Source organism: Salvia miltiorrhiza, chromosome 1, assembly GCF_028751815.1.
Source record: "Salvia miltiorrhiza cultivar Shanhuang (shh) chromosome 1, IMPLAD_Smil_shh, whole genome shotgun sequence".
Classification (NCBI taxonomy): domain Eukaryota; kingdom Viridiplantae; phylum Streptophyta; class Magnoliopsida; order Lamiales; family Lamiaceae; genus Salvia; species Salvia miltiorrhiza.
Genome location: NC_080387.1, coordinates 35,170,357 through 35,242,445, shown reverse-complemented (window position 1 = coordinate 35,242,445; position 72,089 = coordinate 35,170,357). Strand labels below are relative to the sequence as shown.

Below are 72,089 nucleotides of genomic sequence, written 5' to 3'. Positions count from 1 at the left end.
AAAACGACGTCGTTTTGAGCCAAAACCTCTCTCTCTCGGTTGGAGGTCGAACTCGCCGCCGTGGCTGGTGGCGGTGGATCTGCGAGCATGCCAGGAGAGGCGGCGAAGCTACGGGGGTGGTTGGTGGCGGCAGATCTGCGAGCCCAACCATACCAGGGCTAGAGGCGGTGAATTTGCGAGTCCAACCATGCCAGGGGAGGCGGCGGAGCTACGGGGGTGTTGGTGACGGCGAATCTGGTGATGTTGGTGGTGGAGGGGCGATGGAGAGAGAGGGAGCGGTGGCGAGAGAGGGGGAGGTGTCGTGAGTCGAGATGAATGGGAAGATAAGGTTTGATTGCGTCTGCTGAAATTGGGAAGATAGCGGCGGTGGAGGCACAGTGGAGCAGGTACGCGGCGGAGGAGGTAGGGTTTTGGCCGCATTTGCTGAAATTAGGGCCAGCGAGTCTTCGCGTCCCCTTCTCTCACGGCGGGTCTTCGTAATGATGATGGTGGAGGGCGGTGGAGAGAGAGAGGGCGGTAGAGGGGGTTCAATGCGGCGGAATCGCTGATTTGAAGAGGGTGGCGGTGCAGGTTTGGGGAGGAGGATTTTGGGGATTTCTTGTGGATGATCGGAAAACGAAGACGGCATAGCTCTTCGGAGGCGGCGCGAGCACAGCAGCGGCGCGAGGTCTGGAACAGCATAGCTCTTCGTGTCTGAATCGAGCGAGGTGACCGTCGCGAAGGAAGAAGGCAAAGGTGGGTGGTCGTCGGCGCTGCTTCGCCGGAGGAAGGCAAGCGGTCCACCGGCCGACCTGAGGAAGGGGGAGGAAAAATAATCGATTTTCTATTTTTTTGTTTATTTTTTTTCCAAGTAGGGAGGCCACGTCAACTCAGTATTACCACGTAGGCGTCATGTCAGCTCGGTATTGCCACGTAGGCGCCAACTAAGACCGGACCTTCACCGGAGGTAAAAACCGTGGAAAAATTGTTCAGGCGTTTAAATTCATGGAAAATTTGCTAAAAAATAGTTCATGTAAAGTTTGGAAATCGCACCAAAGTTCATGGTTTTTCACGGTATTAACTCAATAACAATACACACTCCCACATTTTAATAGTATTATTCATTTCTATATCATTTTAGTTTCCTTGCAGATTTTTAAATATAAATTAACTGATTAATTTAGGTTGGATTATAGAATGGGGCAATTTTATTCATGGCCACCATTTTACTTATTATAACCTTTTATTTGATAAAATAAATAAAAATATTAACGAATTACTTTCTTACCCCTACAGTTTCCAATTAAAGTTCCTAGTAAAAGAATAATTCTTCAAACAAAAAAATTTACAAACTTAGCAAAGTCATTCTTACCATAACCCCTTCCCTCAAATCTCTCCATCAATTCTTCAACACAAGAAAAAGAATAATTTCAGTGAACAGTATAAAACATGAAAACTACCATTACAAGCCAAAAACCCAACCCTATTTCTCTTCTTCCCTCATTTCACTCAGCCGTTCCATCACTCTCTCTCTCCCTCGCAGAAATCCGCCTAACTTCCCTCATTTCACTCAGCCGCTCCATCACTCTCTCTCTCTCCCTCACATAAATCCACCCTCCTGAAATTCGCCTAAACTTTTCCTCTCTTTCTCTCGGCTAGACAGTCAACGGCGAAGGACTGCCGCCGCCGCCGCGGTAACCATAGTAGCATCGCTGCTTTCCTGCCTCTCCTGGCCAACGTCCAGCAGAACTCGCCGTCACTCTGCCATCTATTCTCTCTCTCTCTCTCGTCAGATTTAGTGAGGAAGAAGAGAGGGAGGAAGAGATTCTGTGGAGAGTGACTGAGATCGAGAGTGAGAATCCCGATTCGCGAATCCGATTTGAGAATCCAATTTTTTTTGGGGGGGGGGGAATTCGCCAGGTGGGCGAATCCCGTGCGAATCCCAGGCGAATCGCGGGCCGCCCCCGCCCCCCGCACGTATCGAATACTGCACTGTGTTGTTTTTGCGTGAATCCGTGCATCATAGATTACAAGTTACAACCTCCAAATCTGCTTCTGGATACATTAAAGAAGAATCACAAATGAAATGCGAAAGGGATTAAAATTTAAATAAGCTTTATATTATCTGCACTTGAGCGCAATGATTTCCAACACAGCCAATTCTCTTCCTCATTATCATTTCTATTTTCATTTCCTTTTTCCTCCACTCAGGGGTGGAGCCAGACTTTCAGTTCAGTGGGCCCAATTTTTTTAAAATATAAATTAATAAATAAAATTAAAAATAAAAATAAATCACGAATTATTTCGAATTAATAATTTTAACGTGACTTTTAAAATGTGGCGAATTAAAATTGTCATCTTTTCAATTTCGTCCCCCCCCAATTTTTTTTAATGATCGGATTGTTGATTTGGAGTTTATTAATAATCATGTTACGACGTAGTTTGCATAAAATTATTAAATATTGAAAATTATGGTGCAAATACAGAGTACAATCCCTTTCTAATTTAGAGAAATTTTTAATTGAAATTGTAAGAAAACGACGCCGTCTTTGCTAATCCACGTAAACTTCAATTCAACACTTGGCGATCGAAAAACAATTGGGGGATGGAATTGTAAAAATTGAAAAAATAGTGATTTAATTCGACACACTCAAAAGTCACATTAAAATTGTAAATTCGAAATAGTTCGTAAAATCTCATAAAACTAACTTTCAATATCAAAATCAAAAAATAAATCTCTAGAATCCAATCCAAACATAATATGCATAAATTAATTATGCGTTCACTTATTCAAAACGTCTTAACTCTAAAGCTTACATATCAATTACAGTATAAAATAGCTAAACGCTAAAATGATGAGATAAAATTATACTCCCTCCATCCCAGCTTTCAGTATCCATTTAAAAGTGTCACGAGGTTTAATAAAATAGTTGAGTGTGTTGTGAGTGAAGTAAATGTCTCATTTTTGTGTGAGTGTTAAAATAATTTAAGTTGAGCAAGAGTCCCATTTACTTTTACTAAAAATAGAAATGGATACTAAAATATGGGACAGCTAAAAAAGAAAAGATAAATACTAAAAAGTTGGGGACGAAGGAAATATTTTTTGTATTTTCAATATAAAATTAAGAAAATACCCTACTATAAAATACCCTACTATGTTTGAAAATTCCCGGGGGGGGGGGGGGGGGGGGGGGGGGGGCGAAGGGGGTGGGGGTGTGGTGGGGCTAGTAGTGTCTTCAGTATTGTTGTTTTCATGAACGATGTCGTCTTTCAGCAGATGAAGACCACATCAGGATTATTATCTGTTGATTTCTATTTGGATGTAATCATGGTAAATTATTTTAAAAAACTTTGTGTAGACACAAGCTATGAATCATTTTTTGTCGAAAACAATTAATCTTAGATACAAAATTCCATCCAATTGGAGCTTCAATCAATCAATGGAGGGGAGGTTTCGACACCGTCTACAAAGGAATCAAAGGATACTGGCGGATCAACGCCACCGACTGAAGGAGGAAGATGCGAATCGTCGAGCTAGGCTTTCCCGTCAACAGCGATAATTGGAAGAGCAAAATAAAACTACCGTAAAACTTTCGCTGCTTGAACTCACCATGGTTTTTTAGTAGGCTGTAGAATAACGATGAAATTGTTTTTTTTGTTTTTTTAATTTTAATTTGGGACTATACAAGAACAATATAGTATTTTTGTTAATATTATTAATATTTTTTAGAATAGAAGACTATATTGAATAAAATGATGGGTATATATAAAATTACCCTATAGAATGTGGTTATGTCTCCAATCCCAAGCCCATTCAATAGTTCAGTGGCCGAGCACTACCATGCCCAATCAACTTATTTCTCAAACCTATCTTATCCCTTTTAACTAAAAATCCAAGGCCTATAAATATATTGCACGATTTCAGTTCGAACAACACGGTTATGATTTCCAGCCGTGAATTGGGCAGTTCTAGATTTTGAACCATTAGAACACAATTACGATTTTTTATTACTGTAAAATCGTTTGACATCTTATTCAAATTGACGGTTCCGATTTTTTTTGGCCACCCTCTACGATTAGTATTGCAGAACCATTGACCTCTGATCCAGTTAGACTGTTCCGATATTTTTAGTGTTATTTTTGACCCAACAGTAATTGAACTGCTCGGTACTAAGTAAAGCCAGCGTTCTTTCTTTCTCTAGAGTATTCGTAATAAAGTAAATTAATAAAATAAATTAATTCCATGCTTAACATGTATTTTTCTAACTTCTCCTCGATCTCTTTGATTTACCCTTAGCTGCTATACTTGAAAATATAGTTCAAAGTGTAGCATAAAACCATTTCCTTATCCCATAATTGTTTCATTCATCCTCCAATATTATTTGATAAGTTCAAAAAATAATTTCAATAATAAAAAATAGATAAAAACAGAAAACGACACCAAAATATACGTGGGTTCGATCGTAAAGGATCTACATCCACGGAGGTTGTTCGAGTTTTCACTATATCCCGTGTAGAGAGTACATTTACATGCTGAGAGTGAAAGAGAATCCCCCTAGTCTAATAATGAAGGCCTATTTATAAGCTTTAAAGTAAACCTAGCCCTTTGAGCCTATTTAGCTCCTAAAGCCCATTAACCCAAGCAATCAAGCCCTAGCCCCGTTATACTGATCTGCATCCTGGAATCGGGTATCAGAGGTGGGCACGTGACATAGCTGGAATGCGGAGCCGAGCTTTGCCAAGCCGAGACCCAAGTCAGCACTGTCAAGGCAGCGTTGCACCATATATAAAAAATAACCATAATAGTAATAATAATAAGAAGAATAAATAGAAATATTCCAGCCTCGTTGTGCACAGCGCTGATGCATATTTTACTCCTCATCAGCTACTCCCCCCCAGTCTGATTAAGTACCTCCCTGCTGGTGCTTAATCACATAACTGTTTCTTCCTCGGGTTCAACCAATGAAGTGTTGTTAAAGCCAGCGCTGTGCTGTTCTCCCAAATCGACTAACATACACAATTTCCTGCAACTAATCTAAGATGAGAGGTTTTTACTCTATATACTTGCAGCCGTGTAACTCGTCAGAGACAAAAAATGTCAGTTTTGCAAAACAATAAAGACAAAATATTATGGTTGTGTAATTAAGTTCTCTGCAACACATCTTCTTCTTCTAGTTATCCAATACATTTGGGGGTCTTTATATATATATATATATATATATATATATATATATATATATATATTGTTTTATAACACTTCGGTTGATTTGCTTTGAGGTATAAGGAAATGATAAGCTCCATTTACCATCTTATACTCGTTTATTTTTATGCAATAAAAAATTTGGGTAGATTTTAAAATTATGAATACCTTTTTTTTTTGAGTTGGGGGGGGAGTAGTGAGGTTTGAACCCGGGACCTCACTGTTCACACACAGAAGATCGCACCGCTTGGCGTCCCCTTGGGGACATGAATACCTTTTTATTAAGCAATGTATGATTTTATACTTAAAGAAAAATGTTATAATTTATACGACTAAAGAGTGAGATGAATAAAGTGATTATAAATTGTGTTAAGCTTGCTTGTTCGATGTATAGTTACTTAATCCTATTTTTTTAGAGAAAAATGAAAACTTATATTAAATCACAATGAACAATATCTGTTAGTCACGCCGGAAAGCCTGACTTCCATTACACCATCATACATAGTGGCTAAATTCGCCAACCAATGAGTAGCACGATTGGCCTCCCTACGAACATGAAACAATCAAGAAAGATATGCTTCTTAGCATAAGCAAAGACCTCAAACAACTCATCACAAATGGAGTCCATATCCTTGTACTTCTCGTGGGCCACGTGCACAGCAAGAAGGGAATCCGTAAACACACAATTGGACCCAGATTGTTTTGCAAACAATAACCAATACCGAGCAATATTGCATGAAGCTCGCCCATCAGAATGGTCTCAGTTCTACCAACCACCGATGTGCAGCTGCAACAATGATAGTCCCCACATGATCGCGAACCAAAAAATCGACACCAGTAGCACCCCTATCAACATCGATAGAAACATCAATGTCTAGTCTCAACACATCGGGTTGCAGAGGAATCCATCTTTTTTTCTCCTTCTTTAGGTACAACTGCGATTGAGCATGAACTCTAAACTTGCATCTTGAAAAGTACTAAAAAAAGCTTCACAACCATTCATCTAACTCGAGCTCTTCATGGAAACTCGTCTCATGTTTAACTTTGTATTAACACAACACACACACATATATATAGGGGCGCGGTCCAGTGACACCCCCTATTTTTCGTGTAATATGAGGACAGTGAATAAGACATATAATACTTGTAATACCCCGTTTTCCTCGAGCTAAGTTTAGAATAATTTTGAACTTAGAATTAAGATGATTCACGCCGGATAAAGAAAATGAATTTATTTTAATTCCAACAAAAATGATTTACAAAAGCATTTGTAAATTTAGTTATTAAATTTATGTGCGTCGCATATCTATTTAAATTAGCATTCAAAGCATTTACACGAGCTATTTATCTAGCAAACACTGAACGATAATCACAGTATCGATTATTAAACCCTGAAGTTTTTATTTGTCGAATCAACACCATACCCTATGTTGTCCATCAGCCACCCTACTTACCTGCTGCAGGCCCCCAATTTCAACCCAAAAGTCAGCCTTGGGCCATGCTTTTGTGCAGGCAGTCCAATCTCCATCTTTCTATCATAACTAAACATACTTAGGCCATTTCTTCTTGGCAATTCCCACCATTTCAGACTCTCTCTTTGTGGCGTACAAATCCAGCGAACTGTGGTAAGAAACTCATATTATGTTGTTACCGGCTTGACCGTCCTTTCGCACAAAACAGTTCAGTTAATAATCCCTCTATTTTCAAACCTTTTTCCAACAATCAAGTAAATCAAAGCAGCCACCCATCTGTGTTTCAACAACTGGAAACTCTCAAAGGTTTCATCTTTGATCTTTGACTCCTTACTTCTCTCATTTATAGAAAGATGTATGAAGAATTTCAAACTGCCCAACAAGGAAAACACGCATACATACATTACATTTGCACTCTGTTCACATAGGTGTTTAATTTTTACATTCAAGCATGTCTGTAAAAAGAAAAGAAAGAAAAGGTAGAAATTGAAGCTTTATTTTTGTTCCCTGTCTTCGACCTTGTTGTATTGAGTCGAGAGTGGAGGGAGGCAGATGCGGTCGGCGGCGGTGGTCCTCCTGCTGCTGTCGGCCGGAGTTTTTGAGGGAGAGGCGGCGAGGCAAGGGCCTTGTTGCCGCTCTGAGCCGGGTCTGGGCTGGGTTTTGTCGAGGGCGGGACGGCGGCGGCAGTCTGCTCCATCTACTGCTGTCGGCCGGAGAAAGAGGGGGGTGGAGAGAGATGGGCGGCTGTGGGTTCAGCGGAGAGAGGCAGGGCCACGGCGGCGGTGCCGCTGCTGCCCGACCACGGCTGGAGAGAGAGAGGTGGTCTGGTCTGGGCTGAGTGTTGTCGAGGTCAGGACGGCGGCAGCTATGGGTTGCTGTCGCCGAGAAAGAGAGGCCGAGGGAGGCGGCGGCGTTCTGTCGTCGCCAAGGAGGAGAGAGAACATGGGGAAGTGACAGGGGACTCAAGGGAGAGAGATGGGAGTCGGAGTCACCGGTCGGCGGCGGCTTTTGCTGCTGTAGTCATCGGAAACGGGCAGTTGAGAGAGAGAGAGAGAGAGCCGGTCAGTCGAGGATTGAGAGAAAGGGCCGAGCAGTCGAGTGTGTGTGTGAGTCGTGACTGATGTGTGTGCGTGAGTCTTGACTGATGAAAGAAGTGAGGGAAGAAGGGTTTGGGTGTGGGCTTGAGTGTTGGCCGAATCAGTTGGGGCCGAGTTCAGTTAATTCTTTTTCAGTTGGGCCCTTATTTAAATATCAATTGGGTCAGTTATTATTTTTAAACTTTGGGCTGCCTTGATTAATTAAATTAATTGGGCTGCCCTATTTTAATTAATTGAACTATTAATTAGTTTGATTAATTATTTTCAAAGACTAGTTTTCATAATAATATTAAATTATTATTATGTGCATATTTTTAAGTAATTACTTATTATATGCTAAGCATGACATGAAATTGCATTTATTTTGCAATAAGAATATTTATGATTTAATTGGTTTTATCTATAATTCCAATTATTAAGGAAAGACGAGTAAGAAATATTGTTGGTGTTCTTAACTCAAGAGAATTGTTTTCAATTATTTATTCATTAAATTTTGAAAACCCGGCTAAGTGAATCATAGAATATTAAGCACTTCACCGTGACTTGAGTTTAGATTTAAGAGACCTATTAAGAATAGATTTCTTGTAGGCTTTGAGCATCAGGAGGATTAGCACTGCTATTCCGATTCAGAGATAACGTTAAACGACAGGCATTGCCTATACAGGTGGGCTTATTTTCCAAATGTATGATTGAGCTAATGAGCTTAAATGTTTCATGAAATACAAACTGCTTATCCAATAAATATTTTTGTGCACTCTACCATGTTTAAGGCTCGCGTAGTTAATCAATTGAGGTTCTCTTATGACCTAACACGTTGTTTGAGAATTGTGGACACTTGTTAGTAACTCGGTGGGTTGATCTCCATCGGGCTCTAACCAGAGGCGTTATAAGGGTGCTCGGCTGGATGTGTTCCAGAGCATGAGAAATAAGAGGCCTGCCTGGGTAGCATCCCGAGGTCAAAGTAAACTTGGCTGGGTTACGCCCTCAGTCCAAGCCAGCGGGAGACAGAGATCCGTCGGTGGCTAAAAAGGTCCGGGATCACAGCGAGTAACAGAATAGAGTGTGACAACTGCGCGCAATCAAAGATATATATATATGAAATGTTTTAACATGCATAGAAGTTATTTCTATTTAAAACCTTCTATGTCATGTCAGTAAGATTGGATAAACTGCTCTTATAGATTGTGAAATGTTTTTAAAAGTTGCAGCCCACTAAGTACATTAGTACTTAGCCCAAAAATACTTTCAAATGTTTTCAGGTTAATGGCGGGTGATGACGGGGCGGAGCTGAGGCTAGAGTTCAACTCATTAATTTGATTTCCGCTGCAGAACTAGCCAGTATCTGTCTTTTGTTCCTTAACTTAAGACCTATTATGTTGTGACTCTAAACAATATCTTTTGTTGAGCCTAGACTATTGACTCTCAAGTATTTCGATCAGTGAATGTTGGTTATCTGAAGCATGACACTAAACTTGTGATCCTGAAGTTATTATGTTTGTTGATTGATTCGTATCACTTGAATACCTGTCTTTCTTCATCCAAATGGGCTAAGCCCGATTGTTATCCCTTTCATTTGGATTTCACAAGGATTTTCCCTTGTTCATTTAGACGATTAGTCGTACCCCAGTTATAGTTATTGTTTCAAGAATTGGGGTGTGACAGAATGGTATCAGAGCATAAGTTTTCTTTCATGTCTCTGATAACCAAAAGCTTCTAATGTTGAGTCTAGATTAGTGCCTCTAGACTTCTAAGAAAGTTGTTGAACCTCAGCTCGCCGTCACACTGCCGCAAGAAAAAGGTACGATTTAAAAGTTTCAAAGTTATTTGATATATTTTGAGAGTTTTCAAGAAGCGCGCGCTTTCAGTAAATGATGCTATGTGAATTGCTTACCGCTTTCCATATGCTACAAGTTATGAATTGCTAATCGCTTTCATATTGTTATTTTGGGTCTCCGACTCATATAACCAGCTAAGTATCGTGTTTAGGACAACCCGAGCCCTTAACGATAAGACAAGTTAGTATCGTGTTTGGGACAACCCGAGCCCTTAACGATAAGACAAGTTAGTATCGTGTTTGGGACAACCCGAGCCCTTAACGATAAGACAAGTTAGTATCGTGTTTGGGACAACCCGAGCCCTTAACAATAAGATGAGTTAAAGTCGTGTTTAGGACTATCGAGCCTTTCACGAATACCAGATGAATGGTCGAGTTAGATTCTTTGAATCTTTCCGGCAATAGAAAAGTTTCTTGTGGCATTTCATGTCCACATGTTTCAGGTTTCAAAGAGATTGAATGAATGAGAGAGTTTATGTTATCGTTTTAAAGAAATATAATTTAAAGTGAAAACCCTCTTTGGGTTTGATTGTGAGTTGCTTGTTGAAGGTTTAATGCTTTGTAGTTGTCGAATTTTAAACGATTGTGGGGTATGCTTGTCCCGTTGTACGTGTGTTTATGTTATTTTTTATGCATTCAATTTGTGGAGGTGTGGTCCTCCTAACAGTTTATTGTATGTTTTTGGTAATACTTTTGTGTGTTTTTTTTTTTTTTTTGGTTTTTGTGTAGTGTTTTTTAAACAAATTATTGTACCATGAAAGTGGAATCTTGACGTATGTGTATGTTGTTGTTGAATGTGGTCGTGTGTTTCTACATATGTGTTATATTTTTTGCAAAATATAGTGATTTATTGTAGCCTGAACTTGCCGGTCACATGTTATGAATTATATATGGTCTACTAAGATAATATTGATCTTAGCAATAGACCTAGTATGCGCGCTATGGATAATATTGTCAATGGTCGCTGGTCAGAAATGGATGATTATCCTGAGTATAGATATTGATTTGGTGTTTTTGTTAGTTTACGATCTCTTTTTGAGTTCGTGCCCTTAGTCTGCTCTTTGTGCTTTCAAGGGATGCTTTTTCTTTTTCTCTTATATTAAACTTCATTTTAATATATGGCCTACTAAGAATTGCTAGAGTTGTGTTGGTATTATAGTTTTTTTTTTCGAAGCTCGAATGAGTAATTGGATTTATTTGCAGGCAAAGGCAAAGTAGTGAGTAAAGATAAACAAGTTCAGGATCTTTCGAAAAATAGCGCTACGAACTGCTTGATTCGGTTACCTCTTCTTGGGACTCCGGTCTGACACCTTCCCTTGTATAGATAAAATATCTATACAATATTTGATCATGTTTCCCTTTTCTGGCCGTGCCCAACCGAGTTCCAAATCCTGACGCAGATCCATATCTTTTATAAAACGCATATGCATCATCTATAGACTTGAATTGTTGACCTATGTAAGGCTTATTGTTGTCTTCGCAAACGGAAGGTATGAATTGGCGTCACATTCTATTCCGCCTTCCTGCAAGCTCCGAATCTGAAGTAATAATTGATCAAATCAATATCAAAATACTATTACTGAGGTAATCTGTTGTGATACACTAATACGTAACGTAACTAATAAAATTCGTAACATAATTCTAATATACAGATGCATAACATTATTTTAAAAGTTCGTGAGATAAGAATTATACACATTTTTGGGATAAGAATTACACTTTTTTTTTTGCTATGAACAACATGAATTTTGACCTACTAAGTGTTGTGTTACGAATTCTAAATACCTAAACAACAAATGCGTAACATTATTTAAAAAATTCGTATGAAATTTATGAATTATTGATTCGTAGCAAAAATAATAACATTCAATGAGGAGATTACCGCAAACTTTCAAAATCCTATTACAATTATTAATGAACGAATAATAAATTAATTATTACAACATATTAACAAAAAAATAGAATAACCAAACCAGAAAATTGAAACAAAATCGAAACATGCTCATACTTCATACACAATATACTACAATAAACAATAATTCGTAACAAATACATAAAAATTCGTACTAAATACTACTCAACATAACCCAGAACCAATTCGTAACAAATTCTCACTACAAAAAAGCGCCGATTTACCGGCGGCAGCTTCGCCGCCGGCGATTACCGACGACTTTCCGACGGCGGAGCTGCCGACCCGTAGATTTAGAATATAAGGCGTTGATACCGGTGGCAAAATCGTCGCCAGTGATCACAGGCGGCCACGCCGCCGGTAAAGGTCAATTATTATTATTTTTTTTAATTTAGCAATAGCGACGGCAATTTACCGCCGGTGATTAGCGGCGGCAAGATTGCCACCGGTAATTGGACATGCGGGTCGGGCTTTAGCGGCGGCAATGGGCCGCCGCTAATTTTAAGCCCAAATTCGGGCTTCCAGCCCTAACTGCAACCAGAACAACCCCCCCCTCCAGCCCCCCTGCCCTGCCGCTGCCCTGCTGCTGCCTGCCGCCTGTCGCCGGTCGCCGCCGTCGCCTCCGTCAAGGTAAGCCCCTCCTTTCCTTCTCTCTCTCTCTCTCTTTCTCTATCTCTCTCTCTCTCTCACCCTCTCACCCTCTCTTCATCTTTCTCCTCCTAATTTCAGGTCAATTCTGCCGCCTCACCGCTCCTGCCACCGCACGGTTCCGCCGTCGACTCCCACGGTACACTCTCGTTTTTAATAGACTTTTATTTATTTGTTTATTTATTTATTATTTATTTGTTTGATTAAAATTAACTTAACTCTAATTAATTTATAGGATGTTTAAAGTATGATTAATTGAAATTAATTTGCTAATTAGATTAATTTTGAACTGATTTAACTATAATTACTTTATAGGATGTTTAAAGTATGATTAATTGAAATTAATTTGTTAATTAGATTAATTTTAAATTGATTTACTGTTTCGGATGAAATGATATGTTATTTAGATTAATTTTAAATTGATTTATTGTTTCGGATGAAATTTGTTAATTAGATTAATTTTAAATTGATTTACTGTTTCGGATGAAATGATATGTTATTATATATTGTGGGATATATTTAATCAATTTCTTAAGGATCTTCTCCCTTTGGGATAGAAATTGATTATTTTTTAAGGATCTTCTCCCAACAAATGATTGTGTTTGATTTTATTACCTTATTTTTTTATTATTTTATATGTTATTTTATTATTGTTTCGACATTGGGGGGCCGGGTAGACCTAGTATAGGTTTAGTAAATTAGGATCACTATGGTCACTATAGTTGCTGGTAGAGTCGAGCACTTGGTAGTTAGGATAGTGGGGTTATGCTGTCGAAATTTTCTTAGATTCAAGTAATTTATTGTATTTGATTTATTTTTATTTTCAATTAGAATTTGCAAGAATGAGTGATAATCGTACGTGGATGTACGCGAGATACAATGATCGTGCTGCATTTGAAACGGGACTTGAGAGTTTCCTCGAGTTTGCGATAAATCAAACAGCGTATACAGATGGAATTGGTAACATTAGGTGCCCGTGTAGGAAGTGTAAGAATAAAGTCTTTGCATCTGTACCTACAGTCAGAGAACATGTTACTAGGCGTGGATTTGTCCACAATTACACGAATTGGTGTTATCAAGGGGAAGCACCAGTGTATATGCCGGCAGAACATACTATAATGGATGAGGATGATGGGTCATACAGTAATTACCAAAGGATGGTGCATGATCATGCTGGACCTAGTAATTATCAAGATCCTCCAAATCTTGAGGAGCCACCTAATCCTGACGCTCAACAAATTTATGACATGTTGAACGCAGCCGATAGTCCTCTATACCCTTCCTGTGACACTTACTCACAGTTATCCTGGATGACACAATTCATGAGCATAAAGGTTGAAAATCACATGTCAGAGAGATGTTTTAATCAGATATCTGAGATGGTTCAAAAGGCTTTACCGAATGATAACAACTGCCCTGACAGCTTTTACAGTACGAAGAGAAATCTGCGCGGGTGAGGCCGAACGAGCCGCACGTGAGGCCCTTGAGCAGCGGATGAGTCAGTTCGAGGAGATACTGAGGCGGTCGGGTCAGCTACCTTGAGCATCACTTCTATGTATCTATATCATGTTGAACTATATATTTTATTTATGTTATAGTTCTGAACAAACACAATTACACTTGAACTTTGTTTAACATTTGTGTTTTGTTGAACAATTTAATTGTTTTATGTTTTCAAATGGTCCTATTTATTGTGAGTGAATTCCAGGTATGCAAATGAATTCAAAATACATTATAATTACAAAATGAAAATACTTATACTCTATAACGTAGATTGATAAAAAAATTAATAACATATTAATTAATAAATAGATATATTGTTTCGACATAAAAATAAGGACATATATGCAAATGAATTCAAAAATACATTAAAACTATCAAACTAAAATACTTATGATTAATAAACTATATTGACAAAAAAAATTAAAAAATAAATATTTATTTGCCATAAAAATAAGGGCGGCACGAGACTGGTCCGTAATTAACAACATCACTTGGATATTATCTCGTCATATTCAAATGTTATGAATATATGATATATATTGTATATTGAAATAGCCTTTAAATGATTTAATAGGTAATAGATATATCAATTATACGAGTGTTCTCTACTGGGGACAATTCAAAAGGAACTTCAAGGTTAAGCGTGCTTGACTTAGAGCACAACTAAGATGGGTGACCCACTGGGAAGTTCGCCTAAGGTTTGAAATATTGTATAAATACGAAAATATTAGTGGAGATAAATAAATAAATAAATAAGGTAAATCAAATAAATAAAATAAATAATTATATAATTAAAATAATTATTTAATTACCGGCGGCATATTGCCGCCGGTAATTAGCGGCGGCACGGGCCCGTCGGTAATCTCCCAACATCGACGACCATCGGTGTGATGGTGGTGATCACCGGCGGCAATGTGCCGCCGGTAATCAGCGGCGGCGAGAACCGCCGGTAAATATTCGGGAAACCACCTGAGTTTCCCGAGAAAATCTACCGGCGATAGGGCCGCCGCCAATCTCCGGCGGCTGAGCTTCGCCGCCGGCAACCACATCTCCGACGAGATTATTACCGGCGGCAGAGGGCCGTCGGTAATGAAATCGCCGGCGGCCGCCCCTTTTTTACCGGCGGGAATTGCCGCCGATAATGCCTTATTTTTTTGTAGTGTCTGTTTCATACACACGACATAGTCATAGAAAATTCATAACAGAATGCTAAAAAGAATAAATAACATATTTACCTGGATTATCCATGATTTACTTTGAAGAAATATAATGATGAATCCTTAATTTTTGCTTTCCGTTGATGATAAAGACTCTGTGTTTTACGTTTGAGAAAACATTAGGATTTAGGTTAGAATGATTTTAATAGATTTAGGGGGGTGTATTCGTTGTGGAGTTTAATAGATTTCTATGGATTTTAAAAGTCTGGGTGTATTCGTTCCAGACTTTTAAAAGTCTGCAGAAATCTGGGTGTATTCGTTCAAGACTTGTAAAAGTCCATATAAATTTGGGTGTATTCGTTTCAGACTTTTTAAAATCCATACAAATCTAGGTGTATTCGTTATTCCATTGACTTCAAATCCGGAATGACTTTCATGGATTTCATCCAAAAAATACACACGACGAAATCCGGCCAAGAACCACGAGAATTGAAATCCATGGAGTTTTGAGCGAGCGCTGAGTTCCAGCGGCCGCGGCCAAGAAGCCAGCGACCGCTGGAACTCAGCCACCGTTGAGAGAGTCCAGCAGATGCTGGATTTGAGCGTGCGCTGGGTTCCCAGCGGCCGCTGGGTTGCAGCGGTCGCTGGGCCCAGGCAGCCCAGCCCAGGTTGATTTTATTGAGCATGAATTATATAATTAGGGGTGTATTAGTTGGGGATTTGATGAAATCCACAGAATTGAGCATGAATTAGGGGGTATTTGTTTGGGATTTGAGTAAAATCCCCATAATTCGAGCATTCTGACTTGGGCTTCCAGCGGCCGCTGGAAGCCAGAACACGCTGGGTTCCCAGCGGTCGCTGGGTTTCCAGCGGTGCTGGGACTCAGTGTCACACCCCAATTCTTGAAGAAATAAACTATAATCGAGGTGCGACTAAAGTCATAGAAATAAACAAGGAAAGAACCTTGTGGAATTCAAATAATAGGATAAAAATCGGGTATCACCATTTGAGTGAAGAAAGACAAAAATCAGGTGATACTAATCAATCAACAACATTCTAAGTCTTAGGATCATAAGTTCAGTTTCATGCTTCCGATAACCAACGTTAAATAACATAGAACTAGAAGTTGAGAGTTTAATCTCGATAAAACATAATTCAGAATTTAACATAAAAGTCTTAAGTTGGAGAAACAAAAGACAAATAAAAGCTAGTGCAACAGCGGAAGACAAAATACGGAGTTGAACCCTAGCCTCAGCTCTGCTCCGTCAGCACCGACCAATCAACCTGAAAACATTTGAAAGTAATTTTGGGCTAAGTACTAATGTACTTAGTGGGCTAGCATTTTTATAAACATTTCATAATCATAAGAGCAGTTTATCCAATTATACTTTACATGACTTAGAAGGTTTTAAAACAAAAATAACTTCTAAGCATGTTAAAACATTTTATTATATTGCGCGCAATTGTCACACTCCCTTTCCGTTACTCGCTGTGATCCCGGACCTTTTAGCCACCGACGGATCCATTACTCCTGCTTTACTTGGACTGAGGGCGTAACCCAGCCAAGCTCCCATTTGGGACCCAATGCTCCGGAACACATCCCGTCGAGCACCCTTATAACGCCTCATACATGATTAGTGCCCGATGGAGATCAACCCACCGAGTCAGCTAATAGGTGTACACAATTCTCAAACAACGTGTTAGGTCATAAGAGAACCTCGATCGATTAACTTATGCGAGCCTTAAACAGAGCAGAGTGCACAAAAATATTTATTGGATAAACAGTTTTCATTTCATAAAATATTTAGAGCTTAATAACTCAATCATACATTTGGGAAGTAAGCCCACCTGTCTAGGCAAAGCCTGTCGTTTAACCTTATCTCTGAATCGGAATAGCAGTGCTAATCCTCCTGATGCTCAAAGCCTACAAGAAATCTATTCTCAATAGGTCTCCTTAAATTCTAATCTTAAGTCATGGTGTAATGCTTAATATTCTATGATTCACTTAGCCGGTTTTTCAAAATTTAATGAATAAATAATTGAAAACATTTCTCTTGAGTTAAGTACACCAACAATATTCTTACTCATCTTTATTTAATAATTGGAATTATAAATAAAACCAATTAAATCTTAAATACTTTTATTGCAAAAATATAATGCAAATTCATATCATGCTTGGCATATAATAAGAAATTACTTAAAATATGCACTTACTAATAAAAATAAAATATTATTATGAAAACTAGTATTTGAATTAATTAAACTAATTAATAGTTCAATTAATTAAAATAGGGCAGCTCAATTAATTTAATTAATCAAGGCAGCCCAAAGTTAAAAATAAAACTGACTCAATTGATATAAATTTAGGGCCCAAGGAATTAATAAACATTGGCCCATCTGTTAAAAAATAAAAATCGGCCCAAGTGAAAATTTAAAACAAAGGCCCCAACTCTCAATTAAAATCGGCCCAAGTCGCAAGCCCATTGAAAATTAAATCAAGAACCCAGCCCATTAAAAATCGACCCATCACTCCATCTAAGCCCTAGCCCACACTCAAGCCCACTGACTCGGCCCAAAACTAATTAAAAATCCAGCCCAACACTAATTAAACCCCGGCCCAACAGCCAAGCCCACTCCCCAACCAAGCCCAACCCTCACCCTAGCCCAACACCTCCACTCTCTCTTCTCCTTATCAGCCGCACACACACACTATCACATATCTCAATCTCTCTCTCCCAAAGTTCCGTCCCTCTCTCTCTCTCGCGGTTCACGCCACCACCCCCTTCTCCCTCATCCTCACTCATCAAACCGGCGAGGCAGCCGCTCCTCCTTCCGGCGAGGCAGCCGCTCCTCTCTCCTGGAACTCCGGCGTCCGCCTGGACTTCCCCCCTCCTTCACTCAAACTGGCTGACAACGGCAGCAGATGAGGCGGCTGCCGCCGTGCCTTGCCATCTCCCTCGAGTCTCTCTCTCTCTTGGCTTATTTCCGGCCGCCGCAGCAGCGGAAACTAACCACCGCCGCCCTTCTCACCCTCTCTCTCTCTATCCTCGGCCCGACAGCAGCGGGGAGAGCCGCCGTGCCGTAGCTCCTCCTCTCACAGACAGCGTGCCAGCAGCAGGGAAACCACCGCCGCCGACCACAGTCGTCTACAGCGGCGGCGTCGCCGCCTTCTTCTCTCCCCCCTTGCCGGACAGCCTGTGGCCGTCAAAAATCGTTGCCCCAACTGAACTCACGCTACACCAACACTCAAATCAATGGAAAGTTGGCTCTTTCATTCAAAAATATAAAATAAAGCAATTATGCAGATTGTTCTGTATATGTATATGTATCATTCTGTTTGTTTCTTCTATTTTCTTGTTTAAACGATCGGTTAATAAAAGTCTGTATAAGTCTCTGGTATGAAGGATGATTATCTGTGTATATATGTATGCCAATTTACTGTCTGTGAAATAGGTGCTTATGCTGTGTTTGATATAACCATGAAAGATTTGGGTTTACCAGTCGATGGTTGAGTAAAAGGCGATCCTTTGTTTTATGAAATTATTATGAGATTATTCTATTGTTCTGCAGAAAAGAATACAGATTATAGTTAGAAGCTTCGTCAAAGTAACGTCAAAGTAGGAATGGAGAATAAGAATGAAAGTAGGAGGAATTTCTTTACCAGCTGCTGTAGAATATGATTGAGAAGAAGCCCAAGATTGGGAAACTGAATTAAGTAGAAAGCTCAATGAGAAGAATTGATTTTGGGATGAATAGGCGTTAAAGGATGGAGGCTTTTATAGGTGAAATCAGTTTATAAGTGTGGGTGGAAGAGTGGGTCAGCTTATAAGTGTGAGTGGAAGAGTGGGTGAAATTGGTGGGGAAAAAAAAAATATATCGTGTAGTGTAGTGTAGTGTAAAGTGTGAGTGGAAAAGAAATAAATAAAATATAATGAAAACTGTAATAATCATTCAGTGTTCGCTTAAATAAATAACTCGTGTAGATGCTAAATGTTAAATTAAATAAATATGTAATGCATATAAATTTAATAACTAAATTTACAAATGTTTTTTTGTAAATCATTTTTGTTGGAATTAAAAATAAATTCATTTTCTTTTATCCGGCGTGAATCATCTTAAATCTAAGTTTAAATTAAATTCTAAACTTAATATAAATGGGTGGGGTGTTACATTCCTCCCTCCTTATAAAAATTTCGTCCTCGAAATTGCATATCTGGGTCATCTAGTTTGGATACTAGACTTTCATTCCACTCAACTCTTGTGCGGCACTAAATCATATACGTACTTAATTCCCTAACAGCGCGACATCGTTTAGCAAACTAGAAAATTTTCCTCAAACTCTGGTACGTCGTTATGTCGTGGAAACTTGTCTCGTCCTCTCCTGAAGATTGAAGAGGGATCTTTCTCTTGTTAAAAGTATCGTGGCGCTGACTTGAGTAAGTCAACCAATTCGAGGATTGCGTCAATTTCTATCATAGGAATAACATGTAAGTATGTCAAAATGTTTCGGCGCCTATATCGAGCTCTGAGTTCGCGGTGACGTCCTTAGTAACAGTCTTTCATCGTCAGTTGTACTAACTTTTATCGTTGTTACGGACGATTATAGCGTAAATTCTAATTTCTTACAAGCAACATATGAAATGGAAGAATAGGATACTCCAATATTGAATAGAGCTATAATCGACATGTCGAAAACATTAATCGTACCTGCCAGGTTTCCGTGATCTCCTGCTGCTCGGTGTTGGTTAAGGGCATAGGCCCTAGCGTATCGTGGTTGGTTCTGATTTCCTCTAGGACCTTGGTTTTGTCGTTGTTGGTTTCCAGGATTTTGTTGTTGGGGTGCTCCTCCTCCCTTCTTTGGGCATGTCGAGACATAATGCCCGGCCTCTCCGCAGTTATAGCAGACGTTCATTCCTTTCAGACATTCTCCTGGATGGAGTTTTTGACATTTTGGGCAAGGAGTTTGAACTATTGCTTGAGGTTGTGGGTTCTGATGTTGATTCTGATTTTGATTTGCCGTCCATGGTTTCTTCCCATTTCCAATGTTTCCACCAGTCCCTTCATTCCATTTTCTCTTTCCCTTACTACCATCTTGAGATGGTACAAATCCAAACTGTTCGGGGGATTTTCCTTTCTCCCTTGGCAACAATGACTCAATAGTGAGGGCTCTGCTCAATGTCTGCGCGTAGGTGAGACCGCCTTGACTTGCTAGGGAAATCGCTATCTCGTGACGCAGTCCGTTTCTGAACTTCTCTGCGCGTTTCTCATCGCTGTCCACCAACGTCGGAGCATATCTTGATAGCTGATTGAAGGCTCTATCATACTCGGTCACAGTTCCCGTTTTCTGTCTCAAATTCCAAAACTCGTTCTGTTTCTTTTGTCGGTAACATCCTGGTATATACTTCTCATACAATTCAGCCTTGAATTCTTCCCATGTGAAATTCTCCCACTGTTCGTCAGTCATAGTCCGCCTCACTGACTCCCACCAAAAGTCAGCTTCGTCCACCAACTGATAAGTTGCGCATGCCACTTTATCCTCATCGTCACAACGGATGTAGTTGAAGATCCGTTCTATTGCCCTAACCCATTTCTCGGCATCCGCAGGTTCGCCCAATCCATCAAACGTTGGGGGTTTTTCCTTGCGAAATTTTTCCTCGGCTGTGCGATTTGGTGCTACTTGTGGAATAGGCTCTTCGGGTACAAATCCCCTACCGCGCCCACGGCCACGTCCGCGCCCTCTACCACGTCCTCTTGGTGCACCTTCCATTCTGATTGACGGACGAGAATCAGCAGACAAAGAGACTCATTCGGCATACATACATACATACATACATATATAGATATACACGAGATATATTGCTTCTATAGTGTAACCATGTGAAAGACTAGTTCTACGTGGAAACTAATCTAAACTTTAAGTGGAATAACTTAAGTGAAACCTTAATCTCATGACATTTCTTCTACGTTGTAACATATCTATGTTAAACGTTGCTATCTTATCATTCCTTACTTAAATCGATCAAGCGGAGCTTTCACGACTAACATTTCTAAAGTATCCTTGGGTAGTACTCAAACGATTTGTAAGAGACTCATCATTCATATCGTACAGGCAGTGGACCTAACACGATAACATAAAACTTTTCATTCATTTAATCATTTGTTTCTTTTGAAACCTTTAAACATATGGACAATAAATGCCCCTTTCATAAAAATTTTCTTAATCCGGAAAGATTAATGAAATCTAACTCGACCATAAATTCATTGATTCGTTAAGGGCTCGGGTAGTCCCAAACACGACATACATACATACATTGGTTATATGAGTTAAAGGCTCAAAATAACAATATGAAAGCGATAAGCAATTCATATAACATCATACATTGAAAGCGCGCACTTCTTAAAAACTTTGAAAGCATTTAAAATCATTGAAATTTTTAAGTCGTACCTTTTGTTGCGGCAGTGTGACGGCGAGCTGAGGGTCAACAAATTTTCTTAGAAGTCTAGAGATACTATTCTAGACTCGACATTGAAAAGCTTATGGTTATCAGAAACATGAAAGGAAACTCATGCTCTGATACCATTCTGTCACACCCCAATTCTTGAAGAAATAAACTATAATCGAGGTGCGACTAAAGTCATAGAAATAAACAAGGAAAGAACCTTGTGGAATTCAAATAATAGGATAAAAATCGGGTATCACCATTTGAGTGAAGAAAGACAAAAATCAGGTGATACTAATCAATCAACAACATTCTAAGTCTTAGGATCATAAGTTCAGTTTCATGCTTCCGATAACCAACGTTAAATAACATAGAACTAGAAGTTGAGAGTTTAATCTCGATAAAACATAATTCAGAATTTAACATAAAAGTCTTAAGTTGGAGAAACAAAAGACAAATAAAAGCTAGTGCAACAGCGGAAGACAAAATACGGAGTTGAACCCTAGCCTCAGCTCTGCTCCGTCAGCACCGACCAATCAACCTGAAAACATTTGAAAGTAATTTTGGGCTAAGTACTAATGTACTTAGTGGGCTAGCATTTTTATAAACATTTCATAATCATAAGAGCAGTTTATCCAATTATACTTTACATGACTTAGAAGGTTTTAAAACAAAAATAACTTCTAAGCATGTTAAAACATTTTATTATATTGCGCGCAATTGTCACACTCCCTTTCCGTTACTCGCTGTGATCCCGGACCTTTTAGCCACCGACGGATCCATTACTCCTGCTTTACTTGGACTGAGGGCGTAACCCAGCCAAGCTCCCATTTGGGACCCAATGCTCCGGAACACATCCCGTCGAGCACCCTTATAACGCCTCATACATGATTAGTGCCCGATGGAGATCAACCCACCGAGTCAGCTAATAGGTGTACACAATTCTCAAACAACGTGTTAGGTCATAAGAGAACCTCGATCGATTAACTTATGCGAGCCTTAAACAGAGCAGAGTGCACAAAAATATTTATTGGATAAACAGTTTTCATTTCATAAAATATTTAGAGCTTAATAACTCAATCATACATTTGGGAAGTAAGCCCACCTGTCTAGGCAAAGCCTGTCGTTTAACCTTATCTCTGAATCGGAATAGCAGTGCTAATCCTCCTGATGCTCAAAGCCTACAAGAAATCTATTCTCAATAGGTCTCCTTAAATTCTAATCTTAAGTCATGGTGTAATGCTTAATATTCTATGATTCACTTAGCCGGTTTTTCAAAATTTAATGAATAAATAATTGAAAACATTTCTCTTGAGTTAAGTACACCAACAATATTCTTACTCATCTTTATTTAATAATTGGAATTATAAATAAAACCAATTAAATCTTAAATACTTTTATTGCAAAAATATAATGCAAATTCATATCATGCTTGGCATATAATAAGAAATTACTTAAAATATGCACTTACTAATAAAAATAAAATATTATTATGAAAACTAGTATTTGAATTAATTAAACTAATTAATAGTTCAATTAATTAAAATAGGGCAGCTCAATTAATTTAATTAATCAAGGCAGCCCAAAGTTAAAAATAAAACTGACTCAATTGATATAAATTTAGGGCCCAAGGAATTAATAAACATTGGCCCATCTGTTAAAAAATAAAAATCGGCCCAAGTGAAAATTTAAAACAAAGGCCCCAACTCTCAATTAAAATCGGCCCAAGTCGCAAGCCCATTGAAAATTAAATCAAGAACCCAGCCCATTAAAAATCGACCCATCACTCCATCTAAGCCCTAGCCCACACTCAAGCCCACTGACTCGGCCCAAAACTAATTAAAAATCCAGCCCAACACTAATTAAACCCCGGCCCAACAGCCAAGCCCACTCCCCAACCAAGCCCAACCCTCACCCTAGCCCAACACCTCCACTCTCTCTTCTCCTTATCAGCCGCACACACACACTATCACATATCTCAATCTCTCTCTCCCAAAGTTCCGTCCCTCTCTCTCTCTCGCGGTTCACGCCACCACCCCCTTCTCCCTCATCCTCACTCATCAAACCGGCGAGGCAGCCGCTCCTCCTTCCGGCGAGGCAGCCGCTCCTCTCTCCTGGAACTCCGGCGTCCGCCTGGACTTCCCCCCTCCTTCACTCAAACTGGCTGACAACGGCAGCAGATGAGGCGGCTGCCGCCGTGCCTTGCCATCTCCCTCGAGTCTCTCTCTCTCTTGGCTTATTTCCGGCCGCCGCAGCAGCGGAAACTAACCACCGCCGCCCTTCTCACCCTCTCTCTCTCTATCCTCGGCCCGACAGCAGCGGGGAGAGCCGCCGTGCCGTAGCTCCTCCTCTCACAGACAGCGTGCCAGCAGCAGGGAAACCACCGCCGCCGACCACAGTCGTCTACAGCGGCGGCGTCGCCGCCTTCTTCTCTCCCCCCTTGCCGGACAGCCTGTGGCCGTCAAAAATCGTTGCCCCAACTGAACTCACGCTACACCAACACTCAAATCAATGGAAAGTTGGCTCTTTCATTCAAAAATATAAAATAAAGCAATTATGCAGATTGTTCTGTATATGTATATGTATCATTCTGTTTGTTTCTTCTATTTTCTTGTTTAAACGATCGGTTAATAAAAGTCTGTATAAGTCTCTGGTATGAAGGATGATTATCTGTGTATATATGTATGCCAATTTACTGTCTGTGAAATAGGTGCTTATGCTGTGTTTGATATAACCATGAAAGATTTGGGTTTACCAGTCGATGGTTGAGTAAAAGGCGATCCTTTGTTTTATGAAATTATTATGAGATTATTCTATTGTTCTGCAGAAAAGAATACAGATTATAGTTAGAAGCTTCGTCAAAGTAACGTCAAAGTAGGAATGGAGAATAAGAATGAAAGTAGGAGGAATTTCTTTACCAGCTGCTGTAGAATATGATTGAGAAGAAGCCCAAGATTGGGAAACTGAATTAAGTAGAAAGCTCAATGAGAAGAATTGATTTTGGGATGAATAGGCGTTAAAGGATGGAGGCTTTTATAGGTGAAATCAGTTTATAAGTGTGGGTGGAAGAGTGGGTCAGCTTATAAGTGTGAGTGGAAGAGTGGGTGAAATTGGTGGGGAAAAAAAAAATATATCGTGTAGTGTAGTGTAGTGTAAAGTGTGAGTGGAAAAGAAATAAATAAAATATAATGAAAACTGTAATAATCATTCAGTGTTCGCTTAAATAAATAACTCGTGTAGATGCTAAATGTTAAATTAAATAAATATGTAATGCATATAAATTTAATAACTAAATTTACAAATGTTTTTTTGTAAATCATTTTTGTTGGAATTAAAAATAAATTCATTTTCTTTTATCCGGCGTGAATCATCTTAAATCTAAGTTTAAATTAAATTCTAAACTTAATATAAATGGGTGGGGTGTTACACTCAGCGGGCATTGGCATCATGGATTTCAATTCCAGAATTATCCCCTAAATTCTTCGAAAATCAGTGAAAATCGGGGTGAAATCCAACCACGAATTCTTTGAAAGTCGTCTGGAATCTATGTGAATTCCATGGAATTTAAATTCCATGGACTTTTTAAAGTCTGTGGAAATCCACAACGAATACACCCCCCTTAATACGTGTGTTAAATAAATAGTTGATATAAAGATATGATATATGGAAATAAAGATTTGATACGTGTGTCTACTAATTAGATATTAAATTGAGAATTACATAATTAACCTTTTAGTCATTAGGCATGAATATTGAGAGATTAGATTAGGCTAATTTCAAGCCATTAGATCAATCAAGATCTAATGGACAAGATTCAACCATAATTTATACTACACTTAAGAGTGTTTTTATTCTAGCCCTCCCCTATATATATATATATATATATATATATATATATATATATGATAACAGAAGAATGTGAAAATATATTAATTTTTTCAAGAAAATAAGTTCAACTAGAAGGATATAATTGAATGTTTAGCATTAAATGTATAATTGGACGTTTACAATTAAATCAAATCCATCATTGAGATCCCGATTGATGGTGGTGTCGTCCTTTTCCATCGTAATATCCTTGATCCAGAAAGTTTAAAAAAATTTGGCTTGTATTACAATAAAATTCGCCAATATTCAGGAAAAAAGGTTTTCGTTATCTATTACTATAACTAATAAGTAATACAAGATAAACAATGCAGAAACATGCATAAACATTGACGCCTTAGCTCGAGTTCAGACGGCGCCAATTGCTCTCCCCCGGAAAATCCTGATTTAACAGGAATATGACTCTTTAAACTAAATAAATATCTTAATCATGTACAATCTGAGCCGCTAAATCCTGCATAATCCGGACCACCATATTCAAGATTGTCGTCTTTATCTCTAGACAATTACAGCTGACCGTTGTCAGGCCACCAAGCCAATCAATCCCAATATTCCTCTTAGCCCAAATATTCAAGCCCATCATACACGAGCCCATTATGTTAAAACTATCCTTATAATAATAATAATAATAATAATAATACACTACTTATTAAATTTAATATTATACTCATTGAGTTGATATTATACACTTCTTTCAATAAAATAATATTCAAATTAACAAAAGACAATTTTTACTATTAATTAATCTATCTCATAAATAGTGATATTTTGATTTTTTTATATAATTAATTTAAAAATTATAAAATACTCCCTTCGTTCCATTTAATATGCCCCCTTGTCATTTTGGGTTGTCCCATTACAAATGATCATTTTCTAAAATGAAAATCTGTTTATCTCACAAAAAGTTGTGGATTCTACCACTTTCTATTACTTTTCTCTTTTAATCACTTTTCTTCTTAATAACCGTACCAAAAGTAAAGAGTCATGCTTAATGGGACAGATGAAGTATATCTTAATTCGTATATTGCACTGTTGGCATGCTAATTTTTATTTATGGATTGCAAGTTTATAGGTTGTCATGTTGAATGAAGGCCCATATGGCGATATGCCAGAAACGTGCATTAATTTGGGGCCCTACAATAATTGTGTTGTCTATTTGCACGCATATATTTTTTTAATTGGATTTTGCATATATATATATAGGAGTGCTACGATATAAACACTTCTTAACATATAAAATATGAATTGTCTAAAATGTATGAATTTTATATAAAACACATATGAATTAGCTGTGTAAATGTATGAATTGCGAAAAATAAATTTTTTATTATTTATGAGATTCGAACTCAAGACCATGAATTCATCTAATAAAGTGATGAATCAATCGTAGATCTTGATGATCTAATAACTAGAAATAATTCCTATTTTAGAAAAAGGAAAACGAGTGTTTATCCTTTTGTTTCATTATAGACATTATATTTTCTTCAACTGTATCTTCTAGTTTTGGCTTTATATAAACCGAAATTTTCTTAATGTGTGCATGTACTTGAAAATTATAAAATTATAGAGGAAGACAACAAACCTTATCTCTAAAAAAAGTGGTCCAAAATAAAATTCCCATTTATGACAGAAGCAACACAAGTTACACGACAATTAATCTGCTCTTTTTTTTCTTTTTTTTCTAAAAATAGTACTAGCATATAATCAGTTAAAATTGGACGAAAAATTATTTTACATTGTAATTATTATTGTATATTATTTATAGTCATAGTATATATATAAAATAATCTTTATATAAATTATTTTTTAATTAATTTTATTTGATCTCAAAATTATATTAGTGGTACAATTTAAACTATAATAAGATCTCAACAATTTTTTGACAGCTATATATTACTCTTTTATTGAGGAGAGCTAGAATAAATCGCATTTTTATATAAGTTTTAATTTGATGAAATTTCATAAAAAGTTGGTGTGGGGTTGGACATTTTAGAAAAATAACTTCATATCCATTTTGGGACATTACCCAACCACTAATAATACTTTATTTATTCTTACTTTTCAACATTTCATTATTCCCAATACTAATTATAACAATTTTTCATCACTTTCAATACTAATTATAACACTTTTTCTCCACTATCAATACACTAAACAATTTTTTCTTACATCTCATGATGTCCATTACTAGGAAGTTATTTTTTTTTTTGAGGGGAAACGAGAAGAGATATTTATTGATCGCACGAACATGGTAAATGAAAATGACCCACCACAAACATAGGAAGTTAATTGGGGGACGTAGAAAGTATGTAAATTCAACATAGGATATAATGGAGGATTGATATATCGTATGTCAAAAAGATTTACTAATTTTATAGCATTATAATTTTTTTAAATTGATAGGTAAAATTTAAGACCACATTTTATATGTGAAAATCATCTCATCTGAACCTAACAAGACTTTTGAGTATCATCTTGTCTGTAGCTCAAAATATTTAAATTTGACTTTTGTACGTCGAACTCTAATCATCATCTTGTTTGAAGCTTGAAATATTACATTTGACTTATGAGTATCACCATCTAGAGCTTGAAAGAATACAACTAACTTTTGAGCATCATCTCATCTCCAGCTTGAAAGATAGGAACCAACTTGTGAGCAACGTCTCATTTGGTGCTCGTAAGACCATAACTGACTTGTGAGCATCATTTCGTGTGGAGCTTAAAAGACCATAATTGAGACTTGTGAAAATCATCTCGTCCATAGTTGATAGACTGAAGCTGAGTTCCAAGCATCATTCGTTTGGGGCTTTTAAGTTCTTTTAAGTTTTATCATTTAAAATGTTATATGTTGTTAAACATAGTTCTTTTAAGTTTTATCATTTAAAATGAAATCATATAACAAATCAATGTGAGATTCCAATTGATGATTAAGTCTCATGAAAAAATTACTATGGGATTCAAATTTTATTTTAAAAAAATTGAAGTCAATATATGAATTTAAAGAAACTAATGAAATATGAGTCTTACACATTTAAAGAAGCTAATGAAATACGAGTCTTACACAGGTGTTAGTATTTACTAATTCTTAAAATTCATATAATAAAATTTATGTGCATAAACATCATCTATATACTGAATTGATATTTTGTTGATTAATTGAGAGATGAAAATGAGCCTCAATGAATCCGAAAAATAAATAAATTATTAATTCATTGTTCTAACATATGGATTTCTGTTATTTGACAAACATAATTATTTTATGTTTAATTATAAAATGAATAAACTAAAAAAAATAAGAAAAAATAAATTTATTAATTTGTTCTAATATATGGACTTCTATTATTTGACAAATTTAGTTATTAGCTAAATTATAATTAGTCAAATTAAATAAAAATTTTGATAGACTTCACAAATTAATTAAAAAATATAAATAAAATGATACAGTTTGAGTCTCACATCAATTTTTGTCATTCTATTAAGATTGACATATTATATTAGTTTACTTAAAGCAAATCATTTTTTTTGTAAACAAATTCTATCAATGATAAGCGTATTAAAATTTAAAATAAACATAAGAAAGAATTAAATTTATTAATTCATTGTTCTAATATGTGGCTATAATTTGACAAACTTAGTTATTGGCTAAATTATTATTAGTCAAATTAAATTAAAATTTTGATAGAAAAAATTAACTATTAATTTGGCCAATTAATTAATTAATTAATTAATTAATTAATTAGTCAAATTAAATTCAAGGTGCAAACATATATAGGACAGAATGACTACACATAACTATTTATATAGGCTTTATTCAAGGTAGAGTATACTAAGGGCCGAGTCTCATTAAAATCTCACTAAAGAAAATTCGATGGGAAAATCCTTAGTGAGAAAAAAGAGTATTCGTCTAGTGAAAAGAAAGTACAAGGAACAAACGGCGACGAGATGGTGAGCTCCGGCTTGACCATCGCCCAGCCCTTATTATCGTAACAAATGAACCGAAGCACCAAAAAACGGGATTAGGCTTGAAACTCCAGACTAATTATCGCCCCAAGCTAACCCACATGTTTCTGGCACCAAAACCGCAAAAGAGACCAAGCAATGTGCGATAGGAGTTGTTAGCAAATAATTAAGAATTTAGGAGAATTGAGAAAAATATAAATAAAGAAATATTTTATTTCATTTTTATATTTATTTTTATTTTTATTTTTATTTTCATTTTCATTTTTTCACTTTTTTTTTGTCTTTTCATAATATCAATTTTTATTATTGTGAATTTATTTTTTTAATGATCAGTTCAAATATATTTGTAATACCCCGCCCATTTCTATTAAGTTTAAAATTTATTTTAAGCTTAGATTAAGATGATTCACGCCGGATAAAAAAATGATTTATTTTAATTCCAACAAAATTATTTTCAAAAGCTTTTTATTAAAAAAAATCTAGTCTTTTGAATTTGAGGGAAGTGCTCAATGCATATGATATGAGCCCAATATATATATTTTAAGGATTTCACACAAATGTGTTGCATAGAATGTTGTTCCTGATTTTGAGTATATTTATATGAGTAACATTGATCCTTGTTTGTCATCGAATTCTTGAGTTTTCAAGTTGGACACTATCATTTTTAGTGATCAAGGATTTTCGTTATTAAAGAATTTTATTTAATTAGAATTCATGAATTTTATTTTATTAATTTCACCCACTTGCCTTATTCTATTATTTAACCTCAAATATCTTATTATTCTTATCCACACATTTTAGCTTCTTCATTAAGTCAAATATATTCCCCTTTATCTTACTGATTAAGCCAAAATTTATCCACTTGCCTTTAGCTTTCTTATTAAGCTAATTTCCACTCTCTCTCCTTAACACCACCTTCCTAATCTCCTCACCCCATTCACGGTTGTCTCAAAGAAAAAAAAAAAAGGGAATTCCAAGATCAACAATTCAGTCCAAGTTTCCAAATCCAGAATAAGGTGATTAATGATTTAAAACCTTCATTAATTCTTCCAGTTTCTTTTATATTTTTCAGATCCAAAACTTTCATTCTTAAATTTTGATAATGAATTCGCTGATCCAACTTTTGTAAGTTCAGAGACAAGATTTCCTCATTTCCTACTCATATCAAGGTTACCTCCATTTCCACTCTACCTATATTTGTTAACCTTTGAATCAAGAACAAAGAACCATAGCAATTATACACACACACACTTACTATATGTTCTAATCTATTACATGTACAATCAGTTTTTTTAGAGTAATGAACGGAAAGAACAGTTTTTAAAGAGAAAAAACCTAATCTATGCTATTGTGAATCTTGAACTGAATTTGGGGGTTGTTTCTCTGTCTTGTGTGTGTGCTGACTGAATTTGGGAGAGGGGTGAGGAGCAGTCGGCGGCTGCTCAGCGCCGAAAACGGCGGCGGCGAGATGGCAGGGCCGTCTTTCTTCATTTTCTGCCAAAATCGAGAGAGAACAGAGCAGAGAGTGAGAGAGCAGAGCAGAGAGAGAAGAGAGCGAGGGAGCAGAGAGAGAGAGAAGAGAGCGAGGGAGCAGAGCAGAGAGAGAAGAGAGCGAGAGAACAGAGCAGAGAGAGCAGAGCAGAGAGCGAGAGAGCTAGAGAGCATAGAGAGCAGAGCGCGAGAGAGCAGAGAAGAGCAGAGAGCGAGAGAGAGCCGGGAGAGAGAGAGAGAGATAGAGAGAGGGTTTGTGGTGTGTGCGTGTGTTTGTGCGTTTTCATGTGTTTTAAATGAAGAAGAAGGATTTTGGGCCTTGCCCTAATTAATTTGGGCCAAAGAAGGGCTGCCATTTTTTTTAAAAAAAGAAAGTGGGTTGATTTTAATCATGTTTTGGGCCTTTGTTCTAAGTTAAAGAAATGGACTGCTATTTATTTATTCGTTAAATTTTGAAAAACCCGGCTAAGTGAATTATAGGATGTTAAGCACTTTACCATGGCTTAAGATTAGATTTAGGAGACCTATTAAGATTATAGACTTCTTGTAGGCTTTTTGGATCGTGAGGACTAGGACGGCTATTTCGGTTCAAAGATAAGATAAACGACAGGCTTTGCCTAATCAGGTGGGCTTATTTTTCAAATGTATGCTTGAGTTATTAAGCTCTAAATGTTTCATGAATTGAAAACTGTTTATCCAATAAATATTTTGTGCGCTCTGTTATGTTTAAGGCTCGCAATTCATGGATCGATCGAGGTTCTCTTATGAGCTAACACGTTGTTTGAGAATTGTGTACACCAGGCACTAATTCATGTCAGAGGCGTTATAAGGGTGCTTGACTGGATGTGTTCCGGAGCATGTATCATGTAAGGCCTGTCTGGGTAGCGTCCCGAGGTCAATTCAACTTGTCTGAGTTACGTCCTCAGGGCAAGTGTTATGGGAGAAAGCAATACGTCGGTGGCTAAAAGGTCCTGTATCACAGCGAGTAACTAAACAGAGTGTGACAATGGCGCGCTAATAAAATGAAATGTTTTAACATGCTTAGAAGTTCTTTTACTTTAAAACCTTCTAAGTTATGTCATGAATGATTTGATAAACTGCTCTTACGAATTGTGAAATGTTTTAAAAGTTGCAGCCCACTAAGTACATTAGTACTTAGCCCAAATATTTTCAAATGTTTTTCGGTTGGATGGCTGGTGTTGACGTGGAGAGCTGAGGCTAGGGTTCAACTCCGTGTTTTGACTTCCGTTGTAGTATTAACCTTTAATTGTCTTTCGTTTCATTGACTTAAGACCTTTATGTTATGACTCTATTCCATGTCTTTTGTTGAGCCTAGACTTTTGACTCTCAAGTATTTTGATTAATGAATGTTGATTATCTGAAGCATGAAACTAAACTTGTGATCCTGAAGTTGTTGTGTTTGTTGATTGATTTGTATCAATTGGATATTTATCTTTCTTCATCCAAAGGGGCGATGCCCGATTGTTATCCCTTTTATTCGGATTTCGAAAGGTTTTTCCCTTGTTCAATTTAATGATGAGTCGTACCCTAGTTATAGTTATTGTTTCAAGAATTGGGGTGTGACAATATTCCATTAAAATAGTAAAAATTCCACATAGGATTATTGATAATGGTTGCACCCATTTACAACTTATATGTGTATCCATCCAAAACTCAGTTTAAAGATTATTTCATTACTTGTGACTGTTCTAAACATATATAGCTAATATCACAAATTATCTGAACCCGTTCAAATTTATTAATATAAATTACTATAATAATTAGTAATTGGTCTTAATAATGATCCAAATTTATTTAAATTATTGTTGTCATTGTTTATAAATAAAAGAAAATAGAAACGTATTAATAGAATTCTAGACACCAAAATAGCAACGTATTAATACAAACGTATTTAAACTATACATACAAATTATAGAATCAAAACTTATATGCATTTTCATAATTTAATTTTATAGAATAATCATCATCTTAATTGATTTGATTTTATGTAAATTAATATACTATATAGTATACTATGTTATATCATTGACAGAATGCGCTCATAAAAATTTATTTGCATTACGTACGTAAATTAATATACTATGTTATATTATTATTTTTAGACTTGTAGTATTTCAATTAAATAGTTTAGTTGATAAATAATTGACAAATCTAGCTTGGGTACCACTCCACATGTTCAATAGTATATCTTTTTATTTGTTTAATCATATCTATAAATCGGAGGTACCACCGGTCCAGAACAATGGTCCCATTGGTCCATATTGTACGTAGAAAAATGAGGCGTACAATAATTGCATGCATCCTCTATCTTGCACGTAGAAATTAGAAAAAGAAAATAGTTTTTTTTTTTTTTTTTTTTGAAAATATTTTTGTGTTTAATTAGTTTATGATGATCTATAAACAGAGGTGCAGAGAACACGAGTACGTGTAACACCATCTGCTTAAGAAGAAAACAACAGCAGCAATGGCAGCGGAGCTTCCAAATTTCATCGTGCTCACGGCAACCGCACATAAGCAATATCAATCATAGTATTAATAAAATAAACACACGAGATCATGTCTCAAGATCTCATTAAAAATAAGGGGTCTCATTAGAGCGTTCCCTTAGATAAAGAATAAAGACTAAATCAATATCATTCATCTCATTCAATGGAGACCACTCCCTTAGATAAAGAATAAAGACCAAATTAAGGCCATTCATCTCACTCCAATCAACAGTTCATATAATTTCCTGATTTGATTTTACATGTAATTAAATATTGGTTAATTACATTTATTTAATCCAAAAAGGGCAAATAAGTTCACTCAAATCTACTGAAATATGGGATCCCGTTGAACAAATCCCGGAAATTCCTCTTTTCCCATTCTGGGACCTGATCCGTTAATGAACATAATAGATGAACATTAGTATGATCATTGTTTTCCTACGAACATTTCAACGAACATCAGTATGTTCATTGGTTTTTCTACGAACATATCGACGAATATCAGTATGTTCATTGGTTTTTCTACGAACATATCGACGAACATCAGTATGTTCATTGGTTTTCTACGAACATATTAACGAACATCAGTATGTTCATTGATATTTTCTACGAACACTCCATTGACGATATGCAGATTTGCAAATCCGGCGCGGCGCGGCGGTCGCCACCACGAGCGTTCTACCATCGTCATCTTCATCGACTTCACCTTGACGACGCCGGGGCAGCACAGCCTCGAGAATCCCTTCGCCTGCGACGCCGGCGGAGCAGCAGGAGGAGGAAGAGGAGATGGAGACGATAGGGGAAGGAGGCGGTGGAAGGGAGAATGGAGGGGATGGCGGCGGAGCAGAAGCGGCGACGGCGATGTCAGATCTAGAAAAGGGAGGCGGCGGCTGTGTGGGAGAGAAAGAGAGCGTAAGTTTGGGAAAGAGAGAGAGAGAGAGAGCGTGAGTAATGGGAAAGAGAGAGATATACCGTGAGTTGGAAGAGAGAGAGAAAGGAAATACAAATGACAAACCTAACCTTTATTATATAAAATAAATGAAATAAAATCATAATTAAGGGTTAAATTATCACCCTTAGATTAAGCAAGATCAACGCACAAGATTTGGTCATTATTCTTTATCTAAGGGAGTGGTCTCCATTGAACTCTCCCCTATATATATATATATATATATATATATATATATATATATATATATATATATATATATACGGTCAGCTTCAATGGAGACCACTATATATATAGAGAATAGAGACCAAATCAGAGCCATTGATCTCACAAAAATCAATGAATCAGATTAATCTGAATTCTTCAAGTTTAGGAAATCCCGTAAATTCCTCATTTTCCAATTCTGGGAACCAACGAACATTATTATGAACTTATGAACATACTAATGTTCGTCGATGTGTTTGTATAAAAAACAAATGAACATACTAATGTTCGTCGATATGTTCGTATAAAAACAAATGAACATACAAATAAACATATTTATGTTCGTAAGTTCATAATAATGTTCGTTGGTTCCCAGAATTGGAAAATGAGGAATTTACGAGATTTCCTAAACTTGAAGAATTCAGATGAATCTGATTCATTAATTTTGGTGAGATCAATGGCTCTGATTTGATCTTCATTCTCTATATAGGGGAGTGGTCTCCATTGAACTCTTCCCTATATATATATATATATATATATATATATATATATATATATATATATATATATATATATCTGCTGAAATAGAAATTTTATTGAAAAAGAAAAGTTCAAATCCCTTGAAAGCACAAGCGCAGACTAAGGGCCGAGCCTCCAAAAAGAGAGCTCAAACGAAAGAAACGACAAAGCAACGAAAAAAAAAACCAAAACAACGAAACGGGAGGAGGCGGAAAGTCAACCTCAGAAGCTCCGGCCGAACCATTGCCCCTAGGATAGCCAGCCTCCAAAAACCCGAACCAGAACCCAAAAGCAAAAGCAACGCCTGAGACAGCAGGGGCAGTGAAAGACACATGAGTGCGAGCCAGCAAGACTAAGAGAAGAATTGATCGTCCTCGTAGAACGAGTCTTCGTCGTCCAGCATATCTCCCCATCTCTTAGAAACTACAGCCGACATAGCTCGAGCTGCGTCTGAAGAAGAAGAGCGAACCACAGAATTGTGCATAAGCGCTCATCCAGACTGAGCATTTGGCACTTTATTCAAGAACTCCACCGGCAACGGAGTGTCAAGAACGGCGCCCTTATTCCTGAGCCGACTTTTTATACTGTCAATCGGATTCGGTGGATCTTGCGGACGTTCCATACCCTTTTTAGGTCGACCCGGTCGACGCTTAGGGTTGTCAACGAGCATTTGCATCCCCTGACTAACCTGCTCCTCTAATTTGCTAATACGACTAGCCAACTCCTCCTGATTAGAATGTGTAGGCTCAATGACCAACCGAGATGCAGAATCATCTACCATGTCCATGGACGGAACCACGGCAGACTGTATTATGACCTCTTTATGCTGCCCAAACTTCGCAACGTCCTGCAGTGTAGAACCCTCAGACCCGGCCGTGTCCTTCCTCTGTGGTATATATATATATATATATATATATATAGGGAGAGGATCCTGTGAAAACTCCAATATTTTGTGAGAACTAGGAACCATTTGTGGCCTTTGATTTTTTCCATCTAACGGCTCAGATTTGCTCAAAGTCATATGCTGATTTTTCGTGAAGAAGGGTTATTTAGTAATATACCCAATAGATGTTACCGTCCACTTCCTAAAATCATGGCTGCATGTGTTCTTTTAATTATGGTAAGATATTATTTAATATATTTTATGATTAAAATGTATATATTTTTTTATTTTCCGTTCGAATCATTACTGCAAATATTTCTTCGACTGGATTTTTCATAAGGGAAATTGTTAATTATTTCTTAAATTTAATAAATTATAAATTTGTGGAACGATATGAATAAGCTTGCAATTTTACATGCATAACCACACATTAATCGTTGCATAATGTGTTAACAAGTTTAAATATAATTCACAAATTTATTAAATCACGCACACACTGTAGCTACCTATTTGCATGTCCAGTTATTTTATTCTTAGTTATTACATGTGATATGTGAACTTAATTATGTTCATGTTTGTATGCAAACTATTAATTGTTCAACTATAATCTCCCGTTTTTAGTTTTATATATATATATATATATAATTATGATCAACGTCAACAACTCTAAGTACCAGAATTAGCCATGTTTATGAATAACGTGAGAATGAACATGAATAAGAATTATATGAATAAAACTATTCAAATGCTTATGTTAACTCACGTGTCCATGCACAATGCTTGTATACAACATGAATAACCAATAAACTTTACATGAACAACAATTTACTTTTGTAATTTAGGCAACTACATAACACAAATAATACAGTATATTCATATGAACAAGAAAATAATCCACATGAACAAAAATATGAAAGCATGAACAAATACATGAACAATAAGAAGAAATAAATTTAAATATAATTTTATCCATCCATCCATTCCACAATTCGATGCTATTTAAAGATGGAAGTGTGTGTATATGAAAAATATGAAAGACACAAACACAATGCTTTGTAATGAAGACAATTCGATGCAATTTAAAATATACATAAACGTCAAACTGAGGGAAAAATTGATCGAATATATCTTTTATTTATATTGACAATGTCTATGATGTCAGAAGTAATTACATATATTGATGCAATGGGTAAAACTTAAATAAACCCTAAAATCAAATGCATTAACAAGTCGCAGAATAATCCCAAATTCCAAAGATACATAATGTATAAGAGCTATGATTTCATGAACATCAGTACAATGTAAATGAACAATAACCTAGGTTACATGAACAAATATGAAAGCTTATGAACAATAACACAATTCACATAAACAAAAACAGAAAAGCATGAACAAAAAATATAAACTACACCGACAATAAATATGAAAGAATGAACATTTCCGCTTCAATATTCTGAAATACTGAAGTTCATATAGTAACTCATTATTCATGGTAAATATGAAAGAATAATCGTTTGAAATACTGAAGTTCATATAGTATCATTATTCATGGTAAAATAAAACAAATCAATATTCTCCCGACAATTCAAATCAAAGCAATACTCATAGTATATTCATTCACTCTCATCCAAGCAAAACAAAGTTTGCGTTGAACATAGTATCCACGCACAAGGTCCGATAATACTCCGATGCACACCTCAGAACATCTCCCCTCGCATTGTTGTACTCGCAATCTAAGATTCTTGCACAATATCTTACTCTTATGCGACTTATGTGACGTGTTGATGGTGACGACATTCAACATTTCCAGCTCGGTGATCCATCACCCATAAATGTCTCTAAATGACGCATAAGGTACACACCCGTATCAATTGTATTTTTGTGGTCGGTTCATTTCATCTTTACAAGCTGCAATTGTGTTCGAGATACTGTGTCTGCCTTAGCAAACTCGTTTTTGCGCCTAAGGTACGCTGTCAACGCAAATCGGTAAAAGACAACATCATAATTAAAATACATACAATGAATACATTTTGATGAACAATGAATATATTTGATGAACAATGAATACATTTGATGAACAATGCATAAATTTGATGAACATTGTATACATTTGATGAACAATAAATACATTTGATGAACAATGCATACATGTGATGCATTTCGATGAACAATGAATACATTTGATGAACAATGTGAGTTAATGAACAATAACATTGAAACTCATGAACAAGTGGAACGGTATCGTGAACATTATATTAAATTCAATGAACATTGGTACATCATTCTTACTGCCTCACGCTTGGCTTTCCTAGCCATATAATCACGATATAATTGCGCCTTATGCATTTGTCTTTGCCTCCACTTTGTAGCTGCAAATTATGTCAAGTTAGATCCAAAAATAGCTAATTAGCATACTTCATTTGTTCAAGTATTTAATCTATACCCTTCACCTCTGCTTCTATCAACTTATTTTGCATTATTACTTCCTTACTGGGTGGTCTAGCTATCACATGAACAATAAAACCAATGTGATGAACAAAGAAAAAACCAGCATATTAATTAACCAGTCAAGTAAAAAAAAAAGAAAAAAAAATATGCTTACGACAATGTCCGTCAGCTCTCTTCACGGTGAAACCCGACCTCATCCTCATCTAGATTCAAAATAATTAAATTATTCATCGAAACTAGAACTTTGGAATAAAATATGTTCATAGATTAGATTCTTCGCCGGAAATCACTTTTGAAATCAAAAATTGTTCAAAGTTCAGACCTTTTTGCCAAAGAACCACCAAAAAATCGAAAACCAGTCACAACCACATACGTTATCTAAAACCCAAGACAAACATAAATATTTGCATATATCATCGTCGATTCGCCGGAAAACTAACAATTTTTAGACGATATAGAAATCTTCGCCGGCATGTTCATATCAACCAAAAAAAAATAATCGCAGTGTTATTTTTAGAAAGCTCCGTCGGAAACCAACCTTTTCCGAGTCCGGCGTGAACAAAGGTACTCTCTATTGGTTGGCGTTCCACCCGAAAGTTGAGGAAGACAACAAAAAATGGCGTGGAAGAAGATACCAGAATATTAATGGCTGTGATAGGTAGAAAATGGCGGTGGAAGTAAAGGCTTGAATATGATTGATGTTGATAGGTTATTTAGTGTAGGTGAATCGATTTTTGTTAATTTCTCAATAGGAGTCAACACTATAATTCAGGGATTCCTTTCAATTTTACCAAATCTATTTGATTCATACCATATTTACATTAAGAGTAATTTCCACTATTACCCTTATTCATTAAAAACGTTGCATTAACAATTAATTTTAGTAAATCAATTTAATGCCTAATTTTTAATCTAGGCCATTGGATTAATTGTAATCTATGGTCTAAGATGGTTCCTAGTTCTTACAAAATCCTAAATTCTCACAGGAGTCTAACCCTATATATATATATATATATATATATATATATATAGGGAGAGGATCATGTGAGAACTCCATATTTTAGTGAGAACTAGGAACCAATCATAGCCCTTGATCCTTTCAATCTAGCGGTTCATATATAAAATGAGATCCCCAATACACTTTCGTCACTTAAGGGTTCTTTAGTCTTTTAATAATTTTTTGCAACTGATCCCTTCCATATTTCATGCAAAACGTATCCATTAATTATGGTAGTTAGTATTTTAATCATATCATGGGGATCTCCACTATCGCACCACCGTATAAAATGTTAATATGTTTTTTTTTTTTGCTTTCTACTGAATAAACTTTGTTCATTTGAATAATATCCTTATTCAGATGAACATTTACACTATTAACATGAATTAACATACATATTCATCAAAACAACAACTCTATGAATAATATCCTTATTCAAATGGACTGTTCAAGATTTGCATAAATGAACATATATCTTATTTTCCTACAACTAATGAACATTTCCAAAATCCAATTAACATTTTCACTACTGACATGAATTATCTTACACCGTAAATAATAACCATATTAAGGTGAACATTTTCCTAATTGAATCAATGAACAATGCAACGACTCAGTGAACAGGTTCCAATATCTAATGAACATATCTTAAAAACTAATGAACATATACTACACTCTGAACAATGCAACGACTCGGTGAATAAGATCCACAATTCCAATGAAGATATCATCAGTGTCATAAATGAACATATATAACGCATTACACTTTGAACAAAAACAACAATATGACGAATAATACTCTTAAAATTAATGAAGATATCCATAGTGGCATAATACTCCTAAAATTAAAATATCACGTGAATAAATGCTCCTAAAATTAACATAAAGCCAAGAAGATTCTCTTTCATTGTTTGATATTGGTCAACACGCGGTAAATTAGCGATTCATTGAAATCTTTCCTATTTACACAGTATTTACATTTGTAACAAATACCATTATTAACCTTATTCACAAAATTCGGTGGATTAATAATTAAATCTAGGATACAATTTAGTGCCTAAGAATTAATCTAAGCCGTTGGATTAATGATAATCTATGGTCTAAGATGGTTCCTAAGTTTCACAATTAGACTAAATTTACACTAGATACTATCCCTATATATATATATATATATATATATATATATATATAGGTGAATGTTCAATGGGAAAATATATATTTTGAAAGAAGAGAAAGAATCTCAGCCCTTGAATTCGCTTCATCTAACGCACAAGATTCATGCTGATATAATCACTATTTTCGTAAGTTTAGGAATGAAGAATATTATTAATTGAATCTCCTACCATATCCATTAATTATCTTAATTAAATCTAATAAAATATGATTTGATATTAGATCTACAGGATGAAGCGTATAGTTAGATGAACATGCAAAATATTTTTGTTAAACTTTTCAAGTATTTTATAAATTCAGCTGAACATTGATATACATACGATGAAAATTTACAATGAACATTGATATAGGTATATGAACATATAATATACTTTTGTTGAACTCCTCATGTGTTTTATAAATTCCTCTGAAAATTGATAAACATACTATGAACAACTGACACATATTTCATGAACATATTGAAACCAAATCAGCTCATAGGATGAAAAGTGAGACATTTGCTGGATATGAACTTCCCGAGCAAATTTGCGAAATATGAACCAAAATCAAAATTTTCGGTAATTAATAATATTAATTAAAATAAGAAAGTGACTCGATCTCAATCGTCCATTCAGTTTCAACGAATGATTCAGATTTATTCTTCCTTTTCTCTGTAAGGGGGTTTTCCTGCTGAAACAAACCATATAAATACGAACTAGCTAAAATGTATAAATTCTATGTAGAACACATATGAATTCGCCGCGTAATTGTATGAATTACAAAAAATAATTTGTTTGCTACCTATGAGATTCGAACTCTGGACCATAAATTCATCCAACAAGGTGATGAATTAATTATAGATCTTGATAATCTAAGGGCTGAAATGGTTCCTATTTTATATTCCAAGAGATATTTTATATTCTATTTTGTATATAAATTATATATATAATTTATGATTGTGTTAATGCTATTGCAATTTTACTTTTTTCTTTATAAAATTAATAATAATTATACAGTACATATTAATTCTAATATTTTATTTATTGAGTTGATACTATATATTTTTTCAAATAAAACAATATTCAAATTAATAAAAAATAATTTTTTTATCATTAATTATCTATCTTATAAATAATAATATTTTGATCATTTTATATAATTTAAAATTTTAAAAATTATAAAATATATCTTTAACCCGTGCATCGCATCGCGTACTAATTTTCATGTTGTCATATTGAATGAATATTGAATGAAGGCCCATGTGCATGGCGATGTGCCAGAAAACGTGCATTAATTGTGTTGTCTATTTTGCACGCCATATATTGTTTTGGATTGGATTTTGCACGCAAATATTAGAAAAAGGAAAACGAGTGTTTATCCTTTTGTTTTATTATAGACATTACATTTTCTTCTACTTTATGTTTTAATTTTGGCTTTACTATATATAAACCGAAATGTTAATGTACTTGAAAATTATAGAGGAAGAGAACAAACCTTATCTCTAATTAAAAAATGTGGTTCAAAACTAACACACAAGCAACACAAGTTACGTACACAACAATATATAGTCTGCTCATTATTTTATTTTATTTTTTTAAATAGTACTAGTATATAATCCATTGAAATTTGACAAAAAAATTTATCTGCTCATTTTTTTTAAATAGTACTAACATATAGTCCATTGAAATTTGACGGAAAATTATTTTACATCGTAATTATCAATATTGTATTATTTATAGTCGTAGCATAAAATGATCTTTATAAAATTATTTTAATTAATTTTATTTGGTCAAAATTAAATTGACGGTACAGTTCAAACTATAATAATCTCAATAATTTTTTGGCAGTTATATATTAATATTTTGTTGAGAGTTATAATAGATTGCCTATCTAAATAAATTTTTATTTGATGAAACTTCATAAAAAGTTGATGTGAAGAGGAAAGCTAGAACGCTGCTCACAAAGAACAGGGGTTCCGTACTCAATGGTCAATGCACCAACCTATTGAAAGAAAGCCTTCGAGTCGATAAAACACGCGCTCGTTCGCCCCTTCGACTTTTTCAATTAAAAAAGATAGTGTCTTTTCTCCATTTTTGCTCCAATCTGACCTAGCTGATCTTCCCCTTAGAATGAATACTTGAATAGTCCTTTCCCTTTGGCCGAGCTAGTAAAGTACCTCATTCTATCATTTCTTACTTGACTTTTTTTTACTGTAGGAGTTACGACGGGTTGGACATTTTAGAAAAATAAGAAGAAAAAATATATGTAAATTTAACATAGGATATAATGCCGGATTGATACATCGTATTTCTTGTTAATCGTATATAGAAAAGATTTACCACATCTTATATGTGAAAATCATCTCATCCGAACCTTACAAGACTTTTGAGTATCACCTAGTCTGTAGCTCGAAATATTACATTTGACTTTTATTCATCGAACTTCTAATCATCATCTTGTTTGAAGATTGAAATATGACATTTGACTTATGAGTATCACCATCTGGAGCTTGAAAGAATATATATATAACTTTTGAGTACCGTCTCATTTGCAGCTTGAAATATATGAACTAACTTGTGAGCAGCATCTCATTTGGTGCTCGTAAGACCATAACTGACTTGTGAGCATTAAAATAGTACTACCCGTTGTATCAGTTCCACCAAGAACAATGATTTACTTACTTCTGAATGAGCATTAGGTTATACTGTGAGAATTATCTATTCCCCCCGTCCCACGAATCTTGAGTCACTTTTCTTTTTTGGCCGTTCCACGAATTTAATTAAGTCATTTCCTTATATGGTAAAAAAAAATTCGCTTTATTCACATTTTCACTTTTTCACCTACCACACTTAACCTACTAAATACTAGTATTTTCTTAATTTTCATGCCGAAAAGAATTGACTCAAGATTTGCGGGACGGAGAGAATACATAATAACATATATTTGAGTATAATTAATACTCAATAAAATTAATTTGTGTTACGTAAATTAATATACTATGTTATATTATTCTTTCTAGACTTGTAGTATTTTCAATTAAATAGTTTAGTGTGAACTCGTAGTATTTTCCCACTCCACATGTTCAATAATAGTAGATCTTTTTTTGTTTTGTTTAATCATATATATATAAATCAGAGGTACCACCGGCCGGTTCAGAACAATGGTCCATTGGTCCATATCCACATGCCAAAAACGTGGCGTACAATAATTGCATGCATCGTCTATTTTGCACGCAGAAATTAGAACAGGAAAACAGTTTTTTTTTTTAATATTTTTGTGTTTGGTGTATGATGATCTATAAATAGAGGTGGAGAAGAACACAATTAAGTAAGTATAACAGCATCTGCTTAAGAAGAAAACAAGAGCAGCAATGGCAGCGGAGCTTCCGAATTTCATCGTGCTGAGGGCAACCGCCCATCAGCGGTACGTGTCGTACTACAAGGAAGAAGGCCCCCAGAAAGGGTGGGTGACCGCCGAGGTGGAGGACGTGTTCAGCCCACTGGTGAAGATCCAGGTGGAGCCCTCCAAAACCGACGAGCGCTTCGTTCACTTCCGCTTCGTGCACACCAACAAGTACATAGCTCGAAGCAACAACTCCCAGCAGCTCATCGCAGTCGCTGACCAGCCGGAGGAGGACCTCTCCAAGCCCACCTGCACGCTCTTCGAGCCCGTTTTCACGCCCGCCACCAACGCCCTCGCCCTCCGCCACGTTCAGTCCAACCGCCGCGTTGACGTCCTTAGTCTCACGTTTAATCCTCCGCTCGCGCCCCGCCTTATTTGTCTTATCACACGCTTCGCTACTAACGAGCTGCCACCCTCTGATCATTACCAATTCATTGACTGGGATACCTTGATTATCTTACCCAGGCATGTCGCTTTCAAGGGACACAATGACAAGTACGTACTATCTCTGATCCCAGCTTCCTCTATTCTAATTATAATATCATCATCACCGACCTTGCTTGCTTGCAGATATCTGAGAAGCTTGACGTTCCAGAATTTTCCGTACCAGCAGCTGTCGGCGGACGACCCCAACGCCACCGACACGGGGTTCGAGGTGCACACCATGCTGGACGGACATGTCCGCATAAAGTCCCTTCATTTCGATAGGTTCTGGAGGCGTAGTCCCAACTGGATATGGGCGGACAACAACGACGCCAACAGCACCCACGCTGACACCTTGTTTTGGCCTGTCAAAATAGACGACAACACCATTGCGCTTCGGAACGCAGGCAACAACCATTTCATCATGCCTCTCACCCTCGAGGGAAAGACAGACTGTCTGAATGCCCGAGTGCCCAACATGACCATAGAGACGAGATTTGTGGTGGAGGAGCTGGTTCTCAAACGAGACATCTACCACGTCCGATACCGCATGGAGGAATCTCGAATCTACGACGAGGAGCCCTTCCTCGCTGGGACAGCCACCGCCACCAACATGTCGAATGACGAAGCTACGCTAGGCATCACCGTCGCCTACGAGGAAGCTTCCTCCTACTCCTTCACCAGCAGCCGCTCCATAACTGCAGGGGTCGAGTCCAAGATCACTGTCGGCATTCCCAAAATCGCCAGCGGGAAGCTCCGAATCTCCTCGGAGGTGACCCAGACGCTGGAGTGGAACGAGACCAAGGAGGAGAAGAAGACTGTCGAGGTGGAGCACTCAGTCACCGTGCCGCCCAAGAGCCGGGCCACGGTTACCTACGTGGGGACGCAGGGAAAGTGCAGTGTTCCCTTCAGCTACACTCAGAAAGACAAGAGCTCTACCACTGGGCAGATGATTACCAGCCAGCATGCTGATGGTATCTTCTTTGGCGTCAATTATTACAATTTCCAGTTTGAAGCCATGGAAATCGAACCCCCGGGTCGAGTCGGCTTGGGATCCTGTGTTTTATGATTGTGTTTGAATTGATTTCTGTTATTGCGTATTTATGTTTCTGATGTATATGTTTTGGAATAAAGGATCCTGTGCCCATCAATTTCATCATATATAAATGTTCAACGAAGAGACTATTGTTATGTTGTCCAGTCTTATCTTACCTTATACCAATATGATTACATTACTTGCTCCTGGCGGCTTAAAATTCCATCATTCTAATTTTACTCAATTATACTTTATTCTATATTTTATTCATTTTTAATATGTAAATATTTTTTATTGACAAAATGTAAATATATATTGATTAAAAATAAATGCCTATAAATATATATACATCAATCAATATATAATCAATAAATCTATACATAATATAATCATATGTGTGTATATATGTATATATAGTATGTATACAAAGATACCACTACTAAAAAACGTTCATACATAACGGTAATTTTTCGTTATTTATGTACCAAAAAAAGCGTTATATATAGTGATATTATGTATGAGGGCGCTCATACATAACGGTAATATACCGTTTACCTATACTATGTATACATAACGTAAATGAGGTATACATAACACATTGATTACCGTTTTATATAAATGCAATACATAATGGTAAAATCTGTTATAAAATGTATTTTTTCCGCTATGTATTGTAAATATAAATAACGATTTTTTATATTTTACATAACGATTAATTACTGTTTTCGTATGATAGCAAACATAACAATTTTTTTACCGTTATAAAACTTAACGGTCATTTCCGTTATGTATTTGCAAATGCAGAATTCAAGCATATTTTTTTTTTTCCTATTTTTATAATTTTTTAAATACAAATTATACTTCCTCCACTTGTTTAATGTGTGTAGCGAAGGTAGGGTCCACATACTATTTTTGAAAAGTGTCATTATAAATGGGACAAAATAAAAAGAAAAGTGTGTCAAGATAAGTGGGACGGAGGGATTACAATATACAATATCTTCAAACACAATGTATACTACAACCAAAACATATATTATATAAATATTTAATCATCAAAATAACTTCATCCATCCATAATCAAAATGTCAAATATATCCAAATAACTTAACCATCCACTATTTAACCAACCAAGTAATGTATCTAAAATAGCTAGATTAGTTATTTACAATTAATCTTCAACAAAAAATGGTACTCTGAAGCAGCTTTCAGTCAAAAGCAATCCATTCATCCATCCAAGCTTTCACCCTGCAAATGCGCGGAATGAAATATGAAAATCAAACGCAATCAATTCTAAGTATTCAATCAAAACGCGCATACATAACGAATTTTATCCGTTATCTCTATGCAGAAAAACTTGCGTTAAGTATAGTGGTGTTATGTATGTGGCGCGCATACATAACGGATATTTATACGTTATCTATACTATTAATTCATAAATAAACAACGCTTGCAAATTCGTTATCTATAGGCTTTTTACATAACGTTTCGGACCGTAATAAAAGTTTATATTTCTCCGTTATCTATATCGGTATACATAACGCCAGTTTTTAAATAAATAACATTGGAATTTTCGTTATCTATATAGTTATACATAACGACACTTTTTAAATAAATAACATTGGAGTTTCTGTTATCTATATAGTTATACATAACGGCATTGTTGTTTAGATAACTCTTTTTTTACGTTATGTATGTTTTTATACTTAACAGTTGTAGCCGTTATGTATATTTTTTTAGTTTTCGTTATGTATGCTACAAATAGCTTTTTATAATTTATTTGCAATTAAAATTAATTCTAAAACAATAAAATAATAAAAACCATCCATAAATCATGTCATGTATCATCCAAAATATTCATACAATCACCATCCGAATAGAGTTAACAGAAACACGTGTTATATCAGTCATATGTCCAAAGAAAGATAATACAATGATGATGCAACTAGATAGATAGCCATCTCAATCCGAATAACCAGCTTTCTCGCGAAGATGAGAGGCGTCCATTCAGCTCAACGTCTCAACTCAATTTTGTTCACATTATATATACCTGTTGGCATTAAAAAAGCATCCAAATAACGATATATCAGACTTAAGGGAATATACATATAACTATGAACTCCCAATCAAAACCTATTAATTAATTCAAATCTCAAGTGAAATAAAAAGTTAAATATTACAAGACCAAAGGTAACAATAGGTACCCTAATTAATTGAAACAAATGTCCAGAATATGCTTCAAGCAAATTAGATGTTAACACCAATAAGAACAGTGACATTCCTAATATTGTTCAGCTAAAAATTACAAGTGTATTAATCACATAACTAACACACGCTGAATTGACGTCCGACATCTTGATCGAATTCCCAATAAAAGGGAAATGAACTTGCTGCCATATTCAATCTCTCTATTCAAAGCAAACAGATAAACAAACAACTACTGTTTTATCATTTGTACAAGCAAAAAAATGATACTGAGAAATTAAGCATGCCTTTTGCAGTCATACTACAGATACGAAAAAAAGAACACAAACAAAAACAAAACAAATAGCTCAAAAGTTGTCTGTCTACAAAATAAGATTATGTCTAGCAGCAACAGGTTGGAATTTTGACCACAAAATTATGTCCAGCAGTAGCTTAAAAGTTAAAACTAATCAAACTACTTTCATTAAAATAACATTTTTTTAGTATTATAAAATGATAAAGGCATCACAGATATAAGTGAAAATTATGTCTAGAGGCGTTAAACAATGAACATATGACTAAAAGCATATTAATTAAATACGGTTATATATAAAGAGGAAAAGAAAACAAAAAACCTAAACCCTTGAGAGCACAGGAGAGCCAACTAAGGGTCGAGCCTCATTAAAACCTTCCTACGGAAAACCCCATGGAAAAAACCGTAAGAAGGAAAAAGAGTACCCGTCTATAAAACAGCAAAGACCGAAGAGCGGGAGGGAAGGTCTCGGGAACTCCGGCCTAACCATCGTCCCCAGACCAACCCGGCTCATACAAACAAAACGAAAGCAAAAGAAACAAAAAAGGGCAGATGGCCGGTGATACGCCGTCGCCATCTGCAGCCAAAGTCCAACAAACCACAAGAGCAAAAGGCCGGTAAGACGCCGTCGCCCAATGCTCCCAACCCAGATAGAAACCGTGAAGAAAAGGCCGGATAAGCGCCGTCGCCATAAGCTAACCCACGGACCCATGATAGAGTAGAACCGGGAGGCCTCGGCAAAGAGTAACCAGTATAGGCCGGTGATACGCCGTCGCCTACACTGAGACAACCGAGGTGCCCACGTCCGGCAGAAAAGGTGGAGGATTACCCGGCCGGTGAAACTCGGTCGCCGCCAACCATCCATGCTTCTTTCGCAGCAAAACAGCGAGGAGCGCTCCCAACGAACAAAAAGGAAGATTCCACGGCCGGTTATATGCCGTCGCCGCAAATCCTCGTCATGTCCGTCCCAAGAGGAGCTCCTCCAGAAGTCAGACTTCGAACTCAGAAGGTCCCTGACCACCGCGAAGCTGCCCTTCTCTCCCCAGCGCTGAATCAGGACCCCGCTGCTCCATCTCCCGTCCCTGCAGTCAGTGGCGGATTCAGGGGGGACTAGGGGGGGCTGAAGCCCCCTCCCAATTTTTGAGTTTTTTTTTTTTTTTTTTTTTTTTTTTTTTTTTTTTTTTAATATAGAAATTTATTTCACTTAATATATCAATATATATGTATATGTGTATATAAATAAGAAATAGAAGAAAAAATATAATACATTATTTCTAGTATATCCAACTATCCATATTACTAATTCTTTGAAATTGTACATTGATTTGTTACATTTATGTTATTTTTATCCTATTTTTTTTTTCTTAATTAATTTTTAATATTGAATTTGAGTCCATTCTAAAGTTAAAAGTAAAATTACTAATTATTAACAATGAAAGTTAGTTTATTTGTTTAGAAAATGAAATATATTTTTTTAAAAGAATGCATAAAAGTATTGTTTTGTATACTTTCAATCTACTTGATGTTGAATTAATTGAATTGCAAACATATATCTATTATATTAAGTGATTATTAAAAAAATGCATGAAAATAAAGTGTACGGAATGTTAAAAAAAATTTGCTTCGGGGGCGGGACCGTGTAAATGTCTACATACGTCGTAGATCAATAAATTCAGCCCCCCCTAACCTCAAATTCTGGATCCGCCCCTGCCTGCAGTAGACCACCCAGGGCAGCTCAAAGCAAACCGTCTGATCCGGAAAATGGAAGTTTCCCGGCATGAAGCCCGCCCTCAACAGAATAATCCATCCAAGGATCGGGGTCCCCTGCTGCACCCCCGCAATTAGCATCACACCGCCCGCCGAGAGAAGCACCACCATCTCAAGCATATCCTCCCTCTCCTTACCCTGAAACTCCGTAACCTTGCTCCCTTTACAGTCAGCGGAGCAGATAGCAACCAAGAACTCGCACCCAGCCCCTACCCACAAGCCGACGCAACAAAACGCGATCGAGGTGTTTTTTCCAAGAGACCAACAAACCCTAACCAGCGTGACCCACAACCCGTACAGATAAAGTCCAGCAGCACCCATCAGAATTTCACTCTTACGGAGCTAAAAGCATAATTGCAAGTTAATAGTAAGTAATCCATAGCTAACATATGACTGAATCCTGAATGTCACCTCCCTAATCCCAATATTGTTTAATATGTGGTTAACTCAACTAACTAATAGTAATGTTCGTTTTAGTCTAAAACTTCACTCAAATGCTAATCACAGATCTACAACATTCATCACAAAAATCAAAGAGAGCAACAGTACACTCACCGAGCCATGTCTTCACAGGTCCAATTACTCACTCTCTCAATTCAAAGAATCTAAAAAAAAAAAAAATCAAAAGCAATAACAGAAACTAAACCACGCTATAAATCATCAAAAATATAGCTCGAGTTACACATTTCATGGGAGTAACTTTGAAATAAACATATATATATTGGAAAGAAAATCGACAAGAACAAAAACAATGATCGTCTTCGTGCTATGTAGAAATTACTCGTGTGTATAAAGTAAGCATGATTTGTAGTATGTAAGAAGCAGAAGCTGCAGAACTTACTTGGCACATTCAGCGAGTTTGCCTAGATTTTGATTATCCAGAAATAGCCAATATCAATTTCTTGTTCTTGTCAAGGTATTGCAATCATGAGTTGTTAATAATACCCCATATAACGTAAACGGACTTACTACAACAAATTAAACCAGCTCCAACACTAAAAAATGCATCCAATACTTATCGTAACCAGAGTTCGCAGTCTACACAGGCTGGAATCGATACAAAGAACAAGGCAGAGAGTTTTACCGAATAGAACTTCATATAATAATTAATAACACATATTTTACAAATTAATTAGAAGAAGATTTTGAAAGGTTAGTTCTAAGCAGATACTAATGAAATGAAAGGCTGCAAAATCAAGAAAAATTGAAATAAACTATAGCTAAAGAGGTGAAACCGTATTTCCTGGAATGAATCTTTCATTAACTCCTAATTACAAGATAAGACTTTTTACAGCACGCCCACACTATGAAGCGTGAACTTCCAAAAGTAGGATCATTTTCTATAACCGTCTTTGTCCAGCTACTATTACTTAACTTAATGATAAGGCCAGATACACTTATTTAGTGAACTCGTATTCACATTTCTAAGATATGTTTCAAATAAGGTCCAATCATTTAACAAAGTACATATGCAGTACTCAACTAGCAGTAAGTAACAAAATAATCACCTGCAACTTTGTTGTAACTAACACGCACTGAACAAAATTTATTGTCAGAGTTAGTAAGACAGAAGGGTTCTAATCCTAAAAGAGAAGTACACTAAACCAGTAGGAACAAATATAAAATCCATATATATAGAATATAAAAAAGAGCTCTATGTCTTCAAATTACTCTTCAAAAGAGATCTATATAAAAAAGATCCATATATATATATATATATATATATATATATATATATATAAGAATTATTGATACCTCAATGAAAACAAGAATACTTGACACTGCTCTGAATCAAATTAAACTAAAAATTGATGTGAAGAATACTTAATATTAAAACAAAAAAAACACTGCTAGCTCTGAATCAAAATGACCAAACAATCATTTAAAAATTGATCACTCGTATTATTTCGCAACTTATATATTCTTGACATAAGTCATTTCGAAAAACATTATTTCTACACTTGCAATAGCAATTTGAAGAATCAACTTAATGAGTAAAACATTAGAGGATAAGTCATATATATATGTGTATTTGTTTGAACTAATTTCACCGAATGAGAACTAATATCATGCAAAAGGGATACAAATAAAATGAAGGGCAGTTTGGAGCACTGCATGTGAAGGATGGTTGATTGCAATTTGCACAGGACCCCGAAAAAATCAACTTTATAGATCTTTTTTAGTTTTTTTTATCATATCCATATCCACGTGCCAAAACCGTAACTTTGGTGGCCCTCAATAATTGCATCCGTCGGTCAGAAATTAGGAAAAGCAAAATAGATTTTTTTTTTTTTTTAAATATTTTTGTGTTTGGTTTGTGATGATCTATAAATGAGAGAGCGGAGAAGAAGAGAAGTGTAACAACATCTGCTTAAGAAAAAAAAAGCAGCAGCAATGGCGGCGGAGCTTCCAAATTTCATCGTGCTGAGGGCAACCGTCCAACAGCGGTACGTGTCGCACTTCAAGGAGTCAGGCCCCCCCGGCTGGAACTTCACAGGCTGGGTCAGCGCCTCCGAACTCAACATTTTCAGCCCACTGGCGCAGATCCAAGTAGAGCAGGCCAAAATCGACGCCCGCTACGTTCACTTCCGCTTCGTCCACACCAACAAGTACTGGGCCAAAGCCAACAACGCCACCCAAATCATCGCAGTCGCTGACCAGCCTGTGGAAGACTTGTCCAACCCCGCCTGCACGCTCTTCGAGCCCATAATCACGCCCGGCTCCACCAACCTCGCCCTCAACCACGTTCAGACCGACCGCCGCATTGATGTCGTGGGTCACGGCATTCCCCCAATTCATTTTCTCCTCCAACGCGCCCCTGCTGGCACTGTAGGCACTGTTCACTTCCAGTTCATTGACTGGGATACGTTGATTACCTTACCCAGGCATGTCGCTTTCAAGGGACACGATGGCAGGTACCTAGCTACTATTTCTTCCCTCTATTCTTCTAATCATCATCATCGGCCTTACCTTAATTGCTTGCTTGCAGGTATGTGAGAAGCTTGACGTTCCAGAATTTTCCGTACCATCAGCTGTCGGCGGACGACGCCAACGCCACCGACACGGGGTTCGAGGTGCACACCATGCTGGACGGACATGTCCGCATAAAGTCCCTTCACTTTGATAGGTTCTGGAGGCGCAGTCCCAATTGGATATGGGCGGACAACAACGACGCTAACAGCACCCACGCTGACACCTTGTTTTGGCCTGTCAAAATTGACGACAACACCATTGCGCTTCGGAACGCAGGCAACAACAACTTCATCAGGCCTTTGAGCATGGAGGGAAAGACCAACTGTCTGAACGCCCAAGTGCCCAACATGACCTTAGAAACGAGATTTGAGGTGGAGGAGCTGGTTCTCAAAAGAGAGATCTACCACGTCAGATACCGCATGGAGGAATCTCGAATCTACGACGAGGAGCCCTTCATCGCTGGAACAGCCACCGCCACCAACATGGCCAATGCTGAAGCTACGCTGGGCATCACCGTCACCTACGAGGAAGCCTCCTCCTACTCCTTCAGCAGCACCCGCTCCATATATGCAGGGGTCGAGTCCAGGATCACTGGCGGCATTCCCAAAATCGCCAGCGGCTCACTCCGAATCACCACGGAGATCACCCAGACGCTGGAGTGGAACGAGACCAAGGATGAGAAGAAGAGCGTCACGGTGGAGCACTCAGTCACGGTGCCGCCCAAGAGCCGGGCCACGGTGACCTACGTGGGGACGCAGGGAAAGTGCAGTGTTCCCTTCAACTACACTCAGAAAGACATGAGCTCTACCAATGGGCAGATGATTACCAGCCAGCATGCTGATGGTATATTCTTTGGCGTCAATTATTACAATTTCCAGTTTGAGGCCATGGAAGTCCAACCCCTCTGAGACCGGGTCGACTCGGGTTGGGATCCTGCAGTGTTTTAAGATTGTGTTTGAATTAATTTCTGTTATTGCATGAGTATTTTTGTTTCTTAGCTATATGTTTTGGAATAAAGGATTCCGACTGCTGCATGTGACTGTGAGATAGTGGATCATTAATGTGATATACTATATCGTTTATTTTGGTTGATAGCGATGGTCCTTTGGAAATTATCTGACGTGTCTACTTTTTCTTGATTTTGAATGGAAGGATAATAGTAAGTCACTTTATAAGCAAACCAACATACGCTTCATGAGATTTATATGGAGTTATGGGCTCAATTAGCCGTTCTTGTATAAAAAAAGGAAAAAATGTTCACTCAAATAAAAATATGGAAAAACTAGAATTTTCTAACGTAAATGTACAATTATACCCTTAATATTGTTACACACTTTTTCGCTAAAGTGTGTAACTGCGAAAAGTGTGTAACAGTGTATTTTACACTGTTATACACTTTTTCACAAAAGTGTGTAATAATGTAAAAGTGTGTGGTTGCGAAAAAGTGTGTAACAGTGCAAAATACACTATTACACATTTTTTTCGTTTCAAAAAAGTGTGTAATAGTATATTTTATATTGTTACACACTAAAAGGGTATTTTAGTCAGAAATGCTATTATTTCCATATTTTTATTTGTATGGCTAGAATTTCCTATGACTAAAAGGTTTTGGCTAGACTAGGGTGCTGCCTCATTAATTTATAAGAAATCGTGGACATATTTCAGAAATTTAATTTAATCACAATATTAATTTCTAACTTTAGTCAAACATCTTGAACGAACTTTTTGCAAGCATATCACATTCATTTTTTAGCATGCAGTTAGCGAATAATTTTTTTATTAATTATAATTTAATCTCTTGCAATTTTAAATTCATTTGAAAAAGAAAAACTCTTTACTTTTTGTTCTCTTAATTATCTTGCACTATGTTTTCTTTCTTTCTCATTATGTTCTCTTTACGGCCTTGAGATATTGAGTTTGTTAATATTTTAAATTGATTTCCTAATATTTTTATTGCATATAAGATTTCGTCGACTATATCAGTTTCTGTACTTAATTAGCTTATGTATAAAGAGAACATAAGTTTGCCTTCTCTGGAACCGAATTAGAAATTTAGTTAGTTGCGGTGAAATTGTAATCATTCTAGCTATAGAAAACTTATTACGTGCATTTTTTTCTTGAAATAAGTTTGTCTTCACTTACGTGTTACCCAAGTTGAGTTACTATTAGCCTGGTGCCATTGCAAAGCTCATTAGGTTAATCATATTTTTAGAAGCGTGATTATGCATTTCTCTTTCAATTTAATCTTATGACTTGATAATCCTGAACACTTTATCGTGTCGAGATATTCAACTGAGAATACCTGTTCATCGAGGTCAATTTGTCCATCTTCTTTGCAAATGTTGTCTGAACGTAGGTAAACCCTTTCTTTGATAAACATTAGAGACATGACGTAATCATTTATCGTATCAACTGTTGGGAACTTAATGAAATATCCTACTCTCAGTTTTGATGATACCAAAACTCCTAGTTCTTTTTGGAATAGACTAGAACTTTTCGAACTCAAGTGTTAGAGTTCATGTTTTCTAGTTATATATACTGCTGAAGACTGAAGATTGAAGACCTCAACTGAAGTTAGCTGCGAAAAGATAAAGTCATATACTGATGTATTGACTGGACGAAAGTTTCACTGAACGATTAGTGATAGGGATGTCAAAAAAGCCCGAAACCGACGGGTCGACCCGAATAGACCGACAAAAAAGGTGGGTTAGGGGTGAAAATTTTTAGCCTGAAAAAAATTTAGCCCAAATGGCCCGAACCGAAAATAGCCCGAGCCCAATAGGGTTGGCCCGAAAATCGAGTGGGTTGGCCCGATTAACCGAACACATTCTTAATAATTAATTTTTAAACTTTAATACGTTACTTTTTAATTCGATATAACATTTTGATGCTTGTAGAATATGTTTTGATTTTTTCCAACTGTTAATAACAAACATCTATAATATAAAAGTCAAATAAAGATAGTCATTAATGTTAAATCTATATATAATTTTTATCATAAACAAAATTAAAGTTAGATATTATGTAAACTTATGTTAAAAAACATTAATTTTTGTATCTAAAAATAAAGCGAAATGTCCTGATTTAAAAAATACGACATATTTTTATTACAAGAATATGATTATCTATAAAAAAAATAAACATATTAAAAAAAATCGTAAAACTTGCGGGCCGGAGCGGGCTAGCCCGAAACCGAGTGTGTTAGGGTTAGGGTCGAAAATTTTTAGCCCGAAAAATAAAAAAACCGACTAGCCCAAACCGAAAATAACCTGAAACCGAATGGGCTGGCCCGAAACCGAGTGGGTTGGCCCGATTGACATCCCTAATCAGTGATAACTGAAGTATTAATGCGGACCACGTAGAATCAGCGGACTGATACTCATGACAAGTATCAGTTGACATTCTTCATCGGAATGAATTGCTGAAACCGGCATTAAATGCTCCTGCAACCGCATTAAATGCAAGATTTAGAAGATCGTCATTTCTTTGCAGAGAGTTCCTATTTGGTACAAGCTTTTCAAAGGCGCCCTACCTGTCGTACCTTTGAGACGACGTACTTCACCAAAACAGAAACCTCAAAGATTGTAACCTCAGCCAAATTTAAAGTTACTCTCACAACGGACGAACTCTTGAAGACCTTCTCTCCAACGGATCTATTCAAGACTTCGTGTAATGACCCGACTTTTAATTGAGGATTTAAAATCTTCTAATTACTGATTTATAAGGATTTATTATGACAATTAGGGTTCGGCATCCATTAATAAAATATGAACTTATATGAATTTGATGATTTATATACGTAATGATTTATTTTCATTTTTATTTTCAATGGATGATGCACTCAAAATATATTTTGAGTCCATTAATTTATTAATGAGGATTTAACATTGAAGTGTTAAAAATGAATTTTTATTAAGTACTAAAGTTGATCCATGTGGTTAGTTAATTTATTAAATTGACAAGCCCAAATGGATTTTATACTTCAAATAAGAATTAGTCTTGTATGTGTTAATGTATTTAATTGAGTTTGGAACCTTATGATTAATGTATTAATCCATTAGATATTTTATTGATTAAATTCGAATAAATCCTAAGCATGCTGAAGAATTATTTTAGTCATAGCGCATGCTGAAGAATTTTTTTCAGTCGTACGCATGCTGAAGAATTATTTTAGTCATAGCGCATGCTGAAGAATTTATTTCAGTCATACGCATGCTGAAATAGAATTTTACTTCTATTAAACCAACCCCACCTATCTTTCAATTCTTTCTCATACTTGATCCCCTACCTCATATTACATACAAAATCTGCAGAAAATTCTACGCCACCTACTCAAGGTACTCCTCTTGTTTACATTCTCCAAATCACCAACATTAGCAACAGAGGATTCCCAACACACACAATTATTTAGATGTTTCATTATATGTTACTAGATATATACAGACGAACTGAAGTTACAAGGATAGAGATAAAGACTTTTTTTTTTTATTAACAGATGTAAATTGAATTTACAATCCTATGCTATTTTGTGAACTAAATTATGGCTTGAACCCTGCTGTGTGTGTGTGAGTCGAGGTCAGGGGATGGCAGTCGCGGGGCTGCCGGCGGTCGACGGGAGGCGGCGGAGCCGCGGTGGTTCCGTTCTGCCAAGAGAGAAAGAGAGGAAGGATTTCAGTTTTTAATTTAAAAAAAAAAGGGAAAAGATGAGGGAAGAAAAAGGAGAATAGGGAGATGGGGGTATACCTGGTTGTCGGCGGTCGACGGCTCCTGGCCGTGAGCCAACGGCGAGGACGACGGAGGCAGCAGCGGCGGCGCACCGTTTTGACGGCGGCGTGCGTCCTGTTCCGACAGATCGAGGAAAGAGAGGGTCAGGGCGTGTAGAGAGATAAATAGAAGAGAAGGAAATGGAGATGGCGAGATGAGCGACGGCGCCGTGGTCTTCAGGCCGCGGCGGATCTGCCGCGAGAACGAGGGAGCAGGCGGCGGCCGGCGACGGCGGCGCACCGCTTTGACAGCGGCGTGCGTCTGCCGCCTTGTTCCGTCATTCTTGAGAGAGAGAGATGAACGATAGCGGCCGAGAGAGCGAGAGAGATAGAGGAGAAGAGAGGGAGACGAGAGATGCCGAGGGAGAGCAGAGCGCCGCTCGTCGGCGGCGACGGCGGCGCCGGGCAGACGTCCGAGGGAGAGAGAGGCGCAGCTTCCTTGTGTGAGTGTTTGTGTGTTTGCGTTTGATGAAGGGAGGAAGAGAAGGGTATAGGGTTGGTTGTTGGGCTTGTTGTTGGGCCAAGACTTGGGCCATTTTATTAATTGTTGTTGGGCCGATTTTATTAAGTATTTGGGTCCTTCTTTAATTAATTGATGAGCTTAGATTTAAATATTTGGGCTTCTTTAATTTAATTGTTTGGGCCTTATTCAAAGAAAAACATGATAGACTTAATTTATCTAATTAATTTGGGCTTATATCTATTTAAATTATTTGAGCTCTTAATTATTAATTTAAATTGAGCTTGATTAAGTTAATTATATATTGACCTTTAAATTAATTATTTAAATGGAGTTCTTTATTTCAAGTATTTATAAATGGATTATAAAATAAAATATTTTGAGTTAAACTCTCATTTGAATTAATTCTTTTCAAATGACTTATTAATATGGATTATTTGAAAATGATTAAATGATTTTAAATATAAGAAAGCATGATCTATGATGATATAATTTGTCTATGTGATATCCTATGATTTATTTTTAAATGACGGAATATTTAACTTGATGGCGTGAGTAGAACGAGTTATGATTGATGCGCATGATGATGTTCAAATAAACGGTTTCGAACCTAAATGTTAGTTATGTGATAGATGTTTTGAGTTTAAGGTTTTGAACGAGACAAGATTAATATGGATGTTAGAACCCTAAAATCATTAAAAAGGAGATAGTTTAGTTTAGAGACCTATCTTCCTTTCTTACACGACTTTCTTCTCGAACTTATCGACTCTTCGTCAATAAAGGTCCAGACGGGAAGTGAAAGCTAAAGAAGGAGGTAACTCTACGCCCCTAGTGGGAACGGAATGAGGTGGGCATTACTTTTACTATACGTATATAGAGATCCCCTGCGTGTCGTAGGCCTCTTATACGAATGAATGCATGAGATGATTTAACTGTTAATTTCAGTTTTATATAACTATCAAACGAGTTTAATGCTACCTTTGAACAAGTTATTTCGTTACAAATCTTTGAACTGGAAAATATTACAACTGTTGTCTTGCCATAAAATGTTTAAATTTTAGTATGATATCTATCTGCTTTGGCTTTGCCAATGATGCAATCGAATTCGGGTCTTGAGCAGTTGATAGCTATCCTGCCTTGGCTAGTGTACACCAGTGACCGTGAGTCATCTAGCGGGTTGGCCGGTCAAGTGACCGTGAGAGGTGGCCACCTCTCCGGCACACAGTTCCAGATATGATAGATTACAAGAGAACTTAGTCTGCAGACGAACTTTAAGAATCACAAATGAATTTAGTAAGCTTGGGCCTTTTTAGCGAAAAACTCCCTTGCTGTACTGTTTATGATAGCATGACAATTTACAGTTTTGAAGCATGTATTTTTATACCTAGGCATACGTGCCCACTGAGTGCTTTTGTACTCAGCCCTGCATATGTTTTCTAAATGTGCAGGTTGAGCTGATGTGATGATGGTGTTGCAATGAACGGAGTCTCTAGGGTTGTTAATAAATAGTTAACCTGTCTAGAATATGTCTTCATACATATGTCTAGCTACTTTCCGCTGCAAGATGTTGTTGATGTTATAGTATGTTATGTCATACTTTGAGTCTTAAGAGAATGGTTTCATATGATGTATAACTTGATTAATGATATTAATTAAGTTTTATGTTGTCTTTCATAGACTGTTCAAAAGAGTATTAATGAGTAAATACGAAGATTTTTCTTAAGTTAAGTAAGATTTACGGTTTCAAATGATGCCCCTTTCTTTCCCCGCTTCTGAATCCCCTTCCCGAGTCATAACCCCGGTTAAGCCATCCTTAGGGATTGCGGGCTGTGACAGAGTGGTATCAGAGCGAAGGAAAGCTCTGAATTAGAAGTCTTGAGTTTAGTCTAGAATGAGTCACTAGACTAATAGTTATTAACAACCGTGAGCTCAGCGCACCATCACACCAGGCTCAACGAGGTATGTAAAATTTCAAAGTTTATTTGACGTTAAATTTTGAAGAGCATGATATTGAGGTTATATGATGAGTTATGATGTTACACTTTAAAGGTGCATAGTTTGAGTTTGAGGATGCATAATTATGAGTTATGATGTGATGTATTTGAGATGTTGTGTGATGAGAATTGTTTGAGCAGTTGTGATAAGTCACGATGATTTAGATGAAGGAATCTAATGTCATTGTTAAGAGAGATTTTTTTTACTAAGTAGAAGGATGAAATGAGAACTTAGAGCTAAAGCTTGAGAGAATTGGCAATTGTTTTAAGTACTTGTTGGATTGAGTTATGAGTTTGAGTTATGAGCTTGAGTATAATAGCATGATTAATGATGAGTTATTAGCATGCTGCAATGAGATATTGTACGATATGTTGAGTTGTTTTGTGACGCGAGTTTTGCTCACACAACCTTAATGGTACTTGAGAAGGTACCATGAGCCATAGTCTTTGGAGATGGCTTTGAGAGAGAGTTGTTGAATTGTCTTACTGAGTCACGATGATTTAGATCAAGGGATCTAATATCATTGTTTAGAGAGATTCCCTACTGAGTAAAGATGGGACGAGATGAGAATTTAGATGTTTTGATGCTTGAGTTTTAAGATAACAGTACTACTTAATAGGAGTTTTGCTAAGTTATGTTTTGTTTATTTCTGTTGCTGGAGCCAAGTAGAGTTAGTTCCTAGAGTCACCTTTAAGTTCTCCTTATAGGTTGGCCAGGACTGTTGGCACTACACGAAAGTGGACTGTTGTGAGATCGAACTCAGGAAAGATCGAATACGAGGACGAGGCATACAGTATGTGGTACAGAGATACCCTAGCAGATTTTCAAACACATGTTCATAGACTATGAAAGGATGAAAGCCTTATGGTTGTTACTAGACTGGATGGCATCGTGCACCTAGTCCCCGTGCTACCAATCGAGTGGTAGGATTGAGCAAGGAAGAAAGCCACTCAATATGATGGGACATGTTGTCTTGAGCATTGGACCCACAGGAGATGAGATTTGTTACAGATACCCAGATTTTCTATACGGATCTACTGACCGGATGCTTGTTTTCTACCAGGGACTCTAGAAGAGTGTAGTAGATATCGAGTCGATCCTTGAGTAGCAGTTACCAAAGATGATAAAATGATAAACGATAATGAGAATGAGAAGTAGCCGAGGAGGGCTAGAGTTGATGAGGATGAGAAGAGAAGTCGGTGTAGGATAGAGCTAAGGATGATCTTGAGAGTATGCGCGGTACACCCTCGTTTTTGATTAGTTGCAATTACATTGCGATGTATATAACTTACTTAGGAGATACTGGTACTTGAGATTTTGACATGATGACAGATAAGCATGCGAATATAGTACCCTACTGATGTTAAGTAGATGGATGTTCCTAGTATGCTAAAGTAGCAACTAGATGAGTTAACTGGTAGCAATTACCGTAGGAGGTCCAGACCGAGACATAGTACTATTAATGGTGTCGGTTTAGAAGGGACATTACGATAAATACTATGTTTTTTTTTGTAGGGTTTAAATAACCCCTTTATGTAAACCCTCTAAAAAGAGGCATTCTACTGATGGATATATATTAGGTTGACCAGAGTGGTCTTTTTGTTAGCATTTCGTGAGTGCTTATTGCCTTACAGATGAATGATAAGGTGACCGTGAGGGTTTCCTTAAAGTTGAGTTAGTAAATTGAACTTGAGTTTTGAGAATGCTTAGAGCGTTGGTCGAGTTGAGTTTTCCTTTTGTGATTTCAAAAATGCCTCAAAGATGTCATCAAGAGTGTGATGTGAAGGATAGGCGGGATAATACTCCGCCACCACCACCGCAACATGAGAGGAGAGTAAAAAAAAAAAAAAAAAAAAAATATTGAACTTTTGAAACAAGAGTCTAGAACATAGGACCCTGAGTTTAAGCTTTTAGCTTGCTGGTGTGAACTTAAGTTTTGTTATGTATAGTATGTTGAGGGTTTAGAAGACACAGAATTTCCAAGTTCGGGATAGTATATCCCGTGTGACTGGGGAGTGATTATGTTGGACCTGGCCAGTCCGCATGATCCAAATCTCAGTAGACGTGTTTTGGGTTTATAAACCCATGTGTTTCAACTTTCGGTTGAAAAAAATCAGATGGGTTTTCACTCTAGGTCATTTTGTTCGACCTGGTAGTTACTCTTTTCTACCCTCTGGTTATTTATTTGAGTCTCTTGAACAAATTTTCTACAACACTTTATTCTGATATCATTTGAGATTTGAGTTTTTACAACTTTTGAGTTGCCCTAGTAGATTCTTTTGAGGTATACGACTAAGAAGTGTTAGTATATTGACTTAGTAAGTCACCCAAACTATAGCTTGGTTAACTGTCCATCAGTTTGTGTCTAAAATTAGTTGACATTAGTTCTTCTCCTATGATTATTATCAACCATACATTTTGTTAGCAATTTATAGTACAAACCGTAAGGTTTGAGAATAAGGACTTGAGTTATTTTGTCTATGCTGATTTCACGAGGGAATCATGGAAAAGTGTTACGCATGTGAGATGAGAAAAGGAATGTATTGATGATCGTTTTTTCTTTGAAAAATAGAATGTCTGGTAGATGAGAAGCTAGAAACGAGATGGGGACAAAAATAAACCATTACGAAAGATGGATGAACTTTTTCTCGAGTAAAGCTTGTTATAGCTATGAAACCAAGAATCCAGTTGAGGGTAAACTCTAGATTAAGACGATGAAGAAAACCTTTGATTTTCTTTGTACCGCACAAGAAAGACTTCATGTGTTGCGTTCCAGTTGACTAGATTTACAGATTTTGGTGGGAGGCCAAAAGAAAAGCAATGACTCAAGAATGTGGTTAGCAAACTTGTCTTAGAAAGACTTTAAGACGGACACATATTACATATATTTTTTTTTTATATATCTGCGATAGGAGGAGAGAAACGAAAATGTTCAATCTAAAGCAAAACAGGATATCTATGACCTAGTATGACCACATTTGTTGTGGCATGTCCGTTATACCCCACAATAGGTGGACATCAATGAAAAGATCCCGAAGAAGTTTCGCCCTGGCCTAAAGTATGAGATAAGAATGGCACTCGCCAACCACGATGAGTTTACGTACTTGGAATTGCTCAGCAAAACTCTAGACGCTAAGGTAGTTATGCTCGAGGATCAACCGACACAAATTCAAACTGAACAAAGTGGTCAAGACATGAAAAAAAAAAAAAAAAAAAAAAAAAAAAAAACTTTTCACCGTAGAAGGGACAACGATAGTAACGCGTAGTTATATGAACCTTTAATTGAATATAGGATCACTTAAGGTGGTAGCGAATAACTTGATGTTATACCAATATGGAACGTAGATGTAACCCTAAGAATGGACTGGTTAGCTGAGAACTATATGCTATGATTTACGCAATGAATGGGAAATCTCCTTCAAACCTCCAGGAATAGACGCTTTAAGTTTTCACGAGATTAGTATAAGGAGCGGATACCAGTTATTTCATACATACAAGCCATAAAGGTGATAAATAAGAAACATTACCAATCTTTCTTTGTATACCTAAACTGAGGAGCTAGAACCGAAAGGACAGTTGAGGACATAGAAGTTATACGTGAATTCCATTATGATTATCCGGAAAACTTACCAAGACTGCCACCCAATAGACAAGTAGAATTTACCATCGACCTAGTACCAAGATCGACACGTGTATCAAAAGCATCGAACAAGATGACTCCAAAGGAGTTGGAGAGCCTAAAGATCTAATTGCAGAAACTACTAGACCTAAGTTAGATCATGTCTAGTGCATTCCCATCGGGAGCGCATATTTGTATGTTATGAAGAAGTATGGTACTTTAAAAAGGCGCACACACAATAGAGCGTGGAACAAATTAATACTCAAGAATGAATATCCTTTACTGAGGGTAGATGAATTGTTTGACCAACTCAAAGGTGCAAATGTGTTTACCAAGATCGATTGAGGATCGGATGTCATCACCCAAGACAACTTTTAGAACGGGTTATGACCACTACAAGTTTGTAGTTGTGCCATTCAGGCTAACAAATGCCCAGATATATTCATGGGCATCATTGATAGAGTATTCTACCTTCACCTGGATAAGTTTGTCTTAATGACTTCAAGAATGAAGATGAACATAAGGAACATTTAGGGACCATGTACACAAGTACTATTGGGTGAACGAATTTATGCCAAATCAGTAGGTGTGAGTTTTGCTCAAGAAAGTGGCATTTTCTGGAACATATTGAATGATTTGAGTTTATATATGTGTTTATATTTATTAAATATTGCACGTATAATTTACTTAGATTAATTTGAACACCAAGGTTCAAATTTGATGAAGGCCGTGAGTCATAAGGCCAGAGACGAGCGATGCTCGATTTTAATTGAGTTATTTTGAGCATGCCAATGTGTTTAGAATAATTAAAAATATTTGTATTTAAATTTTTGGAATTTATTTCCATTAAATACAAATTTTCTAACTATTCGATGATTTATTAAGTTGAGATATGTGGAGTATGTGAAGTCATGTAAGTGAACCAGCAGTGCATATGAGTTAATGCTATGTTAGTAAGACTATATGAATTATTTGAGTATTTATGAGATGAGCATGATTAGTAAGTTATTGAGTTTTTTTTTTAATTGCATGAGAAATGCATATAAAATGGCTAAGTATGAGAAATTAGCATGGATGAGATTTATTAGTTTAAATGAGATAAATAAATTAGAGAAACATGTTAATTAATTATAGTTGGAATTTAGTATTTAATTACAAAGTCCGAGATTTAATCGAGAACTATGAGCATGATAAATTGTTAAGATATAATTTATTATTTGAGTCTGATATCGATTATGTGTCTAAATGGAGTGAGTGTGAGAGTTATGAATAACGCACATAAATGTTGGTATCTGACACTCGAACAATTGGTGTCGAGTATAAATGATAGTTTACTGATAAAGAGTTTGATGATTTTGAATTGTAGTGCTAGAGATTCTAAAAACCTGATAAGGAATTTGTAGTAGCTGATGAGACAAAGAGGATGGGTTGAACCCGTAAAGGATTATGATTTTGGTATTAACCATCACATGGACAAGACCAATGTAGTAGATGATACAGTGAGCCGGAAGGCCTCGTCTAAGATATGATAAGATGATGATAGAAGTGATTAAACCACCCAGCTTGAGGAAAATTGTGGTAGGAGCACGAAGGAAGGATGAGAAGTTAAGAGTAAGAAAAAGGATAAGAAATTTCAAGAATTACCACGAGGAATCAAATAATGCTATCTTCTTTGAAGGGAAGATATGCATCTCCATGACAATGAACTTAAGAATAAGATAAAGCCATGGCACCCATATACTGTCACCAGGAAGTACTAAGATATATTAAGATCTAGAAAAAAATTCTAGTTAGGAGAAATGAAACGAGATGTAACCTCATTTGTTGAAATATGTCTTGCGTGCTAGCAAGTAAAGGTTTTACAACATATCATATCGTTACTTTGAGTCTTCGAGCTCATAAAGACAAGCTTAATGTCGTATTTGGGACAAACCGAGCCCTTAACGAACCAATGGATTTCTTTGTCGAGATGGATTTTTCGAACCCTTCAGACTTAAGCAAAGGTTGTCACGAAAGGGGGCAGTGAATGCCCACATGACTCGAGATTCCATCGATGAATGAATAAAAGTTTATAACGGCGTTTTAGGCTGACTGCCTACATGCTCGAAATGGTTGGTCTCCTTACAAACTATTTAAGTTGCCTTAGGAATGCTTTAGAGATATTAGTCGTTATAGTTCCGCTTAAACGACATAGAAATTACTAATAAGGTATGTTAAGGACGACCGAGCTAAACCGGGGTGAAAGCTGAGAACATGTTTTTGCCACTCTTTGTGAGACATATAATACCAGTTATCAATCGACTATCGATAGGTTGGCAAATGAGGCGTTATACCTTAGGAAATATAGATCACCACTTTGTTGGGATGAAATGGCTAGACGATTGAAATCATCCGTCAAAATTTGATAGTGAATAAAATAAGGGCCATGATTGACAGAGTCATATGTTGACAAATGACGAATTGACCTATGATGTGAAAATGGAGAGATAATTTCCATAAAAGTTTCTCCATCAAGAGAAATCATTGGACTCAATGTGAAGGGTAAACCTAAACCCCGTTTTATAGGCTCATACGAGATTGTAGAAAGGATAGGCCCAATAACTTACTGTTTGGCGTTAGTGCTAAAGCTTTGAGAATATGCGTAATGTATCCCATGTGTCGCGAATAAGAAGAATGTTTACGATTCAAAGCATATGATCCATAAGAACAACATTGTTATTAGTCAATATTTGAGTTACGAAGGAAGATCCAAATCTATCTTAGATCGGGAAGTTCAGGTACTAAGGACTAAGTCGATACCGATAGTAAGGGACCTATGAATTTATCATGGTCAAGAATAGACTACGGTCTAACAGGAAAGTGAAGTACTCAGAGTTGTTTTCTGCGGTACAAATTTCGGGACGAAATTTCTTTTAAGGGGGATAGTATGTAATGACCCGACTTTTAATTGAGGATTTAAAATCTTCTAATTACTGATTTATAAGGATTTATTATGACAATTAGGGTTCGGCATCCATTAATAAAATATGAACTTATATGAATTTGATGATTTATATACGTAATGATTTATTTTCATTTTTATTTTCAATGGATGATGCACTCAAAATATATTTTGAGTCCATTAATTTATTAATGAGGATTTAACATTGAAGTGTTAAAAATGAATTTTTATTAAGTACTAAAGTTGATCCATGTGGTTAGTTAATTTATTAAATTGACAAGCCCAAATGGATTTTATACTTCAAATAAGAATTAGTCTTGTATGTGTTAATGTATTTAATTGAGTTTGGAACCTTATGATTAATGTATTAATCCATTAGATATTTTATTGATTAAATTCGAATAAATCCTAAGCATGCTGAAGAATTATTTTAGTCATAGCGCATGCTGAAGAATTTTTTTCAGTCGTACGCATGCTGAAGAATTATTTTAGTCATAGCGCATGCTGAAGAATTTATTTCAGTCATACGCATGCTGAAATAGAATTTTACTTCTATTAAACCAACCCCACCTATCTTTCAATTCTTTCTCATACTTGATCCCCTACCTCATATTACATACAAAATCTGCAGAAAATTCTACGCCACCTACTCAAGGTACTCCTCTTGTTTACATTCTCCAAATCACCAACATTAGCAACAGAGGATTCCCAACACACACAATTATTTAGATGTTTCATTATATGTTACTAGATATATACAGACGAACTGAAGTTACAAGGATAGAGATAAAGACTTTTTTTTTTTATTAACAGATGTAAATTGAATTTACAATCCTATGCTATTTTGTGAACTAAATTATGGCTTGAACCCTGCTGTGTGTGTGTGAGTCGAGGTCAGGGGATGGCAGTCGCGGGGCTGCCGGCGGTCGACGGGAGGCGGCGGAGCCGCGGTGGTTCCGTTCTGCCAAGAGAGAAAGAGAGGAAGGATTTCAGTTTTTAATTTAAAAAAAAAGGCGAAAAGATGAGGGAAGAAAAAGGAGAATAGGGAGATGGGGGTATACCTGGTTGTCGGCGGTCGACGGCTCCTGGCCGTGAGCCAACGGCGAGGACGACGGAGGCAGCAGCGGCGGCGCACCGTTTTGACGGCGGCGTGCGTCCTGTTCCGACAGATCGAGGAAAGAGAGGGTCAGGGCGTGTAGAGAGATAAATAGAAGAGAAGGAAATGGAGATGGCGAGATGAGCGACGGCGCCGTGGTCTTCAGGCCGCGGCGGATCTGCCGCGAGAACGAGGGAGCAGGCGGCGGCCGGCGACGGCGGCGCACCGCTTTGACAGCGGCGTGCGTCTGCCGCCTTGTTCCGTCATTCTTGAGAGAGAGAGATGAACGATAGCGGCCGAGAGAGCGAGAGAGATAGAGGAGAAGAGAGGGAGACGAGAGATGCCGAGGGAGAGCAGAGCGCCGCTCGTCGGCGGCGACGGCGGCGCCGGGCAGACGTCCGAGGGAGAGAGAGGCGCAGCTTCCTTGTGTGAGTGTTTGTGTGTTTGCGTTTGATGAAGGGAGGAAGAGAAGGGTATAGGGTTGGTTGTTGGGCTTGTTGTTGGGCCAAGACTTGGGCCATTTTATTAATTGTTGTTGGGCCGATTTTATTAAGTATTTGGGTCCTTCTTTAATTAATTGATGAGCTTAGATTTAAATATTTGGGCTTCTTTAATTTAATTGTTTGGGCCTTATTCAAAGAAAAACATGATAGACTTAATTTATCTAATTAATTTGGGCTTATATCTATTTAAATTATTTGAGCTCTTAATTATTAATTTAAATTGAGCTTGATTAAGTTAATTATATATTGACCTTTAAATTAATTATTTAAATGGAGTTCTTTATTTCAAGTATTTATAAATGGATTATAAAATAAAATATTTTGAGTTAAACTCTCATTTGAATTAATTCTTTTCAAATGACTTATTAATATGGATTATTTGAAAATGATTAAATGATTTTAAATATAAGAAAGCATGATCTATGATGATATAATTTGTCTATGTGATATCCTATGATTTATTTTTAAATGACGGAATATTTAACTTGATGGCGTGAGTAGAACGAGTTATGATTGATGCGCATGATGATGTTCAAATAAACGGTTTCGAACCTAAATGTTAGTTATGTGATAGATGTTTTGAGTTTAAGGTTTTGAACGAGACAAGATTAATATGGATGTTAGAACCCTAAAATCATTAAAAAGGAGATAGTTTAGTTTAGAGACCTATCTTCCTTTCTTACACGACTTTCTTCTCGAACTTATCGACTCTTCGTCAATAAAGGTCCAGACGGGAAGTGAAAGCTAAAGAAGGAGGTAACTCTACGCCCCTAGTGGGAACGGAATGAGGTGGGCATTACTTTTACTATACGTATATAGAGATCCCCTGCGTGTCGTAGGCCTCTTATACGAATGAATGCATGAGATGATTTAACTGTTAATTTCAGTTTTATATAACTATCAAACGAGTTTAATGCTACCTTTGAACAAGTTATTTCGTTACAAATCTTTGAACTGGAAAATATTACAACTGTTGTCTTGCCATAAAATGTTTAAATTTTAGTATGATATCTATCTGCTTTGGCTTTGCCAATGATGCAATCGAATTCGGGTCTTGAGCAGTTGATAGCTATCCTGCCTTGGCTAGTGTACACCAGTGACCGTGAGTCATCTAGCGGGTTGGCCGGTCAAGTGACCGTGAGAGGTGGCCACCTCTCCGGCACACAGTTCCAGATATGATAGATTACAAGAGAACTTAGTCTGCAGACGAACTTTAAGAATCACAAATGAATTTAGTAAGCTTGGGCCTTTTTAGCGAAAAACTCCCTTGCTGTACTGTTTATGATAGCATGACAATTTACAGTTTTGAAGCATGTATTTTTATACCTAGGCATACGTGCCCACTGAGTGCTTTTGTACTCAGCCCTGCATATGTTTTCTAAATGTGCAGGTTGAGCTGATGTGATGATGGTGTTGCAATGAACGGAGTCTCTAGGGTTGTTAATAAATAGTTAACCTGTCTAGAATATGTCTTCATACATATGTCTAGCTACTTTCCGCTGCAAGATGTTGTTGATGTTATAGTATGTTATGTCATACTTTGAGTCTTAAGAGAATGGTTTCATATGATGTATAACTTGATTAATGATATTAATTAAGTTTTATGTTGTCTTTCATAGACTGTTCAAAAGAGTATTAATGAGTAAATACGAAGATTTTTCTTAAGTTAAGTAAGATTTACGGTTTCAAATGATGCCCCTTTCTTTCCCCGCTTCTGAATCCCCTTCCCGAGTCATAACCCCGGTTAAGCCATCCTTAGGGATTGCGGGCTGTGACACTTCGCCTATAAATAGAGCTCGAGGAACATTGCAATCTTTACCGATTCAAACGCACAAGTTGAACCTTTGCCAAATTTGCAACTCAGCCTTCAGCTGCATTCAAAAGTTCGAATCGAATAAGAGAATTCACAAAGTCTAAATCAGTTCACTGATTATTTACATTTTCTTATTTCCTTAGGCAAATCCTTGTTTTATCCTAAGCCTACGTTTTCGATTAGTTGAGAGTCTGTCCTCAGTAATCTTAGTTGAAAGATTTTGAACCCCTTTTCGACCGAGTGAAAATAGTGTTTGAGTAGAGCGGAGTTCAGACCAGGGTTTTGACTCCAGAGATCTTAGGCAAGCGCTACAAAGGCAATTGTGTATGTCTTAGCGTACTAAGAGCGAGCCAGAAATCCAACCCAGTGTGTTGGTACTGAAAATCTAATTTTCAGTTGTAAGGTTTGTTGTGCACCCGTAAGCATTAGCCCAGAGTGTTTGTCAGACTAATCATCTGGCTGTGGACGTAGGAACTTTGGCTTCCGAACCACGAAAAAATCATTGTGTTCTTTATCTGCTTTCAGTTATTCCTTATCTACGTTAAACTTGTTTTACAACTGAACAGACTTAACTGAAAAAGTATAACTAAGGATTTTGTTAAGTGACAAACTCTTTCTTAAGGCTATTTGGATTAAGTTTAAATTTTCGCTGCTAAATTATTAGTCTAACTGATTAATCTTTTGATAATCAGTAAGATTAGTAACTCTACTCTGTTTTACAAACTCTAAACTGAAGCCTTACGTGAATATCAGTTAAAACTCTGTGCTTAACTGAAATCAAAATACTGAAGACTTTCAGTATCAGTATAAAACCATTTCCCAATTGAAATTTGGTTTGTTTGTATTCAATCCGTGAAAAATAGCCTACAAGTGTATTTCCCCCCTCCCCCCTCCCCATACACCTATTCAGTCAACCATCCGGGACCCAACATCAACCATCTCATTAGGGGCTAAGAAATCTCTATTCTTAAATATTTTTGTATCAAATGCATTATTAATTAATGGATACAAATAATTTTTTCTTGATTTGTGAAATATTAATATAATGATTTTTAGATATTTCATAGTTTTTAGATATATACTGATTTTTAGATATTTAATGATTTTTGTATATGGAAACTGATTAAAATTTAGAAGAAAAAAATGAAAGAGAATTGAGGAAAATTAGAATGGAGTGTTATACGACGTCACATAGGATAAAATTTATTTTGTTGGAATATTAATATAATAATTTTTAGATATTTAATGAATTTTAGATATTTAATGATTTTTATATATGAAAATCTATGTATATATATATATATATATATATATATATATATATATTAAAGAAAAATAAATTCTATCCTAACGGCAATAATTAAATCATATTTCAAAGGTTGTTTTTTTTGTAGATTTAATAATTAAGGATACTTATCTAATTTCGCATTTTAAGATCAACTTTGTTGTGATTTTTAAGGGATCTATAGTCTTTTTCTATAGTAGTTTTTTTTTAATTCCTAATATACAGTAGGCATTAGAGGCAAATTAAAATATAATAAATTTTAAATCGTGTCCATTAAAGTATTATTGATTAAGGGCATAGACTAGTTCTACATTCTTATCTTAAGGGTGGTTTTTATTTTAACCCAATTAATGTATTATATACGTTGGAAGCTGAATTGGGCTGCCCATGAGCCATGAGGTCGAAGATAATTTTTTAGGGAATATAAATAGAATTAATAACATCAAAGTCATATATATTAAAGTAAATCAAGTACGTTTTTAAATTGAAATTGGAGAGTTGGATATCATGAACTATAAATGTATAATATTACAATAATCATTACAACCTCAAAATTACAAATATATGTATTTTCTATTTTTCGTGTATGGATATAGATAAAATTTTATTGATCAGTAGAATACTAATATAAAGATTTTTAGATATTTAATAGTTTTTAGATATATAATGATTTTTAGATATTTAATGGTTTTTGGATATGGAAATTGATTAAAAAATAAAAATGAATGAGAATTGAGGAAAATTAGAATGGAGTGATTGTACGACGCCACGTAGGATAAAATTTATTTTGTTGGAATATTTATATAATGATTTTTTTAGATATTTAGTTTTGAAATATATCATGATTTTTAGATTTTATATAGAAATTGATTAAAATTTAGAAAAAAATAAGAATGAATGGGAATTGAGGAAAATTAAAATGGGGTGATTATAGGATGCCACGTAAGGTAAGATTTATTTTGCTTTAATATATATATAGATATATAAATTGAGGAAAATTAGAATGGAGTGATTGTACGATGCCGCGTAGGATAAAATTTATTTTGTTGGAATATTTATATAATGATTTTTTTAGATATTTAGTTTTTAAATATATCATGATTTTTAGATTTTTTTTAATAGTTTTTAGATATAGAAATTGATTAAAATTTAGAAGAAAAAAAAGAATGAATGAGAATTGAGGAAAATTAGAATCGAGCGATTATAGGACGCCACATAGGATAGAAATTATTTTGCTTTAATATATATATATATATATATATATTTTACTTTTCAAAATGCTACAAGA

At 36.3% G+C, this 72,089-nt stretch overlaps 3 protein-coding genes and 5 long non-coding RNA genes across 10 annotated transcripts; 5 read left to right on the top strand and 3 right to left on the bottom strand.

Annotated features, from left to right (window-relative positions):
* Positions 1-17,517: 17,517 nt before the first annotated feature.
* On the bottom strand, positions 17,518-20,598 carry LOC131022432 (uncharacterized). The gene is made up of 2 exons (XM_057951923.1): positions 18,461-20,598; positions 17,518-18,363 (listed from the first exon to the last, which is right to left on the bottom strand). Exon 1 carries the CDS (start codon positions 20,564-20,566, stop codon positions 19,400-19,402), a length of 1,167 nt encoding a protein of 388 aa, XP_057807906.1. The 5' UTR covers positions 20,567-20,598; the 3' UTR covers positions 17,518-18,363; positions 18,461-19,399.
* A 1,024-nt stretch (positions 20,599-21,622) lies between these two features.
* Positions 21,623-24,225, bottom strand: LOC131022425 (uncharacterized). Of its 2 annotated transcripts, XR_009101291.1 has the most exons (3): positions 24,158-24,225; positions 22,345-24,060; positions 21,623-21,780 (listed from the first exon to the last, which is right to left on the bottom strand). It is a non-coding gene; the product is annotated as an uncharacterized LOC131022425 (long non-coding RNA). The 2 variants fall into 2 exon arrangements; XR_009101290.1 differs by lacking the exon at positions 24,158-24,225 and having other exon boundaries at positions 22,345-24,150.
* A 5,720-nt stretch (positions 24,226-29,945) lies between these two features.
* Positions 29,946-31,963, top strand: LOC131022421 (uncharacterized). The gene is made up of 2 exons (XR_009101284.1): positions 29,946-30,097; positions 31,123-31,963. It is a non-coding gene; the product is annotated as an uncharacterized LOC131022421 (long non-coding RNA).
* A 5,255-nt stretch (positions 31,964-37,218) lies between these two features.
* Positions 37,219-38,755, bottom strand: LOC131022420 (uncharacterized). Of its 2 annotated transcripts, none has more exons than XR_009101277.1 (4): positions 38,621-38,755; positions 38,237-38,285; positions 38,078-38,137; positions 37,219-38,003 (listed from the first exon to the last, which is right to left on the bottom strand). It is a non-coding gene; the product is annotated as an uncharacterized LOC131022420 (long non-coding RNA). The 2 variants fall into 2 exon arrangements; XR_009101278.1 differs by lacking the exon at positions 38,621-38,755 and adding an exon at positions 38,405-38,563.
* Positions 38,756-43,546: 4,791 nt separating this feature from the next.
* Positions 43,547-45,256, top strand: LOC131022411 (uncharacterized). Its single transcript, XM_057951883.1, has 2 exons — positions 43,547-44,128; positions 44,204-45,256. Exons 1-2 carry the CDS (start codon positions 43,602-43,604, stop codon positions 45,123-45,125), a joined length of 1,449 nt encoding a protein of 482 aa, XP_057807866.1. The 5' UTR covers positions 43,547-43,601; the 3' UTR covers positions 45,126-45,256.
* A 6,312-nt stretch (positions 45,257-51,568) lies between these two features.
* On the top strand, positions 51,569-53,420 carry LOC131022389 (uncharacterized). Its single transcript, XM_057951839.1, has 2 exons — positions 51,569-52,268; positions 52,343-53,420. The coding sequence occupies exons 1-2, from the start codon at positions 51,748-51,750 to the stop codon at positions 53,232-53,234; spliced, it is 1,413 nt and encodes a 470-aa protein (XP_057807822.1). The 5' UTR covers positions 51,569-51,747; the 3' UTR covers positions 53,235-53,420.
* Positions 53,421-57,949: 4,529 nt separating this feature from the next.
* LOC131022406 (uncharacterized) lies at positions 57,950-59,223 on the top strand. Its single transcript, XR_009101275.1, has 2 exons — positions 57,950-58,396; positions 58,998-59,223. It is a non-coding gene; the product is annotated as an uncharacterized LOC131022406 (long non-coding RNA).
* Positions 59,224-68,045: 8,822 nt separating this feature from the next.
* LOC131022404 (uncharacterized) lies at positions 68,046-69,319 on the top strand. The gene is made up of 2 exons (XR_009101274.1): positions 68,046-68,492; positions 69,094-69,319. It is a non-coding gene; the product is annotated as an uncharacterized LOC131022404 (long non-coding RNA).
* Positions 69,320-72,089: the final 2,770 nt, after the last annotated feature.

Coding starts and splice junctions, on each gene's coding strand:
- LOC131022432 (XM_057951923.1), bottom strand. CDS start 20,566: ATGGAAGGTGCACCAAGAGGACGTGGTAGAGGGCGCGGACGTGGCCGT.
- LOC131022411 (XM_057951883.1), top strand. CDS start 43,602: ATGGCAGCGGAGCTTCCGAATTTCATCGTGCTGAGGGCAACCGCCCAT. Junction 44,129..44,203: donor TTCAAGGGACACAATGACAA/GTACGTACTATC, acceptor GCTTGCTTGCAG/ATATCTGAGAAGCTTGACGT.
- LOC131022389 (XM_057951839.1), top strand. CDS start 51,748: ATGGCGGCGGAGCTTCCAAATTTCATCGTGCTGAGGGCAACCGTCCAA. Junction 52,269..52,342: donor TTCAAGGGACACGATGGCAG/GTACCTAGCTAC, acceptor GCTTGCTTGCAG/GTATGTGAGAAGCTTGACGT.